Genomic DNA, 72,089 nt, shown 5'->3' on the forward strand with positions numbered 1-72,089 from the left:
CACACAGAATCTCACACAACTCTTTCAGTCCCTCAACTCACTCTCTGACTTACCTATCTATTACTAAACCTACTCTATTCCTGTCTGTCTGGTGTGTGAATAAGTGTGTGGTCTGTGTGTGTGTGTTATTCAGTGTTTGTAACTAAACTAAATATACCTAAACCTAAATGTAAACTAACACTCTCCCTGACTACAATTCAAATGGAAATAATAATGTCTCTATCAATCTCCTCCTCTCAAAAAACTCACGGTTTGAGCAGTGACTCAGACCGTTTAAAGCCTTGACATATTGAAAAGCTCAGCTCCTTCAAAATTCCCGCGAAGCAGCCCGACACGTCATGTAACGTAACGAGGCCTCGCTCGCAGCGATCACGTGATTTTGGGCATGTTGAAGCCGTGATCGAAACACTGCTCAGCGACACTTCCGGTTCAAAAGATCGATACTCTGTCGAGCAGACGGGCTCGAGCGTCCCATCACTACCCTCAACATGTCGGTCAGGAACCCAGGAACTAAGCTCGGTAAGTAGCCTATTTCTGCTCCGTTAAACTGTAACGAACATTCAGGTAATTATAAGCACGTGCAATCATCAGTGTTTTGCTGTGACTCAACCACAATTTTTATTTGACCAACATTAACTTAAAAATATAAGGCTCTATATAATTCTTTGGTTCGCCTTGCATCAGTGTTTAAAAGTAAGGTTAGAAAAGCAAAGATAAATAACTAAGGTGAGCATATCCTTTACTCAGGGCGGCTAACATTTTATAGAGGCAACTAAGTTACCCCACTGTAACATACATTAGTTACAACATAGACGTTTTTCAATCGCTGCTAAACAGGCTCTAATGGGTCAGTGTATGTAGCTTTATATTTTAAATACTAATTTTTACTGTAACGTTCAGGAACTTACCGTTATTGAGATAATATAATAGTTATGACTCCCTTGACTGCTGCCAGAACTCATGACAGTGTAATTGAGAACTCATTGCAGCCCATCTCTCTGTTCCTGTTTGACTCCTACAAATAAGTACTGTATAGGCCTGAATAATTAAATCAATGTTGATTTCACATCAGTGCCACTGTTGTTACACTTTACATATAACTGTAGTGATTAAAAATAGCGTTGCATAAGAATTTTTTCACTTAAACCAGTTTCCTTGCTACCTTTTCATGTCTTTACATTTTCTGTCACACTGGTCTGTTTATAATTCAGACATTTGAGTAAATGCTGAATATAAAACATTTAATCAGCCCAAATATGCAGTTCACCAAAGGACAGTTGCAAAAACATTCTTCAATCCCCAAATTTAATTTCTTTGCACATTCTGTATAATTTGTTTATTTTATTTAGAAAAGGGCATTATGCATTAGATAGTTGTGCCATCTTTTGGGAAATGCTTCTGTTTACATTTGACTACCCCAGACTCACGAGTAAACCAATTAGGTTCAGGTTTTGTGGATCTAGTAGAATATATTTTATTTTTGGTCTGGAACATGATGAGCTTAGCACAAAGACTAGAAAAAGTGTGGTCAAAAGTGAAAGCTCTTTTATTTACATATTCCATATTACATACATATGTTCATATTATTACATTTGCATATCCTGAATTTCCCTTCAGGGAAAATTAAAGTGTATCTTATTTTTATCTTATATTATGTATGCTGTTACATAGTTACATATGTGTAAGTTGTATCTTTGTGCTTTGCACTAAGCTTGGCTAAATTTTTCTTATGACCACATTTCTTATAATGTCTGACAGCTCTGTTAAAAGCTGCTTACCATACGATTCTGTCGTCTATACGATTGTCTTTTTCTAAATAAATTTCTAAGGTGTCGTTTTTGAAAAGTTTACACCCTGACAAAACTGAGCATGGCAAATATGTGAAAAAAAATGGTCAAATAAAATTGCCACTGACACATAATTTTTCCTACATTTCCTCCTCATGGGTATTAGACTTGGAGTGGATAGCCAAAGTAAAAGTGAACACGCAGGCTGTCCTAAAGAGAGCGCAGCATGTCCAAGGACAGAAGACTCCGAAGAAACAGTGGCAGGTAAAAGCTCACTTCTGACCTACTGTACATCAAGTGTTTATAACCTATCCTAAGGAATAGTGACAAGAAGCCTCTTTTACTTTAACATCCCTATGTATACAGGTAGAGACCTATAAAGGCATATATATGTAATTAGAGAGAACTAAATGCAGACAACATGGTCTAAGAGTATGAAAAGAGGACATCAGCTTAATACTGCAAGAAATGGACACAACAGGGGTTTCCCAGTGGAGAAGGTGTTTCCAGAGGTGAAATTATTTCTCAAAGGGACAGAATTACATCAGACATGTTGACTCATATGATAAAGTTGGACAGGCATGACAGGGCCCTGCTCTCTTGGGTGGTGGTGGCTTAGAACTAGAGAGTGCTGCAGTGACTTTTAGCCAGAGTTCCACTGCTTCTGTATTAGATAAGCCATTGTTGCAAATAGCAGATTCTGTGGCTGTAATAATCTGTCCAAGGATGAGACTATTACCATCCTGCCTACAGACAAAGGGAGATGCACAGTGGTCCTGAACACAGCAGACTATCATCAAAAAATAACCTCTCTTGGAAGACCAACAGACCTACAAAAAGTTAAGAAGGGAGCCCACCTGCACCTACAAGAAAAAGGTGATTGTTTAAGTCACCTGGAAAGGGACAATGCCTTTGACAGGACCACCTACTACAGGCTATATCCAGGGGAGACCACCCCCTGTCTGTATGGGTTCCCTAAGATCCACAAAGGAGGAGTCCCCCTCAGGCCCATCGTCAGCGGCATAAACCCAGTGACAACATTGCCAAACACCTTGCCACCATCTTAGTGCCACCGGTAGGTCGCACAGACCACCCCATCTGGAATTCAGAGGAATTTGCCTCCAAAGCCAGACATCTGAACCTGGAGAGAGGTGAAACTACATCCCTCTTCACCAGCATCCCCACCACCGATACTTTAACATCTGTTAGGAGAAGACTAAAAGAGTACAGAACCCTTTCTGCCAGGAGCAGTCTCCACCCAGACCAAATCTTCCTGCTATTGGACCTTTGTCTGAACACCACATACTTTTCATACAGAGGTGAATTTTACCGACAGAAACATGGATGTGCCATGGACTCTCGTCATCCATCGTTGCCAACCTGTACATGGAAGAAGTGGAAAAGAAAGCTCCCAGGTCCTTCACAGGGATGGCACCGACTAGGAGTCATCAGGACTTTACGCCACAGAGCAACCTGGTCATTCCCTATGTAGCAGGTGTTTCAGAGAGGCTTAAGCAGATTTTTGGGAAACATCAGATACCAGTTCACTTCAAACCCACTAACACACTGAGGCAGAGACTTATTCACCCTAAAGACCAGATACCAAAACAAAAGGAGCAATGTAATATATGCCGCCCAGTGTAAAGAAGAATGCTCAGAACTCTACATTGGAGAAGCTGAACAACCACTTAACAGGGGGATGGCCCAGCACAGGAGGGGCAGCTCCCCAGAACCACAGTCAGCTGTGCACCTCCATTTAACCCTGGTTAAATGGAGGTGCCAGGTGCCAGCGCGTTTTGACGCATCTTTTTCTGATAAGGCTGAAACAAACTTAAATTGCTCCGTCAATTCTGATCGTACAGATAAAAGAAGTATATCATTCAAATCTGTAAAGGGTCTAGTTTTAGTGGTATACCATCATAATAACAAAACGTTGTGCTTTTTTTAAATAAAGAAAGCCGACAGGGTGCGCTCTCGGACTTTTCTGTCTCTGCCATTTCTCTTCACAGACGCGTAAACAAAAACAACCAGAATCTCAGCGAATACTTGCCTCATAAAAATAAGAATTATATGGCTAGAAAGCTTGAAATGTTTTCTTTTGAGTGAAACAATTCAAGTCAAAAACAAATCATCACTTTTTATTTAATCCGTATGAACGTAAGGAGAAGTCCGTTTTTTCCTGTCTCACCTCATTACAGGTAATGTGGTCCCGCCTTGTACACTGTCCACTGTTCACATGTAAATAATCTCAGGTGAACCAGGTAAATATGTGCACGCCCCCGAGAAATGACACAAAATATCAAACTTCATCATAGAATTTACTCACTTTTTCGGCGCGTTTGGATGATGGCGCGTTACGCACGTGAAGCGGCGCTCCTTACATTCCTCACAGAGACAAATAGTTTAGCTTGTCCTCAGAGTAAAAACACTGATTTTAACTCAAATGAGGATCGTTTGGCTCCTCATTGTGTTGTATTGTGCTGCACTAATCCATCCCATCTACATTGACTGAAAGGCTCATTATGCGCGCCTTTGTCTGGTCGTTCAGTGCGTCTTTTGTGTTCTCAGGTAAATCACATGACTATTCATCCTCAGACACACCCTCTTGCATATGGCCTTTCTGGACAAAAAGTGTCTTAGAAAATTTAAATCAGTGTATTGTTTACTGTGAATGTGTGAACAAGATGACATTCACAGCACTCTGAAGTAAACACTTTAGCCTACAACATGCTGGTCTCCAAAGTCTTGTGAACCACTGTTCTGTTTGTGTTTTATGGTCTTATTTCAGTGAGTAAAAAATTGTAGTTTTTCACTAGCCATGCATAAACACTTTTTTCTCAAAAACACAATACTGTATAAACTTGCTGCTCACATATTATTGTAGCCAATTTTGTGCTGATTACAGTGTTATTAGACTTTAGACATTAATATGTTTAAAAGACACTGAAAAAAGCACAAATGTCAGGACATGTCAAAATTTGTCCAGGCTCCAAAAACCCCCTCATATTCAAGCATCATATGAGTTGCAGTAACCCATTAATTCCCCCATTGTACCATTATTTGGTTTGTTGATTAAAAATATGAGAAATAAAGCTGCCATCTTTGAACAGGGAAGAACAGTACTCAAGTACATGTTCAAGTATAAATAACTGCACCATAAAAACCAAAACCAATTCAAATTTAACAGAACTAAAGAAATCCAAGATTACATTAAAAAAATAATTTTTAGACCAGCAGCAGTGCTCCCTATTCAGTGAAACTAAGACATAAGACCTCCACTAGCCAATCCCCCTTGTGTGACAGCAAGCCATTTTGCCCTTGTGCCATTGAAACAGACAGGATTCTGGACCAAGGTGTCAGTTCTGTTTGCCGTAAAATGTTCTGTGAATGACAAGAGTCCAGGGCCCGTATTCACAAAGCTTCCTAAGCCTAAAAGTTGCCTCTAGTGATGAAATTCTAAGAAAATTCTTAGAATTATGTTTTCTTAGAATTTCCCCTTAAATTTAGGACTAAATCTTAGTTAAGATAAAAATGACTCACGAAACATCTTAGCCCTAAAAACAGCTCCTAAGGTAAAAAGTGTTAAGAGTAGAGAGGAGGATTTTTAAGAAGCTTAAGCGTTTCTTTAGCAGAGGACAAAATGGTAGAAAGAAGAGTTTTTCTCCAGTGAACGATCGTGAGTTAATTAAACGCTACAGATTGGATCATGTTGGGATAATGTTTGTGGTCAAAGTCATATCTCCCACCCAATGTAGTAATGCCATAATGCCAGAAATGAAAGTGATTACAATACTGAGGTATTTGGCAACTGGAAAAATGCAACAGTGCAGTAGTGATGACTTGTGTCTGTCACAACCTTCCATCAGCAGAGTGATCGCACAAATTGAAATGCTTTCACAACCTCATGACAGTGACAGAAATCTTCTGGTTTCCCTCTTTTCTGTCAAATTTGGTTTTCTTGTTCTTTTATTTCCTTCCATCTCTCTTGGATTGTTGGCTACATGCCTTCCGAAAGTGCAACTTAAACAGACTGTCCTGCAATCATGTAAATTGGTAAAAGGTGAGCCATTTTGCTCCCATCAATCTGAAATGAATTACAAGTAATAAAATAAGTATGGTAAATAAATGTAAGCACTTAAATATAGTAACTGCATGGAAATAGGTAGACACATTTTCAACATTTGGCTGTTTTAAGATATTTAGCCTAACAGAAACTTTGCATAAAGTAGCCTTCATGATTGTACAATTTTGTAATACAAACATTTTGATTTCACTATCCATTCTATTATCATATATTCTATTTTCACAAAGAGCACATTTTAAGATCTTTACAGATAGTTTTTGTTCAACCAATCAGAGTCCTTGAGATGCTGCGTTATCCCTAGCAACGGGGTCAACCACACCTCCTTACTAAGATAAAGGTTTTTGTACTTTCCTTACTCAGAGTCCTTGCTCTGAGAAGTTTCCTAAATCACTTTTAGTGTAGGACTCCCAGCTAGGACTTTTTAGGCTAAGATAGGAGCTCTTTGAGAGGATTCTAAGAAGCTTTGTGAATACGGGCCCTCATCTGATAAGGGCCTACCATATAAGCTACTAATGCAGGGGGCTTTACAGCCAAGTGCAAATCCAACTATATCTATGGCTGTGTGGCCATCAGGAAAATTGGATACCACAATATTAACAAAAATGCTATCTTAAATTGTCTCATAGTATATATAATTTTATGACATAACCCTGCAAAAAATCTATGAAAACAGGTCACACTAATGTTTCACAGACCATCTGACAGCAGTGAGGATTACCTCTAAATATGGAGACAATTTAAAAGTACTTGCTTTGTGGATGCCATTTCTGTGTGTTTGTCCTACAGGCTGCCTGGCTGCTGAAGGCTGTAACATGTATTGACCTGACAACTCTTGCTGGAGATGATACACCATCAAACATCCATCGGCTTTGTCTGAAAGCCATCCAGCCGGTCCGATATGACCTTCTAAAGAAGATGGATATGCATGACAAAGGTCTGCTTTTGCGAGAAACCCCACATATAGACCAAGGGTCAGACATTACTGCTGGACCATCAACTATAAAAAATTCCTATGATGATAAACATAGGAGCAATTTTTAATTGGTAATGTGTTTGTTCTCCAGGTGGGTCAACTCCCTGCACAGTCATTGGATTAGAACAACAGCAATAGGGATAGCAGACATTAAGGGCCAAAACAAGGAAGATACACATGTTGGAAAGGTAATTGTGGCAAAGATAAACATGATTTGGAAATGGTTTGTTGCAGACTGTGCAGCTAACCTGTGATGATTAAATAGGAAATGCAACAGACTTACTGCCATTTTGCAAAGTAACATCGTCATACCGGTATACACAAAGCGCTGCTGTCTCCAAATGTTTCACATTTTATGGACTTGATGCAAGTGGGAATAGTGGAAAAGTGAGTTTCAGAAGCTACTGAAAGTAATTGACTCAGTGTAAAGATGTAGGACAATCTTCCAGTGAAACCAGCTGTGGCTCATTTCTTGCTCTGCACACATATACACACATACACATTATACAGTTCAGTTCAATTCAGTTTTATTTGTATAGCGCCAAATCACAATGCAATCATCTCAAGGCACTTTACAAAAAAGAAAACCCAACAAATCCCTTATGAGCAAGCACTTGGCAACAGTAGAGAGGAAAAACTCCCTTTAACGGAAGAAAAAACCTCTAACAGAAGGTACAGAGAGAGAGAGGGAGAGAGTACAAAGTGACAGTCAGAGAAAGTATGAGGGGTGGGGGTTACAGGCTCTCAAAGAAATGTATAAACATACCGTCCATAATAATAACAATAAATTGGCTCATCACACTGTGTTTACACCACATTGCAAGTAGCTCCACCTTTTTTTGTAAGTTGTTTCATCATTTTTCTGGTCACATATAAGGATGTATGTCACCAGCATGAACAGTAATGGAGTGAGCATATAGCACTGGGGAATACTTCTTCTGTATTGTAGTGTTGGTGTATCAGTGAGAAATGCAGAACCCAGTCATAAAGGTACTGTAGGTGTTTTAGTTACACAATTCTTTGTTGTGGGATGATTTCTTTGAAGGCTGAATTAAATATAAAAGGTTCTTTCTCTACAGGTGGGACACGGTTGGATAGGGGACAGATTTGACTACATTGCTGGATCTACAGTGTCTTGCATAAGTATTCACCCCCTTTGCCTTTTTCCTATTTTGTTACCTTACAACCTGAAATTGAAATTGATTGATTTACAAAACATTTATATGTGATTTACACATTTACAACTTTTGAAATGCAAAATATTTTTTATTGTGAAAACCCCCCCCCAAAAAGAAGATTTGTGTGTGCATAACTATTCACCCCCTCAAAGTTAATACATTGTATAGCCACCTTTTGCAGCAATTACAGCTGCAAGTCTCTTTGCATATGTCTCTATAAGCTTAGTACATCTAGCCACTGGGATTTTTGCCCATTCTTCCAGGCAAAACTGCTCCAGCTTCTTCAAGTTGGATGTGTTCTGCTGGTGTACAGGAGTCTTTAAGTCAGACCACAGATTCTTTATTGGATTGAGGTCTGGATTTTGCCTGGGCCCCCTCAACACATTTAAATGTTTTTCCCTAAACCAACTGAGTGTTGCTTTACCAGTGTGTTTAGAGTAATTGTCTTGCTGGAAGGTGAACCTCCTTCCCAATTTCAACTCTTAGGTAGACTGAAACAGGTTTTCTTCAAGAATTACCCTGTATTTAGCACCATCCAACACTCCTTTGATTTTGACCAGTTTCCTAGTATTTGCTGATTAAAAACATCCCCATAGGATGAATTCTGCTACCACCATGCTTCACTGTGGGGATGGTGTTCTGGGGGTGATGAGAGGTATTGGGTTTGTGTCAGGCATAGCATTTTCTTTGATGGCAAAAAGTTAAATTTTAGTCTCATCTGACCACAGTACCTTCTTCCAGACATTTGGGGAGTCTCCCTTGTGCCTTTTGGCAAACTCAAGACGTTCTTCCCTGAATTTTTTTCTATAACCAAGGGCTTACATTTGGCCACTCTTCCATAAAGCTGAGCTCTGTGCGGCTAAAAGGGTCCTATGAATATACACTCCCATCTTTACTGTGAAGCTCTCCAGTGCCTTCAGGTTTATTGTAAGTCTTTTGAAGGTTTCTACAATTAGTGCCCTCCTTGTCCGGTGTTTGAGTTTTGGTGGTGGCCCTCTCTTGTCTCTTGGCAGGTTTACTGTGGTGCCATATAACTTCCACTTTGCTGTTATGGATTTAATGGTGCTTTGTGGGATATTCAAATTATGGATATTTTTTGGAACCCAACCCTGATTTATATTTTGTCCCTGACCTGTTTGGAGAGCTTCTTGGCCTTTGTCATATTGCTTGCTTGAAGCTGCCTTTTGCTCAGTGGTGTTGCAGACGGGGACATTTCAGAGCAGGTACTGTATTTTCGCATTTACTCCTCCAGCTTGTCTTGTGACTTACAGTGCATTCAGAAAGCGTTCAGAACCCCCTTATGTTGCAGCCTGATACTATAATTGTTTAAATTCGGTTTTTTTTCTCATTAATATACACTCAGTACCACATACTGACAAAGTGAAAACAGGATTTTACAAATGTTTGCAAATGCATTAAAAAGAAAAAAACAAATATCACGTACATACAGGTGCATCTCAATAAATTAGAATATTATCAAAAAGTTAATTTATTTCAGTAATTTAGTTCAAAAAGTGAAACTCATATATAGATTCATTACACACAGACTGATATATTTCAAGTGTCTGTTTACTTACAGCTAATGAAAATGCAAAATTCAGATAATTAGAATATTGTGAAAAAGTTCAAGCCCTGTGATGGACTAGTGACTTGTCCAGGGTGTAATAATAATATTTTTATTTATAAGGCACTTTAAGAACAGCAAGAGCTGACACAAACTGCCGTACACCAAAACAAACAGAAAAACAAATATACATAAAACAAGAATAAATAAAAATTATCAGTAAAAACAGTCCATAAATCAGTCCATCACGCTGGTCCAAAGGCTTGAGTATACAGATACGTTTGTTGTTTGTTTTAAGTTGTACTTTGAACATGGGTAATGTCTTATGTGCAAAGGCAAATTGTTCCACAGCCTCAGGGCAGCAATAGAGAACAGAGCTCTGTCTCCACGGAGTTTCCTCCTCATTTTTGGCACATAAAGAAGCAGGAGGTCAGCTGATCTAAGACAGCAGCTAGGAGTATAAGGTGAGAGGAGTTCAGTGAGATAAAATGGGGCAAGGCCATTTAAAGATTTAAAAACTAATAAAACCTTAAAATGAACCCTAAAAGACACTGGCAGCCAATGGAGTGCAGCCAGGATCGGTGTGATGTGCAAATTTTTTCGCATTACAGTTAGAAGACGAGCCGCCGCATTTTGGACCAGCTGGAGACGTGAAAGGGATGCCTGACTAACCCCAACATACAATAGTCAAGGCGTGATTTAACAAAAGTATGGATTACTAACTCAAAGTGATGCCTGGACACTAGAGGACGTATTTTTGCCAAATGCCTGAAAAAAAATGGATTTTACCACAGAACCAATTTGCTTATCAAATTTAAGATCTGCGCCCCTGCCTTACACTCAAAAGAGAGCTGGGATAATCTCCAGCAGATCCCCGTGACCCTGGTTAACCCTCTGGGGGGTGAGGGGGTTTTGGGGGCCTGGACAAATTTTGACATGTCCTGACATTTGTGCTTTTTTCAGTGTCTTTTAAACGTTTTAAAGTCTAATAACACTGTAATCAGCACAAAATTGGCTACAATAATATGTGAGCAGCAAGTTTATACATGATTGTGTTTTTGAGAAAAAAGTGTTTATGCATGGTTAGTGAAAAACTACAATTTTTTTACTCACTGAAATAAGACCATAAAACACAAACAGAACAGTGGTTCACAAGACTTTGGAGACCTGCATGTTGTAGGCTGAAGTGTTTACTTCACAGTGTTGTGAATGTCATCTTATTCACACATTCACAGTAAACAATACACTGATTTAAATTTTCTAAGACACTTTTTGTCCAGAAAGGCCATATGCAAGAGGGTGTGTCTGAGGATGAATAGTCATGTGATTTACCTGAGAACACAAAAGACGCACTGAACGACCAGACAAAGGCGCGCATAATGAGCCTTTCAGTCAATGTAGATGGGATGGATTAGTGCAGCACAATACAACACAATGAGGAGCCAAACGATCCTCATTTGAGTTAAAATCAGTGTTTTTACTCTGAGGACAAGCTAAACTATTTGTCTCTGTGAGGAATGTAAGGAGCGCCGCTTCACGTGCGTAACGCGCCATCATCCAAACGCGCCGAAAAAGTGAGTAAATTCTATGATGAAGTTTGATATTTTGTGTCATTTCTCGGGGGCGTGCACATATTTACCTGGTTCACCTGAGATTATTTACATGTGAACAGTGAACAGAGTACAAGGCGGGACCGCATTACCTGTAATGAGGTGAGACAGGAAAAAATGGACTTCTCCTTACGTTCATATGGATTAAATAAAAAGTGATGATTTGTTTTCACTTAAAAGAAAACATTTCAAGCTTTCTAGCCATATAGTTCTTATTTTTATGAGACAAGTATTCGCTGAGATTCTGGTTGTTTTATTTACTGTGAAGAGAAATGGCAGAGACAGAAAAGGCCGAGAGCGCACCCTGTCGGCTTTCTTTAGTTAAAAAAAGCACAACGTTTTGTTGTTATTATGATGGTTTACCACTAAAACTAGACCCTTTACAGATTTGAATGATATTCTTCTTTTATCTGTACGATTAGAATTGACGGAGTAATTTAAGTTTGTTTCGGCCTTATCAGGAAAAGATGCGTCAAAACACGCTGGCGCGTGCGTCGACCCCAGGGGGTTAAGGAATAAGCAGATATAGACAATGGATGGATGAAAAAGTTCAACATTGGAGACTCATGGTGTCACACTCTAATCAGCTAATTAACTTACAACACCTACAAAGGTTTTCTGAGCCTTTAAATCAGGGGTCTCAAATTGCCGGCCCGCGAGCCATTTACGATAAGAGTTTGCTGGTTTCTGGGCTTTAGCAGTTTATTTTTTGTTTGGCTGTGAACGAAAATATGTCTTATTCCAAACCGAAAAGGAAAGTGGATAATGAACACAGACAGATTCAGGAAAACTGGACACTGCAGTATTTTTTTGTAGAGTTTAATGGAAATGACACCTGTCTGATATGCAAACAAAAAGGTGCCATTCTAAAAAGGAATACAACCTCCAGTGTCATTACTGGACAAAACACGGAGACCAATATGACAGGTACCAAGAGGACGAGAGAAAAAAACGAACCACACAGTTGCAGAGAGAGCTAACGTCCCAGCAAAGCCTTTTCCACAAAGCCAAAAAGGATGCTGGTGCTGCAGTTGTGGTGAGTGAGATCATCGCTAAAGCAGGAAAACCATTCACTCAAGGGCAGTTTATGAAGGACTGTATGTTGAACATCGCTGATATTCTGTGTCCAGAAAAGAAGAATATGTTCAACAATCTCTCTCTATCAGCAAATACAGTGGCAGAGCAGTTGGAAGAAAAAAATGCAGATGCAGCAGCACTGCATTATACATCAGCAGGCACTGTGCAGCTAATGCTTGAAATATGAACATGTCATGTCTGTTGTGCTAAAATGCATCAATTACATCAGGTCAAGGAATTTACAGCACCGCCAGTTTCAAGAAATTGAGGCAACATATGGCGATGTACTTTACTGAGATGTGCTGCCTCAGCAGGGGAAATATCGAAGAGATTTTTTGAGTTAAGAACAGAGGTGAAGAGATTCATGGAAGATGGCAGAATGGATATTCCTGAATTTGATGATCCTAAATGGGTCTTGGACCTTGCATTCCTAGCAGTGTTAATTGTGACTGCATATTTTAATTTAGTTTTAATCATAGTCTTTTGACTAAAATGCAATTTTAGTTTTACTCATATTTTAGTCATCTGCTTTGTTTTAGTTTTAGTCGACTAAACAGCATAAGATTTTAGTCGACTAAATCCACTGTAGATTTAGTCGACTAAAATATATTGGGTTTGATTTAAGTGTAATTTAGTTAAACTATTGTAATTTTACAAAAAATTCTAAATTAAAATTAAATAAAAACAAGTTTCATTAAATATATGGAATATGACCTTTCCATAAAAGACCAAAAATTAGATATGCATTTATAACTTGCATATGACATTCTTTAAAGCAAATGTGCAACTCCAAAATATTTAAAAGAAAAACTGTATTTAGCAGTAATGCCATTGCATCAAACATGAAGCTGACCTATATATCTTTTCTTTGTTTTCTCCTAGCTGTTGCCATTTCATTATAGTTTACAGTGGGTACGGAAAGTATTCAGACCCCTTTAAATTTTTCACTCTTTGTGTCATTGCAGCCATTTGCCAAAATCAAAAAAGTTCATTTTATTTCTCATTAATGTACACTCAGCACCCCATCTTGACAGAAAAAAACTGAAATGTAGAAATTTTTGCAAATTTATTAAAAAAGAAACACTGAAATATCACATGGTCATAAGTATTCAGATGCTTTGCAGTGACACTCATATTTAACTCACATGCTCTGGAATCTGTCCAATAAATAGGATTGGAACCATTTTAACGTTGTACCTCTGATACCAGTCTCATGCTCCAGTCTCTGTAATAAGATGTTGTGGTCAATAGTGTCAAATGCAGCACTAAGGTCTAGGAGGACAAGTATAGAAACAAGTCCATTATCTGAGGCTAAGAGAAGATCGTTGGTGACTTTTAACAGTGCTGTTTCTGTACTATGATGTGCTCTAAATCCTGATTGAAAATCTTCAAATAGTTCATTCCTGTGTAAGTGGTCTGATAGCTGCTTAGCAACAGCTTTGTCTAAGATTTTAGATATAAATGGTAGGTTGGATATTGGTCTATAATTAGCCAAGACTCCTGGATCAAGACTAGGCTTTTTGAGTAAAGGTTTGATTACTGGTGTAAGCAACTACTGGTGTAAATTCAGAGAGATCTATGGGAGAGAAGCAGTCTAAACATAACTGAGGTCTTACAGATGATTCAAGAGCTACTGTAGTAGAATATTCATTTATTGTAGGTATAGGAAGCATCTGATGAATTTTATCTCTAATAGTTGTGATTTTATTTGTAAAGAAACTCATTAAGTCATCACTGCTGAGAGCTAAGGGTCTAACACTGGTCTAACACCTAACACTGGGCTCAACAGAGCTGTGACTTTTTGTCAGCCTGGCTACAATGATGATGTAAATAAAGATGGAATCATTTTCTTAAATTTATTAACAGCGTAGTCAGATAAACATCTGCTGTAGTGGAATTTTCTTCCAAACACTGCATGATCTATCATCTCAAATTCAGTTATTAAAGAATGATCTGACAAAATAGGATTTTGGTTAGAAACTATTAAATGTTCCATTTCGATGCCATAGGTCAGAACAAGATCAAGGGTGTGACTGAAACAGTGGGTGGGTTTATTAACATTTTGAGTGAAACCAAAATCTAATGAATCTAATATAGAATTAAATGCAGTGCTGAGACTATTATTTTAAACATCTACATGAATGTTAAAATCGCTCACGATAATGACTTTATCTGAACTAATTTATTGAGATGCACCTGTATGTGTATATTTACAGTGACTCTGAAGCAGTCACTGGTGGTAGATGACACTCTTGACTCAATTGGAGATAATATTGGTACCACTTAAAAAGTAAAAACGCTTATGGTCATGCTAAACTACAACTAGTATAACACCAGTGAAAATGCTGCCCTAAAGAAAGAGCTATACTGCAGACCTCAAAGTGAAGGTAATAAAGGCTGAAGCTGAAACAAAGTTTGTAGTGAGTGTTGGCATTCAGGCTATCCGAGATGAGGACATGCTGTTTCATCTCCCCCGTCCCGATGTTGGCACAGTTGTTTAACGGTATTTGACACAGAAAAATAAAATTTGTAATGTACTGCTGCTTGTTGTTATGCCTAGCCTACATTCTTCATAGGCTAATTTAAACTATAATTATTATAATTAGAAATGTGACTTCTCTTCAACAAGCGATTAAAAGCAACTTAAACTCTGGTGTAAGTAACCCGGAAAATACATGTATGGTGAGATGATCTGACACTTACACTGCAGACAGGTGGACTTAATTTAATTATGTGACTTCCTAAAGAATTGGTAGCAGAACTTATTAATGTATTTAGGAGTGTGCCATTTTCGATGCATGTCTGATGCATATGGCTAGATCTGGTTGATTAACGCTTCTCTTATATCAAGACTCTGCAGACCGGAGTGCGTCGTCAGCAGGTTTATTGACATTCAAGAAAGTAAAACTAAAAGAAGAAAAAACAATACAATCAAAATACAGCTATGTGCTAAACGTGTACATGTCATTGTCTAAACATAGAAAAACGCACACTTAAATGGCGGAACCACGATTAGCACGTCACATTTGAGCCATTTTAATATTAAACAATACACTGACAAATACCATTTTGTACAGAAAACAAAACATTGATTTATAATGTCACTACATACCGGCGATGCAATCTCCAAACAAAAGATGCTTGCCGCAATCTATCTGAAAACATGGCATGAACTAGCGCTAATAACGCAATGTTGTTCACCGACTGTAAGTTACTTCTGTTTCAATAAAGTTGTGTTCAAACCAGAAATTCTTAGCTGTAATACCCGAAACAGTCACATGAGGGTACTATAACACTGAAAGACAGCAAGTCAATGACAAGAACATCGCATGAATTTACATAGCTTTTAACCATAACAGAATACTCCCCACCTGGCAGAACTAAATGCCACCACTTGAGATCTTAAATGCAACACTTTTGTACCATCCAATTTAACCACTTTAACCTGTACTGTACGCACCTTAGCATCTTTGCTAGGAAACACCTGAGTAATGAGTTCAAGAGGCCATTCATTTCTAGGCACTTGAATGATTTTGAATGCAACAATACTACCTGGATTTATATTGGGCTGGCTGGACTGCCATTTGCGGCACAGCTGAAGAGTAGGAAGGAATTCTTTCTTCCATCTGTCCCAGAAAGTATTTGACAAATGCTGTACCTTGCGCCACTGATGCTTGTAGAGATCAAACACTGTGAAGTTGCCAACTGGAGCCTGAAGAGGAGTTACTTTTTGGGTAAGAAGAGTAGCAGGAGTCAGGATGAATGGATCACTGGGGTCCGTTGACACAGGAACAAGATGTCTTGCATTTATAATAGCCGCTACCTCTGCCATGAAGGTGACAAGAGTTTCATGGGTGAGCTTAGTGTTCTTAAGCTGAAAAAACATGGTGTCCAAAATTCTCCGTGCAAGACCAATCATGCTTTCCCACGATCCACCAAAATGGGAAGCATGTGGAGGGTTAAAAGTCCATATACATCCTTCTTCTTTTAGGTACTTTTGTACAGCTGTATTGTCCAAATTTGAGTTGTTTGCACGCACTAACATAGTTAGTACCTCGATTAGAATGAATGGTTTTGACAAGTCCTGTTATGGCCCAAAAATCATCTGAATGTGTTAATAAAGCTTGACATGTCAAGTGACTCTACCACTTCAATATGCACTGCTCGTATACTTAGACATGTGAAAATGACAGCCCACCTCTTGTTCTGGATAACACTCCCTCGAGTATGCCGAGATGACACAAGAGATTTGATATCTTCTGTTCGCTAAGTCTTCTGCAGGTTACACAATGATAGATGATTGTGCTCACCTTTCTTTTGACGCCCACGATCCACCACCCTGCAGAGTGAACAGCTCCTTCCATTAACAAACGACCTTGGTGATGGGTCTGCTCATGATAGTGCCTTATGAGAAGAGTTGCAACATGATGGTGATCAGGCATTATAAGAGGATTCTTTTTGACTTGGTTGAAATTTGAGTCTGTGATGCATCCGCCTACTCTGAGTAGTCCAGCTTCATCCAGAATGGGGTCTAAACTCTTTAAAGAGCTGGTTTTTGGGATTCTTTCCTTTCTGTCTATATATTTCAATTCTTCAGCATACACTTCCTGCTGTACCGCTCAAATGATAATGTTCTGAGCTTGTTTACATTCGTCCACAGAAAGTCCTGTCTCACAGTAATGCCAACCATGACAGTCATTGGTTTTACATAGATGTGATTTAAAGGTATGAATGATGTGCATCAAACGGGAAATAGCACGCTGTACAAAAGTACCTAAAAGAAGAAGGATGTATATGGACTTTTAACCCTCCACATGCTTCCCATTTTGGTGGATCGTGGGAAAGCATGATTGGTCTTGCACGGAGAATTTTGGACACCATGTTTTTTCAGCTTAAGAACACTAAGCTCACCCATGAAACTTCCAAGTGGAAAACTTGGTTAATATTTGAGAACCAAGCTGTTTGAGGTCTGACCTCTGCATCCATGTTGGGTTCAACATGGTCATATGTGTTGTTGGAAGGATTTTGATCCTGGAGCAGAAAACTTGGGCCAGTGAGCCAGTTAGTAAGGGGAATTTGACATGCATGGACTGAACGAGTAGCATGATCTGCAGAATTCTGACTGCTGGCTACATAATGCCACTGACTTGGTTGGGAAGATCTGTGAATTCTTGTAACCTGGTTTCTGACATAGACATAGAATCTTCTAGTCTCGTTGCAAATGTAGTCAAGAACTACTTTGCTATCTGTGTAAAATGTAGTGTTGTTTAGTTCAACATCTAGTTCACTAGAGATTAGTTCTGAAAGCTCTGCTGCTAACACAGCGGCACTTAGCTCTAGTCTAGGTATGGTCTGATCTAGTCGTGGTGCCAACTTTGCCTTGCCCATAATAAAGCCAACTGGACAGTTTCCAGCTGTATCAGTCACTTTTAGATAAGCTACTGCAGCTATGGCTTTAGTCGATGTATCAGAAAAAACACACAATTCTGTCCTTGTGGCTGTTGAAGGTGACATGTCTGTGTATACTCTTGGGATCCGCAGATCTCACAGTTCTTTAAGTAAGTCTTTCCAGATTGTCCAAGACTCTTCCATTTCTGGGGGCAATGGAGCATCCCAATCTCCATTATCCACTGTAAGTTCACACAGAATGGACTTTCCTTGTATAGTGACTGGTGCTACAAAACCTAATGGGTTGTAGAGGCTGTTTATTGTTGATAAAACACCTCACCTAGTAAAAGGTCTTGACTCTTCTGATGCGTTGAATGTGAAGCAGTCTTTCCTTAGGTCCCAAAGGAGACCGAGACTACGTTGCATGGGCACCAAATCAGTTTCAAAGTCCAAGTCTTTAAGGTCTTTTGCATGATCCTGGGAAGGAAAAGCATCCATAATTTCCTTCCTATTAGCTGCTATTTTGTGGAGTCTCAAGTTTGACTTTGCGAGTGTGTCTCGGGTCCTTTGAAGGAGGGACACAGCCATTTTTACTGTGGGGAGAGATTTGAGCCCGTCATCCATGTAGAAGTCGCGCGTGACAAACTGCTTAACCCTCTGGGGTCAATGAACGTGCCGGCACGTTTTGATGCATCTCCTGAAAATGCGGAAACAAACTTAAATTACTCCATCAATTTTGATAGTACAGCTAAAAGAAATATATCATTCAAATCTGTAAAGGGTATAGTTTTAGTTTTATACCCTCATAACAACAACAAAATGCTGGGCTTTTGTAAAATAAAGAAAGCCAACAGGGTGCGCTGTCTTTTCTGTCTCTGTCATCTCTCTTCACAGACAAATAAAACAACAAGAATCTCAGCGAATACTTGCCTCATAAAAATAAGAAACATATGACTAGACAGCTTGAAATGTTTTCTTTTAAATGAAACAATTCAAGTCGAAAACAAATCATCACTTTTTATTTAACCCATATGAACGTAAGGAGAAGTACGTTTTCTCCTCTCACCTCATTACAGGTAATGCGATCCCGTCTTGTACTCTGTTCACTGTTCACATGTAAATAATCTCAGGTGAACCAGGTAAATATGTGTACGCCCCCGAGAAATGACATAAAATGTCAAACTTCATCATAGAATTTACTCACTTTTTCTACATGCTTGGATGATGGCGCGTTGCGCACGAGAAGAAGCACTTCTTATATTCCACATAGAGACAAATAGTTTAGTTTGTCCTCAGAGTAAAAACACTGATTTTAACTCAAATTGCGAACGTTTGGCTCCTCATTGTGTTGTATTGTGCTGCACTAATCCCCTCTCAGCCACATTGACTGAAAGGCTCACTATGCACGTCTTTGTCTGGTCGTTCAGTGCGTCTTTTGTCTTCTCAGGTACAGTAAATCACGACTTCTCATCCTCAGACACACCTTCTTGCATATGGCCTTTCTGAACAAAAAGTGTCTTAGAAAATTTAAATCAGTGTATTGTTTACTGTGAATGAGTGAACAAGATGACTTTCACATCACTGTGAAGTAAACACTTTAGCCTACAAAATGCTGGTCTCCAAAGTCTTGTGAACCCATGTTCTGTTTGTGTTTTATGGTCTTATTTCAGTGAGTAAAAAATTGTAGTTTTTCACTAACCATGCATAAACACTTTTTTCTCAAAAACACAATCATGTATAAACTTGCTGCTCACATATTATTGTAGCCCATTTTGTGCTGATTACAGTGTTATCAGACTTTAGCCATTAATATGTTTAAAAGCAACTGAAAAAACACAAATGTCAGGGCATGTCAAAATTTGTCCAGGGCCCCAAAACACCTCAGAGCCCAGAGGGTTAACATCTGGATCGCAGTCTGACTCACTGTGTAGGACGGACTTGTGTAAGCCGTATATGGCCACCGCAGGAGAAGGGCTATTTCCAAAAACATGGACTTTCATTCGATACTCTATGATTTCTTTAGAAACATCACTGTTGTGGAACCATAGGAAGCGCAGATAGTTTCTGTCCTCCTCCCAGACAGTTAAACTATAAAACATCTGCTCGATGTCTGCGGTAAAGGCGACAGCTTCCTTTCTGAAGCGCATTAGGACACCTAGCAATGAGTTCTTAAGGTCTGGTCCTGTTAACAACACGTCATTTAGTGACACACCATCATACTTAGCGCTGCTGTCAAAAACAACCCTGAATTGTTTTGGTTTCCTGGGGTGGTAAACACCAAATAGGGGCAAATACCAACATTCTTCTCCATCCATTTGAGGGGCAATTTCTGCATGACAGTTTTTCAATAGTTTGTCCATGAAGGCGATGAAGTGTTCTTTCATGTCTTTATTCTTGTCAAACCTGCGAACCAGAGACATTAAGCGATTTAGTGCTTGTGGCCTGTTAGGAAGTCTTGGACGTGATGACTTGAACGGTAATGGAGCTGTCCAGCTGTTGTCTAAGTCTTTCTTTAGCCCTTCTTTCATTATTTTCAAGGTGGTGTTGTCCTGAATGGAGGACGAAATACAGTTGTCATGTTTGGTTTGTTTGAACACATTACACCCTAAGTGGTCTGCTTCACACGTGATGCATTCACTTGGCTGGGTGGTGAGGTTGAAAGGGACTTGTATCTCACAGTGCTTCTCTTTTATGTTGTAAACATTGGGGCACGGTTCGAATATGGTGGGACGGCCCTTCTCAGTTGTGTTCGTGAAGAGAGTTTTTATGGTAAGGGTTTTGTGTATGTCTCCTAGGCAAACATTCCCTACTATGACCCACCCTAAGTCCAGCGTTTGTGCATAGGGTGCGTGATGAGGGCCACTTATCTGTTTGCGCACTCTATGAACTCTGATAACATCCCGTCCAAGAAGCATTAGTATTGGTGCACTTGGGTCCAAGTCAGGGATAAGGTGAGACACAAGTTTCAAATGACTGTGATGCATAGCCGCACAGGGTGTGGGAATCTAATCTCTGTCGTTGGGGATGTTTTCGCATTCAATGAGGGCAGGAAGTGGGATGTGGACTGTACCATCTAGAGCTTCCACCACATATCCGTTAGCTCTCCTGCCCATGACTTCCTTAACTCCTGCATGTCTTCAGTGAATAAGGAGAACAAGCGCCATGGTCTTTAAACAATTCAAAGAACTCAGGGCGGACCAATGATCTGTTCATTTTTTCATCATGGATGGCGTAAAGTCGTATTGCTCAGTCTGGTTGGCCTTGTGGATAAACCTTCACAAGACAAATTTTAGAGCATGATCTGCCTGTTTTGACATCACCACAAACCTGAGTACATTTAGAGGTGATCTCTTCTGGTTCCGTGATGTCTGGCTCTCCGCCATTCTCTTCTGCCATTTCAAGCTCTCTTATCCAAGGTGCTGGTCCTGGATGAAGGGCAGTGCAATGCATCTCGTTGCCACATTCAAAACATTGAATTTTGACTTTACAGTTCTTGGCCATGTGTGAAGATGAAGCGCAGCATCTGAAACAAATGTCATGCTCTTTTAAGAATGACTTTCTTTCATCCAGAGTTTTCATGCAAAATCCTCTGCATTTTTGGAGGGGATGAGATCTCTTGTGGAGTGAACTAAACTTGTTGCAGTCTACTGACTTGTTTGTTGATGTGTGTGTGTCTGAGTTAGACTTGGAAATTACCTCAGTTTTATGCACTGATATTTCTCTTTGTTTGTTTGCGCTCCAAGATGGCTTGTCTGGTTTAAGGAGAGCATCAGTATGTGATGTAAAATTGAAGCTTGGATCATTTCTGGAGTCAGCTTCCTGTGCAACAAAGCTCACAAAAACATTGAATGGTGGGAAAGGGACACAATGCTGACGTTTGTAGTTTGCTCCAACTGTAATCCATCTTTCTTGGAGGTGGAAAGGGAGTTTTTGAACAATTGGATTCACACCTCTCGCCATGTCTAGAAAGGAGAGGCCCGGAAGATCTCCTTCAGCTTTGGCACACTGCATTTCCATGAGTAGATCACTGAACTTTCTGAGTTTAGTATAGTCTTTGGATGTGATTTTTGGGAATGTGTCAATTCTTTTGAAGCGAGCATCTTCGATCACTTCCGCTGAGCCATAACTTTGTTCTAGTCTGTCCCACATCATTTTTAAACCTGTAGCTGGATTGTTAATGTGTATGACTCTGATCTGTTCTACATGTACAGCGGATTCCTTTCCAAGCCATTTTAGCATCAAATCCATCTCTTCGCTCACTGTTAAGTCCAAACCTTGGGTTGCATTTTTGAATGAGCGTTTCCAGGCTCTAAAGTTCTGTGGCAGGTCATTAAACTGGAGTAGTTCTGTTGCCACAATTTCTCGGCATGCAAGATATCTAATAAAGTCACTGACATTTGGGTCTTTGATTTGTTGGCATAGAGACGAACCATCGTAGGGACTGTGAACTATTGTTTTACGTAAACAATTCGCATTGTCATCATTTAAGACACGAGGGGTGTAGTTAATGGTTGAAGCATTTAGTGAATAGTCAAGATTGACGGAAGAGATATGTGGAGTTAACTGTGAGTAGACATTTTCTTTATTGGGTTGCAATAGTTGATCGTTGGTGTGCTCTCGGTTGTAGTGTGATGTGGTTTCCTTTCATAATGACTATAGCATCACTTTTTTCATCTTTCACAAATGCTGTTTGACTGGTTACATACTGATCAGTGCGTTCTTCTATTTCAGAAGGAGAAGGATTACTGTGTGTATGTACCTCAGAGGCAACTGCTGCTTCACATACTTCAGCTTCAGCTACGGCTGTAGCTACATCTCTTTCTTGTTGTAGTAGTTTAATAGATGCCTCAATCTTTGCTTTCTCTATTTCTAAGTCCATTTCTTTTACTGCAAAGTTGAGACGGGCTTTTGCTGCCTCCGCTTTTGCTCTTGCCTTTGTTGCTGCAGAACTAGTAGCTGAGGAACATGAAGCTTTTGATTGTGTCTTCCAGGAGGGTGCCTTGGTGGACATGATAGGATTCACTAGGTGACGACTGCTGGAACAGTGTTGAATGCTGCTCTGAGGCGTATTAGTGGTCAGCGTTAATTCACTGTAGTCGAAGATGGCTGCGTCGTCTTTGTCAGTATGGTTGATGCCATTTTACTGTGCCGTTCTCGATGCATGTCTGATGCATATGGCTAGATCTGGTTGATTAACGCTTCTCTTATATCAAGACTCTGCAGACCGGAGTGCGTCATCACCAGGTTTATTGACATTCAAGAAGGTAAAACTAAAAGAAGAAAAAACAATACAATCAAAATACAGCTATGTGCTATGTCATTGGCATTAGCACGTCACATTTGGGCTGTCTTAATATTAAACAATACACTGACAAATACCATTTTGTACAGAAAACAAAACATTGATTTATAATGTCACTACATACCGGCGATGCAATCTCCAAACAAAAGATGCTGCAGCAATCCATCTGAAAACGTGGCATGAACTAGCGCTAATAACACGTTGTTCACCGACTGTAAGTTACTTCCGTTTCAATAAAGTTGTGTTCAAACCAGAAATTCTTAGCTGTAATACCCAAAACAGTCACATGAGGGTACTATAACACTGATTGACAGCAAGTCAATGACAAGAACATTGCATGAATTTACATAGCTTTTAACCATAACAGAACAAGGAGCTTCATAGTAAAGGGATGAATACAAATGCACATACCAATTTTTTTTTGTGTGTGTTTTAAATAAGTTTTTTTATTTCATTTTATTTCGTCAACTTGGACTATTTTGTGTAGATCCACTAGATAAAAGCCAAATAAAAAGCCATTTAAATTTCAGGTTGTAATACAATAAAATAATGGCTGAATAAAAGGATGAATACTTTTGCAAGGCACTATATAAGCACAATTTGAAGGGGGTTAAGTGTGATGGAGGCAATGGACCCAAATTCACTGTAGGACCAGCCTCTTGAAGTACTCCCTGATTATAGTTATGAGTGGAGTGGGGTATTTTTCACACACTGACAACCAGGATGATTGTGAAGCATGTACAGATGACTGCTTCAGTCAGCAAGATGTCGGGACCTTTCTGGTCCTGTTGATTTGTAAGGGTTAACCCTGGACAGGATTTTCATATTTCACATAGAATCTGGTTATCTGATGGAGGATTAGTCTTCATTGTACATATGATTAACTTTTTATAATTGAACTGAACTTGGATCTTGTTTTTATAGTTTTGTTCATCATTCCTTTTATAAGTATTGTTGTTAATAAAATTGAAGGGTGGTGCTATCACTAAAAAGAAGTCAGGATGGTAAAGAAACCTATGCAGTCAGACAGTCAGGCAGGCTCTACTTATTCATAGCTAGTCAAAATTATTTGGATAATACAATGAAAGTGAATAGTAATTTGTTACCTGCAGCAGCTCTTGAGCTTGTTGAGGATGTTAAGACCTGAATCAACCTGCAGAGGGCCACACAGACCTGTTTATTACTATATTACTTTGTCAATGCTGTGCTGCCTGTGTTCTGTTTTGTGCCAGGAATTACTACAGCAGCAGTGTGTGTGTATCCATCTCGGGTAGCTGATGCCATCAAATTATTAAATGCAGCCAACTCCAGCCTCCCTGTTGCCTCGGGTATGTCACCTACAATTGAATCAGACCTATACTGCATATAATACTATACTTCGTTTACAGCGAGACAGAAGTGAATGGTGAAGTGAAGTGTGTGTAGTTTAAATGATTAAAACTTATACTTGAGTTTCATTGGCAGTATGTTCTCCCTCCTCTCCCAGTGGCCACTGGTTTCCCAACAGGCCAGACGCCATTGGAGACACGTCTGCAGGAAGTCCATATGGCAGTGGCTGACGGTGCAACTGAGATTGACATTGTCATCAACAGGATGCTTGTCCTTACAGGACAGTGGGAAGGTACACTGATCATATGACAAGAAAGACAGAAAATAACTTAAGCACAGGACATTTAAAGAGGCCGGTGACTTGTAGCTCAACAAGAAAACTTCTGCTTTAGGATTTTAAATACTTTTTGTCAAGATCAAGGAAATTCTTTGTTATTTCTATTTTATATGAATCATTGCAGAGGACATTGTAAACTGACCGCAGTGTTGCCTAACACTTTTGATCATGTGATCATGTCACATATCACAGTTGTCATGGAGCTGTAGTTGTCTAGAGCTAGATCGTTTGTTCACACACCAAGCATGTTTAAGATTCTTGTCTATGATATGGTTGAAAAGTAAAAGTTGGGCTTGACAATTTCTCTTCATTCTTGAAATTCTTGAAATGGACATTTCTGTCCATGTTCTGCAGCTTTTGATCCAATCATATAGGCTGTAACAGCAGATTAAGTACATATAGGGAAATCTTGAGTGGATTGTTTTTTCAAGTCACTGCTTCCAAGTTCAAGAAGGAATTATCAAAAAATGTTTTAGCTGTAGAATTGAATTATTACATGGAGATTCCTTGTGAAATCAGGTGGCTACAAATAAACAAGAAACTCAACATTTTATCTTACTTACTAAAAATAATGATGTTTAAGTTCCAAATATTGAGTATTTAGGAGCAAATTTTTATTATATCCCCACATTGTAGTTCAGACAAAAATAATTACTAGTCTGATCTTGATTGTATTTTGTATATTTCTCAACTGAAATTTCTGGTTGTTTCAAGTTTTGGGTGACATTATGTTTACATTTTGATAATGGATAAAACATGCTTACCTAGTGTTTTCTCTCTCCCTCTATAGCCCTGTATGATGAAATATGCCAGTTTCGCCAGGCCTGTAGTGATGCCCACATGAAGACCATCCTGGCTATTGGAGAGCTGGGCACATTTACTAATGTCTACAAAGCCAGCATGGTTGCTATGATGGCTGGTCAGTCTCACTTCAGCCTTCTTAAACTTGTTTCAACTGTGTGTCATAGTCACAGTCTCGGACTGGAGTGGAGCTCTTCTTCTGTCTTGCTCTCTCTCTTTCACTCAGACGCACACACACACACACACACACACACACACACACACACACAGTAAGCTTAACCAGCCATCATATAATAAGCGGATTACAGAACCAAATTATCAAGGGCTCTGATAGAGATCATTATTAAAATGCATTGCTTTTGTCGCAGCTCTCGCTCCTTAATCTCTCCTTGTTACTATGAATTGCATATGAGGTTCCTGAAATTGAATGATAATTTCACCTATTAATCTCTAATTCTGCCAATTTTACTCTGCTGTTCCCTGCCAGTATCCCCCTGCCCACGCAAATGAATAGAGCTTCATTACCGCCACCCACATTTAATAACCGTTATTCATTATGTGGTAATTAAGACTCCCCATAACGAATCCTAAGGGTTATGCCAGTTTGAGAGAGAGGGGGGAAAGGCTGAAAAAAAGACCTGACAAAAAGAATACGTAGAACATGTCTTTAATGAACTGGAAAGTGTTCATCTTGTTCTGTTCCATAATGAACAGTCATTATACACTAGGGAGGGAGAAGGGGTGATTTTTTTTTTCTTTCTTTCTTGCAGCCCACAGTTTGTGGATAATCTATTAAAGAGCATCATTTCATCTTCTATTTTTATCAGGAAAGCTGATAAAACATAATTGGCTGTGAAAGAAATGAAGGAAAAATTAAGAATTTTATTGATGAGGGTACAGCTGCCCTCCATTCACCATTGGAAGCATATGTTCTTGTCTGCCAGACTGTCAGAGTAATGCCCCCTGTCCGTTCTCTGTCTGCACACCAACACTGCCTCTGATTCTGCTTCTCTACCTTAGTACATTGACTCTTCCTGTAAAGGTCTGAATATGGAGCAGCTTATTATAAAACACACTGACAGATGAATAAGTGCAGCATCGCAATATTACCTGCTGCATTTTGTGTGCTAGTGTGTTGAAAACTACAATCATTTGTTAAATCCTGACAGGATCAGATTTCATCAAGACATCCACAGGAAAAGAGGTTGTCAATGCTACTTACCCAGTTGCCATAGTGATGATGAGAGCCATCCGTAACTACTTCTTGTGTACAGGCCACAAGGTACAGTACTTAGCTTCTCTCTTTTTGTGGATAGTGTATATGTCCTGGTTAATGAGAAAAGGAAGTGGACTGCAGTCTGTGGATCAACGACATGGAGGTTGTCATAGGGTTAAAGGAAGGACATGTAAGGCTGCTCAATTTCAGCGAACAGATGTCATTTGTACCTCTTTTTGTATTGTACGCATACAGCGATCAATTAATTTTTGGTCAGAAATTCTTGACTCTTTTTTACAATGCAGTTAAACCATTAAATCAGTTAAACTCTTAAAGTTTAGATTGCAATCATGTTTGAAGTTTGTTACAAGATGCGTATTCCTTTAGGTGGGCTTTAAGCCAGCAGGGGGGATCAGAACAGCTCAGGAGTCTCTGGTGTGGCTTACTTTGATCAAAGAGGAGCTGGGCAATGACTGGCTCTGCCCTCACCTTTTCCGCCTGGGAGCCAGCAGCCTGTTGGCTGACATTGAGAGGCAGGTGAGGACTTAACAGTCGTTCACACACACACACACAGTGTATCATAGTGTACAGAATTTTATTCTTTTTTTTTTTTTTTTTTTAATACAGATCTACCATTATGTGACAGGACAGTATGCAGCCTATCATGAGCTGCCTATGCCCTGAAGCTGTAGGTTTTGTTGTATTGACCAATCAAAAGCTGACTCACCACCACACAAGCCCAACAGTGGTCATCCAGGAAGTGCACCTATTCTTGTAACTACATTTATGTTCAGTGCTTTAAAACATGTCTGTGACACAGGGTTCATTGTTCTGGATAATGTCTGTACTCATATGGACTTTGTACATATGAAGAAATAGGTCAGACAAAATGACAAAAAACATGGTAGTTATTGTTTGAACTCTGTTTCCTGAAATGTAAGCATTCTGTGAAATGCTGTGGTTTCTCTATGTTACGATTTGAAAATGTCTTAATTTGTTTTGTTAAAATGAAATGCTGATGTGTTCTCTCAAATATTGCATTTTTGGAAATGTGGTTATGTTTTGTGCTTTAGGACCACTGTAATTAGCCATTACGTCATGTCTGTGAGTCAGAGTTAGATTGAAGTATAAAAATCTATTAAGAAAATAGTGAAATGTTAAGAAATATTATCAATGGATTCTGTCCTTCATATCCTGTAAGTCCATCCATCCATCCATCTTCTATACCCGCTTTTTCCTGAAAGCCAGGGTCACGGGGCTCTGCTGGAGCCTATCCCAGCTCTCTCTCAGGTGAAAGGCAGGGGTACACCCTGGACAGGTCATCCTGTAAGTCTTAACATTTAAATTTTGCTTATAATATAGATGACTAGATGCATAGATGACTGTCTTCTATTCTCCTCACCATGTTTTTAAAACACAAGAATAAAGTTAAAAATGATGATTCTTTTAGAGATGGCAGTTTACTTTTCATGTACTGTGGCCCTGAAAAGAAGGAAGCACAGGCACATGTCCTTAGTGCTTTTGGCTGTGTCATTCTTGAGGTGTTTGTCAAGTCTTTGACCTGCCCTAGCAGTGTGTGCTGAATCTGTTATTGACGCTTCCTTTGCAATTAATTTCATTAGGGGGAAACTCAGCCAGCTGAAGAGAGCTGAAGATTAATCAAGGGTTAAGTGAGTTTAAAAGATCTGATGGAACAGCTCATTAATTTTAGATTTCATTTGTAGACAGAAAACTTTCTTCTTTGTTTTCTTCTTTAATTGAACTATCTTATTCCTTGACCTTTACTGAAGATAAATAAGTAAATTAGAGGTAGAGGGAAGGGGATGAGAGCTTTTGGAGAAATATGGATTTAGATTAAAAAAAAAAAATCCTGGGAAATGGTTGCCTTTAGGGCACTTATTAAAGGACTGTAAATTGTGCCATGATCAGTTATGAAGTGTAATTTATGTCTTTAGGCAAGAAAGATCATGAAGATGTGAGCTGTTTTCTGGTATCCCATGTTTCGAAAAACCATGGGTCAAGAATGTAATACGTCACAGCATATTCCCTCCAAAATTTAATACGCAAATTAAATTAGTATGTAAACATAATTTGTGCACTGGCTGGATGACAGAGAAATTAAAGATCAAAATTTCACAAAATAATTTTAGTTGAAGGTCCATTTGCTGGCTTTTTCTATAGTGTTAAATGTGACATGATAAATACCCCTTTGTAGAATAATATAATCAGTTCTCTGGTGACCTAAGAAGACTTTTTTGACTCGCTTTTGTGAAAAGTTGATTGGGATCATCCACCACAGCCCATCTCTCCACCTGCCACTAGGAGCCAATCCAGAATGTTTTGGGGGCATGCAGCCTCCAGTTCATACTAACCCCCCCACCCCTTGTGAGTGGTGGTGAAGCTATAGAGGCTATAAGCTAACTGAAGATGTGGCTGTCAAGCGAAAGCATAAGATTGAAATCTCCAATCATTGACCCAGAGTGAGGTGAGGCTTCTGAACCATCTCAGGTTCAACAGAATGGTTATCCTAGGTTAGTTATAAAGGTCACACATTGAGTCTTTTGTATGTAGCTATGTTAGCCAGTGACTGCTATTTGATGCTGTTAGAACAACGACATTTCTGTATTAGGAGAAAAAAACAACACAATTAAATTTTATTTGTATAGCGCCAAATCACAAGACAATCATCTCAAGGCACTACAAACAAATCCCTTATGAGCAGCACTTGGTGACAGTGGAGAGGAAAAACTCCCTTTAATGGAAGAAACCTCAAGCAGAAACAGGCTCAGTTTGGGCGGCCATCTGCCTCGACCGGTTGGGGTGAGTGGATAGAGGAGAGAGAAAGAGCAACAATAAACAACAAATAGACACTGCAGGTTGGTGGGGCCATAACTGCACATCAGCAATATACAGCTCCAGGACCAGGGACACCTGCAGAAGGTACAGAGAGAGAGGGACAGCACAAAGTTAGTGATATTCAATAGTGGAATATACATGGGAGTGTTAGGGGAGGGTAGGGGAGATCAGTGCACTGATGGTCCTTGAGCACTCTAGGCCTATAGCAGCATACCCTGAACCAGCCCCAACTATAAGCTTTGTCAAAAAGGGACGTTTTAAGACTAGCCTTAAAAGTACAGAGAGTGTCTGTCTCCTGAACCCAGACTGGGAGCTGGTTCCACAGGAGAGGAGCTTGATAGTTAAAGCCTCTGCCTCCCATTCTACTTTTGGAAACTTTGGGAACCACAAGTAGACCTGCACACTGAGAGCAAAGTGCTCTGTTGGGATAATATGGTATTACATAGTCAGTAATACTTTCAGGAGACTACGCCATTTACCAGCTAAGACAGCATCAAGTCCTCGTACTGCATGCCCAAACACCAATTCATTTGGACTAAAACTTTCTTGGGTTACCTCACGTATAGCCAATAGCATCCATGGCAAACCCTCTTCCCAAACCGCATCAAGTTTCACGCAATATGACTTAAAAGAGATTTCAAGGTTTGATTAAACCTTTCAGAGCCCCTTGACTCTGTGGATGGTAAGCATTGGAAATATTGTTAATAAGTTTGACTCCTGACTGAATAACGTTGGGAATACCAAAGGTAGACATAAAATTAGAGAGGGCCTTCAAACAGACTTAGTGGTGAGAGACCTTAATCAGTAAGCTTTAAAGCATTAAAGTGTGACAAACATACAAAAAAAAAATCAGGAAGGGGGCCAACACTTCTTCACACCACTGTATCTATACAACTTTTAAATACATGGAAATGTACTTAATGGCTAGAATGTCTTCAGAAGTATTTTTGAATGAATGAAACACTATATTTATTAATGGAAACAGAGTGACAAGAAGGTGGATGAGGTACCTGGTTGGTCAAATAAAACATCCGACCGCAGCCCGGAATTTGACTACATACTCGTTTCCGTGATTTAAGTAACAAAAGCACATGGGTCAAGGCTGGTTTAACATTAGCAAATATTGAAGCAGTGGTGTAAGGCACTCTGGAAGCAATTTGGAGAAGTTTTTGCTTTGCCTCAATTACAATTTTTTTTAAACCCCTGCTGGGGTGATGATCAGACAGCTTATCACAATGATGTGATAACCAACAGGGTCTGTTAGCGGTCCAAGGGCAGCTCCGGAGCAGCCCGGAGAATTAGCCTGGGTCGGAAACGTACTCCTAAGCAGAAGCCCACGGCTCATCACCTGCCTGTTCACGTTTCTAATAGATTCTCCCCGCTCAGTGACACACCCGCTGAGAAACCGACTCTGATAATTGGCGATTCCATAGTCAGGAACGTGAAAATAGAGACACCAGCGACCATAGTCAAATGTATTCCTGGAGCCAGAGCGGGCGACATCGAGTCAAATCTGGCTGGCTAAGGCTAATCGTAAATATGGGGAAATTATTATTCACGTCGGCAGCAACGACACCCGATTACGCCAATCGGAGGTCACTAAAATTAATGTTGAGTCGGTGTGTAACTTTGCTAAATTAATGTCGGACTCCGTAGTTTTCTCTGGACCCCTCCCCAATCTGACCAGCGATGACATGTTTAGCCGCATGTCGTCGTTCCGTCGCTGGCTGTCTAGGTGGTGTCCAGCAAACGATGTGGGCTTCATAGACAATTGGGCAACTTTCTGGGGAAAACCCGGTCTGGTAGCGAGAGATGGCATCCATCCCACTTTGAATGGTGCAGCTCTCATCTCTAGAAATTTGGCCGAGTTTATTAGCCAACCTAAAGCCTGACAATCCAGGGTGGGGACCGGGATGCAGAGACTCAGTCTAAAACGCCTCTCTGCAGTTTCCTTAGAGCCGCCGCCCCCCTCAAACCACATAGAGACTGTGTCTGCCCCTCGAACATATAAATCAAATAAATCAGAAGTTAACAGAAGAGGAGTTATTCATAAAAACTTAATAAAAATTAAGATGTGGGCTTCATAGACACATTCTCCTCTTATTGAACAGGAAAACAGAACTGTCAAATGTGGACTATTAAATATCAGGTCCGTTTCATCTAAATCTTTGTTAGTAAATGATTTGATAACTGATCACCAAATTGACCTACTTTATCTTACTGAAACCTGGCTACAGCAGGATGAATATGTCAGGCAGAATGAATCAACCCCCCTCAGTCATAAAAATTATCATGTTCCTCGAAGCACAGGTCGAGGTGGAGGAGTAGCTACAATCTTCCACTCAAACTTATTATTAAACTTTCATCCTCAGAACAGTTATAACTCATTTGAGAGCCTCACTCTTAGTCTCTCACATCCAAACTGGAAAACACAAAAACCAGTTCTACTTGTCACTGTGTACCGTCCACCTGTTCCGTACTCAGAGTTTTTAACTGAATTCCCTGACTTTCTGTCTGATTTAGTGCTTAGATCAGATAAAGTTATTATAGTGGGAGATTTTAACATTCATGTAGATGTTGAAAATAATGCCCTCAGCATTGCATTTAATTCTATATTAGATTCAATTGGTTTCATTCAGGGCAGCATGGTGGCTGAGTGGTTAGCACTGTTGCCTCACAGCAAGAAGGTCGTGGGTTCGCATCCCGGCCTTTCTGTGTGGAGTTTGCATGTTCTCCCTGTGCTTGCGTGGGTTTACTCCGGGTACTCCGGTTTCCTCCCACAGTCCAAAAAACATGCATGTCAGGTTGATTGGTGACTCTAAAATTGCCTGTAGGAGCGAGTGTGAGTGTGTGAGGTTGTCTGTCTTTGTGTGTCTATATGTGGCCCTGCGACAGACTGGTGACCTGTCCAGGGTGTACCCCTGCCTTCCACCCGAGAGAGAGCTGGGATAGACTCCAGCAGATCCCCGTGACCCTGAACCAGGAAAAGCGGGTATAGAAGATGGATGGATGGATGGTTTCATTCAAAACGTTAATAAACCCACCCACTGTTTCAATCACACCCTTGATCTTGTTCTGACCTATGGCATCGAAATTGAACATCTAATAGTTTTTCCCCAAATCCTGTTTTCTCAGATCATTCTTTAATAACTTTTGCATTTAAAATGATGGATCATGCAGCGTTTGGAAGAAAATTCCACTACAGCAGATGTTTATCCGACAACGCTGTTAATAAATTTAAGAAAATGATTCCATCTTTATTTACATCTATGCCAAGTATAAACATAGTGGAGGGCAGCTGCCTCAATCCTACTCCCTACCAAATTGATCATGTTGTTGACAGCGCTGTAACCTCACTGCGTGAAACGCTTGATTCTGTAGCCCCTCTGAAAAAGAAGTTAGTGAATCAGAGAAGACTAGCCCCATGGGATAATTTACATATTCGTACCTTAAAGCAGGCATCACGAAGGCTGGAAAGGAAGTGGCGTTCCACAAACTTAGAGGAAATTTTTCTAGCCTGGAAAAACAGTCTACTAACATATAAAAAAGCTCTCCGTAAAGCCAGAACTGCATACTATTCATCACTAATAGAGAAAAATAAGAACAATTCCAGGTTTCTTTTCAGCACTGTAGCCAGGCTGACAAAAAGTCACAGCTCTGTTGAGCCCAGTGTTCCCTTAGCTCTCAGCAGTGATGAATTTGAGTTTCTTTACAAATAAAATCACAACTATTAGAGATAAAATTCAGCAGATGCTTCCTATACCTGCAATAAATGAATCTTCTACTACAGTAGCTCTTGAATGATCTGTAGGACCTCAGTTATGTTTAGACTGCTTCTCTCCCATAGATCTCTCTGAATTTACATCAGTAGTTGCTTCATCGAAATCATCAACGTGTCTCTTAGACCCCATCCCGACTAGACTGCTTAAAGGCACCCTGCCATTAATGAACTCATCTTTATTGGACTTGGTAAATTTATCTCTAGTATCAGGCTACGTACCACAGGCCTTTAAGACTGCAGTAATCAAACCTTTACTCAAAAAGTCTAGTCTTGATCCAGGAGTCTTGGCAAATTATAGACCAATATCCAACCTGCCATTTATTTCTAAAATCCTAGAAAAAGCTGTTGCTAAGCAGCTATCAGACCACTTACACAGGAATGAACTATTTGAAGATTTTCAATCAGGATTTAGAGCACATCATAGTACAGAAACAGCACTGTTGAAAGTTACCAACAATCTTCTCTTAGCCTCAGATAATGGACTTGTTTCAATACCTGTCCTCCTAGACCTTAGTGCAGCATTCGACACCATTGACCACAACATCTTATTACAGAGACTGGAGCATGTGATTGGTATCAGAGGAACAGCATTAAAGTGGTTCCAATCCTATTTATCGGACAGATTCCAGTTTGACATGTCCATGATGAACCTTCCACACGAACAAAAGTTAATTATGGAGTTCCACAAGGCTCCGTGCTAGGACCGATTCTGTTCACCCTGTACATGCTTCCTTTAGGATATGTCATTAGGAAGCACTCTATTAATTACCACTGCTATGCAGATGACACTCAGTTATATCTATCTATTAAACCTGTTAACACAAACCAGTTAACCAGACTTCAAGCCTGTCTAACTGACATCAAGGCCTGGATGACCAGTAACTTTTTACTTTTAAACTCGGAGAAAACAGAAGTCATTATATTTGGGCCAAAAAATCTCAGAAATAACTTTTCTCAAATTATAGCTACTCTAGATGGCATAACCCTGGCCTCCAGCACTACTGTAAAAAACCTTGGAGTTATTTTTGACCAGGACATGTCCTTTAACTCACACATAAAACAAATCTCTAGAACTGCATTCTTTCACCTGCGCAACATTTCCAAAATTAGGAACATCCTGTCTCAAAGTGATGCAGAAAATCTAGTCCATGCATTTGTTACCTCAAGGCTAGAATACTGTAACTCATTACTATCTGGATGTCCCAATATCTCCATAAAAAGCCTCCAATTAATCCAGAATGCCGCAGCCAGAGTCCTGACAGGAACTAGCAAGAGAGATCATATTTCTCCTATATTGACTTCTCTTCATTGGCTCCCTGTAAAATATAGAATAGAATTTAAAATCCTTCTTCTCACATACAAATCCCTTCATAATCAAGCTCCTTCATACCTTAAAGACCTCATAGTACCATATTATCCCAATCGACCACTTCGCTCTCAGAGTGCAGGTCTGCTTGTGGTTCCCAGAGTTTCCAAAAGCAGAATGGGAGGCAGAGCCTTTAGTTATCAAGCTCCTCTCCTATGGAACCAGCTCCCAGCCTGGGTTCAGGAGGCAGACACTCTCTATACTTTTAAGGCTAGACTTAAAACCTTCCTCTTTGACAAAGCATATAGTTAGGGCTGGCTTCAGGCAACCCTGAACCATCCCTTAGTTATGCTGCTATAGGCCTAGACTGCCCGAGGACCATCGGTGCACTGAGCTCCCCTACTCTAACCCCCGCCCCCCCTTCCCTTCCCTTCCCTTCCCCTCCCCTCTCTTCTCTCCTCCCACCTCATGTATATTCCACAATTGAATGTCACTAACCTTGTGCTCTCTCTCTCCCCTAGTTTGTGCTCTCTCCCTCTCTCTCTGTTCTCTCTGTACCTTCTGCAGGTGTCCCTGGTCCTGGAGCTGTATAACGCTGATGTGCAGTTACTGGTCCCACCAACCTGCGGTGTCTATTTGTTGTTTATTGTTGCTGTTCTTTTCTCTCTGCTCTATCCACTCACCCCAACCGGTCGAGGCAGATGGCCGCCCAAACTGAGCCCGGTTCTGCTGGAGTTTTTTTCTTCCGTTAAAGGGAGTTTTTCCTCTCCACTGTCGCCAAGTGCTTGCTCATAAGGGAATTGTTGGGTTTTTAGTTTTAGTTTTTTGTAAAGTGCCTTGAGATGATTTGTATTGTGATTTGGCGCTATACAAATAAAATTGAATTGAATTGAATTGAATTGATGTCTTCATTGTTTTTCATGTAGTCCCATTTTCTGGAAAAAGCAAATGACTGTAATATCAAATGGCAACAAAAGTAAACTTCTTTTCTGAGTTGTGTGCCAGGTTCCCTGTAGGGCACAGGGAATTGAGAAAAACCCTGCTCTGATTCTGTCATTTTCAAATTTTGACATAAGCGATTGTTCACTTGGTTTTCTTGAGTGATACAATGGGAACCAGGATCTCAATTCTACCATGTTAATTTTTTAAAAGAAAGCACAAGACGTATTCCATGAAGATTTTTTTAGCACCGGTATGCTAAATATTATAACATTCAGTCAGTGATGTCTTTTGTTTTTCCCTTTTATCTTCTTTTTATCCACAGGAGGCTTCTACCTTTGGCACAGAGCTTCATAACAGAATCTCAGAAATAATTTAAGTAGCCCTTTAAAAAAACACGACACCAAGTCAAAAGAATTCAGATTTAAGATCAAAGTGTGCAATTTCTCTGCAGTGAGAAGTGTGCAATTTCTCCAGCTTCTTCTCTGACAGTACATGATGATCTAGTATACTGTTTTGTTAAAACGCCTGTCCTGGTTTCCTAAGAATTACCCAGAACTCATATGAATGCATATTTACAAGCATGTGAGTGAACATGCTGAGCTACAGAGAAGTGTCAAATTAAATAATGTTCTCTGATGACATAAGGCAGGTGAGTACATTATAGTACAGCATGTTTGTCATTGAAGATCAGCAGTGTCTACTTGCATGCCTGTAGCCTTTGTAAGAATGCTAGTTTGACTTCTAGTTTAAGGCCAGTTGAAGAATTTACACAGCGTTCACATTCCATGCATATATCAAGTCATCCTATTATAGACAGAAAAGTTTCTTAAGACTTTCAGTTTTGCTTTTCTCCTTTGTCTTTCCTTGTCACATAGATCTGAGGAGATTTCACAGAAAAGAAGTTTTAATTTCATCAGCACTCCTGACTGACAAGCATCATTATGGATAAAATTATCTTGGTAATTATCCTGCTGAAAAGAGATTTATATCCCTTTGTGAGCACAGACATGGAATGCATGTGATGTCAAGTTGTGGTTACATGCCTCTCTGCAGCACAGAGAAAAAGTACTTTAAAATAGCCCCGTAATGAGGCACATCTACCCTGCTCGCTCTGTAGAAGCCTGGCCTGTCTGATCACTGAATGTATATTGCTTTTGTTCTACAACAGTGAGGAAAGGAGAACTGGTGTTGACAAATACACCCTGACCACTCCATGTGGCACTCTGGCCTCAATGATCTCCATTTGTAATGGAAACTTTGTTATCAAATAAGAACATTCCTGTTAGTTCACATTAAAAAAGGATATTGATGTTGAAAGAATCATTTGAGTTTGCTGACAATGTTCCATTTTAATTTTTAAGGTGTCATCTATCCTCATTTAATTTAATCTCAGTGTTTCTTTACTTCACTTTACACTACAAGATGAGATGATGACACAAAGTAAAAAAAAATTATCCATTTCCAAACTACAGCATTGTTCTCAAACCTTTCAGAAGATCCTCTGCTGCCAACTTCGCAATACCAATACTCCATGTAACTCATGGATTTACTCTTCCTCTGACTGTCTGGAACTTGTTTTGTTGCCTTGATTGGTTAAGCTTCTCGTTAGAGTTAGCCAATAAGAGGCAGGGTAGGGGCTGGACATAACAGATGCAGGTGTGGGTATTAATATCATCCAAACTTAGTGTAAATTCAGTGTTTCAGTATTGTCTGTTCTGTTGTTATGTCTGACCATAGAGCATATAAAACTGTCTAAATCCCAGTTTTTGCAAATTCTAAAGCATTTGAATGCTTAAATGTATTCAAAAGAGAATTAAATGAGGTGATTACCTGAAATGTCTTTAGTAAAGGCTTTCAGTGGTATTTCTTAGATTGATCTGGAAGAATGGTATTTACTTTCAAATGCACATACCAGCTTCATATGCTTTATTATACAAAAAATATAATACTATATAAACAATTGTTGATACTAATTATCAACTATCAAGTGCTGAAACACTTATTACAATAGAAAAGTAACTGTGTGGCACCTCATGCCACGCTTTCCAGTGAAAGATGCTAAGAAGAGCCATTTTGCAGAAAATGTGAGGCTGCTTTTCTTCTTTTGCGGAGATGCCTGACATAGTTCATGCAAACACAAACCACATGAAAAATTTTAATGATGGTTGTAAGAAGAATATGTATATTTTTATTGGACCCATTGGCTCAAAACTCTGACCCCTCTATCATCACAACCCTCTCCATATACTCTGTTCTCCCACAGACAAGTCACACTATTACTGAATTGCACAAGGCACTTTATTACATCTAAGCACTTTAAACTATGATTGGTCAATATGCACTAACCACGTTTTATGTTTTATGTCTCAGTTCTTGTCTGTGTTTTTATGCTGTGCTCTCTGTGGTTTGATTGCCCCTCATGGACAAATAAAGTGTTTAGAATTGAATTGAATTGAAATTGAAATTTTGACTGATTCACAAATATTACAGTGTTCACATCAATAGAATAATTTATAATGATGTAATCACTGTTTTATAGCCAGTTTTTCATCTTTCATCTTCATTTACAATCATCTTTTTGTACCTGAAATTCTGACTTGTCACTGCAGCAAAATCTCTTCACAGTACAGTGCTATTCCTGGGACTGCTACTTACATAATGAATGAGCCAGAAATACTGATTTCTTCTTGCATGGCCATAGCAGTTAGAACACAGAACAGAATAGAACCACTGGTTAGTTCAATAATACTGCTGCCCTGGAATGCAGTGGCAATATATGCAAATATATGCAGTGGCAAAAAAAATGACCCATACTTGGAATTTGTGCTCTGCCTTTAACCCATCCAAAGTGCATACACACAGCAGTAAACACACACACACACCTTAAACATACACCCAGAGCAATGGGCAGCCAATGCTGTGACGCCCGGGGAGCAGTTGGGGATTCAGTGCCTTGCTCAAGGGTCTCAGTCATGGTATTAAGGGTGGAGAGAGTGCTGGCTATTCACTCCCCCCAACAAAAATTCCTGCCAGTCCTGGGTCTCAAACCCACAACTTTTGGGTTACAATGAGCATATGCATTACATACTAACTATGCTGGTTGGTTAAGGTGAAGCCTTGGATTTAATAACTGGCAAAGCTTTCTTTGGCAGCAGTAACCTCAATGAAGCACTTCTAGTATCTGTGGAACATACTTCAAGTAACATGTAGTGTCATGATCCGCACTTTTGAGTTTTCTGTTTTGGACTTTTATTTTGAAGGATCATGACGGATTTAGTTTTGCTCTGTTTTGTTTCTCTTTACCTTGACCCAATTAGTTTGTGTTTTCCCCTTTGTTCATTCACAGTCTAGTTGCCAGGTCGTCTCATTTGAACTGCCCAGTACTACCCAGCACTGCCAAGAACTACCATTTTCATGCCAAGTGTTTCCAAGTTTGTTTTGCCTTTTGTTTCCCCATGTCGCTGGATTTCCTTCTTGGTTTTTCATGGATCACCTCGTTAGCTAAGTAGCCTTTGTTTCTTGTATGTGTTTTCCAAGTTCCTGACCATGTCTTGTGTTCTTGTTTAGTTCCCTTGTGTTCATGTTTGCCTTGTTCCCCTTGTTCATGTTTCCCTGTGGTCTGGTGAGTTCCCTAATGTGTGTGTGACCCAGACCTTCATGCCTTGTCCCCATGTTCATGTTTCCTGTAGTCTGGTGTGTCCCAGATTGTGTGTGTGACCCAGACTTTCATGCTCTGTTCCCCTGTGTACGTGTTCATGTTTCTTGTGTAGCCTTATGTGTCTCCAAGTGCGTGTGTGACCCAGGCTTTCATGCCCTGTTCCCCTGTGTCTGTCTTCATGTTTCTTGTGTAGTCTGATGTGTCCCAGAGTGCGTGTGTGACCCAGACTTTCATGCTTTGTTCCCCTGTGTTCATGTCAATGTCTCTCTGTAGTTTGGTGTGTCCCGGAGTGCATGTGTGACCCAGACTCTCATGTTTTGTTCCCCTTGTCCATGCTCATGTCTTGTCCCTTTTGTCCATGTGCCCACGTCCCCTAGTTTCCTGTTTTCTTGGTTTTAGTTTGAATAAAGTTTCTTTTGCACCTGAAGTACCAGAGTGGGTGTATTATTGGTCTGAATAGATATTAACCCCCGAATCATGACAGGTAGAGCCCGCTCTGGCCTTTCTTACAAATTTCATATGCAATATTTGACCAGCCCAGTTTATTGTTGAGGTGAACCCCTCTCTCTCGCCTTTCTAAAAGTTCTTTGTTCATAACATCCCTCAATTCGGGGTCCCCCTATCAGCATGGCGCACTTCCGTTGTGTTTTCTCTCTTGCATGTGTTTTCGTTGTTGCAGCGTTTCTCTTTTGCAGGTGTTTTTGTTGTTGCAGCATTTCTCTTTTGCAGGTGTTTTTGTTGTTGCAGGGTGTTTGCCCTTGTCAGCCACCATTGTAAGAAGAGCCTGTGTGGAATTCTCACATATGTGTCCTTATGCTCCAAGTGTATGAGGGCGTAGCAGCATCTTCAGTGGACCGCTTTTGTCAATATGCAAACTGAAATGGGTCCAAGATGGCTGGAATGTTTCTTTTTATGTGGGACATGACTATCCTTTCAAAACACTTCATCGCTAATGGGGTGACTGCAATGGGACGATAGTCATTCAGACAGATCATAGTGTTGTTCTTTGAGAGTGGTATGATGGTGGTGGACTTGAAGCAGGTCGGCACCAAGGCCTGAGTGAAGGACACATTATAGATGTCCATGAACACATCAGACAGTTCCGACGAGCAAACCATAAGTGCCCGTCCCGGGATGTTATCTGGGCTGGCTGCCTTTCGTTGGTTTGTTTTCCTCTGAGCCATGCGCACCTCTGCTGATGACACGGTGAGTGGCGTGTCCAGTATGCACTCTGAGGCTGAAGCACTTTGGGTCATTTTACTTTGACCTGATTAGTTCATTGTTTTCAACCGTGCCTTGTTTTCTCCCTCACCTTAAATATCTTGTTTCTGTCACTGCTCCTTGCCAGGTCGTCTGTTATCCTACCTTGTCTGTTGCGATACCTATGTCCATGCCTTGTCTGTCTGCCTACCTCTGCCAATGAGAAGGAGTTTTCGAGTTTGCCTTCTTTTTTGTTTCACATTTTGGATTTCCTTCTTGAGTTCTCGTTCTTGGAATTTCACCTTGTGTTAACCCTCTGGGGTCGACGCACGCGCCGGCGTGTTTTGACGCATCTTTTTCTGATAAGGCCGAAACAAACTTAAATTACTCCGTCAATTCTGATCGTACAGACAAAAGAAGCATATCATTCAAATCTGTAAAGGGTCTAGTTTTAGTGGTATACCATCATAATAACAACAAAACGTTGTGCTTTTTTAAAATAAAGAAAGCTGACAGGGTGCGCTCTCGGCCTTTTCTGTCTCTGCCATTTCTCTTCACAGTAAATAAAACAACCAGAATCTCAGCGAATACTTGTCTCATAAAAATAAGTGTATTGTTTACTGTGAATGTGTGAACAAGATGACATTCACAGCACTCTGAAGTAAACACTTTAGCCTACAACATGCTGGTCTCCAAAGTCTTGTGAACCAATGTTCTGTTTGTGTTTTATGGTCTTATTTCAGTGAGTAAAAAATTGTAGTTTTGCACTAACCATGCAAAACCACTTTTTTCTCAAAAACACAATACTGTATAAACTTGCTGCTCACATATTATTGTAGCCAATTTTGTGCTGATTACAGTGTTATTAGACTTTAGACATTAATATGTTTAAAAAACACTGAAAAAGCACAAATGTCAGGACATGTCAAAATTTGTCCAGGCCCCCAAAACCCCCTCAGACCCCAGAGGGTTAAGTATTCTGGTTTTCTTTTGTCTGTGCCCTCACCATGTTTTGTGTGCTCATGTGTTTCCAGTTCTGCCTTGTTAGTTTGTCAGTGTTAACTCCCTTCGTTCATGTCTTGATTCCCCCTCGTGTTCATGTTCCCCTTTTGGTCTGGTGTGTCCCCTCAGTGTGTGTGACCCAGATCCTCAAGCCTTGTTCCCTCTTTTTCATGTTCATGTTTTCCCCTTGGTCTGTGTGTCCTCAGTGTGTGTGACCCAGACCCTCATGCCTTGTTCCCTTGAGTCCCTGCCTTTGTCTTCATGTTCATGTTTCATGTCCAAATGTGTCCCTGCCTTGACCTGTCCCTTATTTGCCAAGTGTTTGTTCTTGTTTAGCCTTGTTTTGTTTTAATAAAGACTCCTTTTCGTTACTCCTGTGTTGTGTGGATGAAGTCTACTCCTGACCTCGTTCCCAGTTCATGACATTGCTGGTACTCTGTGATGTGCTGAAGACCTTGCCACATGCGCCATGAATCTGTAGTGGTGTAGTATCCCTCCAGCCTAAGCCTATAGTCTCTCTTGGCCTCCCTGATTGATTTACATAGGTTGTATCTGGCCTTTTTGTATTCCCCAATGTCTCCTGAAACATTATTGTAGCCAATTTTGTGCTGATTACAGTGTTACTAGACTTTAGACATTAATATGTTTAAAAGACACTGAAAAAAGCACAAATGTCAGGACATGTCAAAATTTGTCCAGGCCCCCAAAACCCCCTCAGACCCCAGAGGGTTAACAATCTTATAGTGATGGGCAAATGATACCAAGGCTTTGGAGCTTGTGTCACTCTTCCTGAAGTGGAGTGATTCGAAACGCTGTGTCGGACCTTGTATCAAAACACCAGTGTCACATGACTGATGATGTTCGAAGCTTCGAACGGCATCGCTGTTTCGCTTCGTGCTTCATTGCTTCAAATTGTTTCGAAGCTTTTCATTGGCTCATAGTCTTTCAGTGTGTGTCATTGGCTCATGGCGTTTCAATGCATTCTGAGCCAATGACAGCTTGACAGGTTTGACAGATTTGAGTGGTTTGGTGCCATACCAGCTATATAAGATGCATCATTCTACTTCAGGACTTGGAGAGTGAGAGTATTTTGGCAAGTTTCACGGCAAGTCCCACCAATAAGCGACATTCTAAAGTTTGGGATCATATTGATCTCATACCACCAAATAAGGTATAATGTAGTTTGTGGCATACATTTTATGTTTCCATAATTGAATTGTATTTTAAATTTTTAAATGGGTCTCAAAATTACAATTGCTTGTAGGTGCGGTGTTTGCTCTGCACACAAGAGTTGTCTTACAGCAAAAACACATCTATGCTGAGACACTTGCGTGCCAGGCATGATGACAATCATAACCAGCAAACCAGTGACCCTGTCAACACTGGAAATCCTGACAGTAAGCTAAATATATACATATATATATATATATACTGTATATATGTATGTGTGTGTGTCTATTGATTGTAGATGTTGTGTATCATATTCATATAGCAACCTTTCTCCCACACAGTGTACAGAAAACAGAAGCTGGATGAGGCCTTGGTGGACATGATAGTTAAAGATGGTCAGCCTTTTTCTATTGTTGAGGATGAAGGGTTCCAAAATTTCATTAAAATCCTGGACCCATCATACTCCATTCCAAGCTCCAAAACTGTAAAGGCAATGGTGGAAGCAAGGTACACTGTAACCAAAGAGAAGGCCTTGGCAGAAATTAAGCAGACTTCAGCTGTTAGTTTGACTGCTGACTGCTGACACATCAGTCAACATGGATGCGTACCTTGGTGTCACTTGCCATTATGTGTCAGACAGCCTAGATCTGGCTACTGTGCTTTTAGCTGTGCAGTATTTTCCTTTGACCCACACAGCAGCTAATATTTCAAATACAATTGCAAATTTTGACAGAGTGGGGAATCACTGAAAAGGTCTGTGGGATGGTTACTGATAGAGCTCACAATATTGTGGCAAGTGTTACTCAGTTTAAACGTTAGACATATTTTTTGCTTTGCCCACATGCTGAATCTCATTGTCAAAAAATCTCTGTCAGACTTCTGAGCTGGAAAACATGCGCGGTAGGGCCCGCAAAATAGTGGCACACTTCAAGTCCAGTTCAAAAGCAAAGGAAAAGTTGTGCTCTATTCAAGCTAATATGGGCATGCCCCAAAAAAACCTTGTTCAAGAGGTCAAAACCAGATGGAACAGCACTTATGCCATGCTCCATAGGCTTTATGAGCAGAGAGAACCTTGACATAGTGCCTTTCACTGCTGATGACTATGCAGCAATCAACCACTGCCTGACAGTTTTAAGGCCATTCCATCAGGCAACTGTTGAGCTTTCTGAGGAAAGGAGAGTGTCGGAGTCAAAGGCAATTCCTATAGCCAAAATGCTGAGACGTAATTTCTGCCGAATGTGCCCAAATGGCTCCTTGTATTAGTGCCACGCTTGCCAGCCATTTGAAAACTAATTTAAATGAAAAATTCAGTGGCTTGGAAAAGGTGAACTCCCTGTCTGTGGCCACCATCTTGGATCCACGGTTTAAACAGGCTGCCTTTACTAATCAAAGCAATGCTCATGTTGCTGTAGAAATGCTAACACGAGAGTGTGCCAGTCTTATTGATAGGTCGGCAGAAGATGTGGCACTGGAGACTGCAACAACATCTGCCGGTACTGGTGAAGAAAATTACAACTTGTGGGCTTTACAGGACAACTATGTAGAGTCTCAGCACTGCACCAGCAGTGCATCTGCCAGCGCTGCAGTGGAGATCCAGAGGTATGCATGTTGATTACTGTTGACACATCAGTTGTTTTATTCAGTCATTCATTGTCTTACTGTCTGTGTCATAGATATTTGAAAGAACAAATTCTGACAAGAGCAGAGGATCCCCTGAAGTACTGGGTGGCACGAAAGACTTTATATCCTATGCTGTGGAAACTTGCATGCAAGTATCTGTGCATTCCAGCATCATCTGTTCCCTGTGAAAGGATATTTTCCAAAGCTGGGGAGCTGGTCAGCCAGAAGAGGAGCCGACTGAAGCCTGTGACAGTAGACAAAATTATATTTCTCAATAAAAACCTGTGAAGACAAATAACTTGTCTACTTCTGTGAATAATCATTCCAAATCAACCATACAAGTCCCCCAATGACAAACCATTAGCTTTAAAGGTTTTCCTTCAAAACACTTCACACAAAAAAAAACAATGTTTCTGAATTCAACACCATGATCATTTACAACGTTGGAAGTATCTCTAATCCTGTTAGGGACATTTAACCCTTAATATAATTTGCATTGATTCTTTGGGTTAATTTGGAATGTGTTTTAGAGTATGGGGAGAGCATCTGCATATTTTATTGTAATGACGATATAATCATTAATTTGGTATGAATGAACAGAACACTTGAATGACCACACAGACTTTTCTAAACTTTTATTGCTGTCATGGGATTGAAACAGTGCCAGTGCTTCAGTCGTACTCTTTAGAGGTTGCTATGGCTTCAGTTGTCCACCAGATGTCACCGTCACTGAAGTCTTGAAGCTTTGAATCTTTTTCGGCACAATTGTTAGGAAAGCCTCAGTGCTTCATGAGATTGCCCACCACTACAATCTTATTTACTGGGGAGGCTTGCTTGAGGAGTTGTTTGTAGGTTGGGTAGAGAAACACTGAGATGTGGTCTGACTGTCCAAAGTGTGGCCATGGTACAGCCTTGTAAGCATCTTTTACGTTGCTGTGCACTTGGCCAAGAATGTTATTCTTCCTTGTTGGAAAGCACACATGTTGGTGGTACATGGGGTGAACATTCCTGAGGTTACAATGATTAAAATCACCAGTCACGATGAACACCGCATCTGTATGTGCAGTCTCCTGTCTGCTGATGACGTTATGCAAAATCCCTGTGTGGTCACGTGATCGGCTTCTGGCGGAATGTAAACAGCCCGCTGAAACAGCGCTGAACTCCCTCTGAATTTTTAATAGTGAAGTGCAGACCCTTTTATTTACAATGTCCACAGAACAGTGCTCTTCAACAACCTGCACATCTCCACACCATCTGTAACATACACGCAGACGCCACCTCCTTTGGTCTTTCCTGAGGCTGATGTGCAGTCTCCACGGTGAATGTGTGTGTGTGAAGCACGAGAGCCAAGGCTGGTGCTTTGTCTGAGAGCCAGGTTTCCATGAAAATAAGAGCACAACATTCCTTTATCTCACACTGGGTTGTAATTCTGGTTTTCTTCTCGTCCAACTTATTTTTGAGTGACCACACATTAGCTAGCAGGACTTTTAGCCTTACTAGTGTCGTCCAGAGGGCCACTAGTACATCAAATAGCTGACTAGTTGGGACTGTGGTCCTACTAGTGCAGTGACTGGCATTGATAGTAGGGCTTTTCTTGGAACTAGCTGGACAGAAATGCCACTAGTTGCTGAGAAAGCCTGACTAGTAAGGGTTCTTGTTCAACTAGTGCAATAAAACGTCGAACTAGTTATGACAAAGACTGAACTAGTATGTGAAATGAATATCTGATATCAAGGATATCTAATTTATGCTCAAACGGCTTGCCATATCTCCGCGTTGGTTGCGCTGTCCGTGTTCTGCACCTCTCATGTTCACGCGACGCCGGTTCTGCTGTGTCTTTGTCAGGTCCAGGCGTAGTAGAAAGTTACAGTTCAACATGCGATATTTAAGTTCGTGATGAACTTTACCTGTGGGGCATAACCACTGACAACATTCAACATCACACCTTCAACTTTCAGCTTCAGACTCATCACCCTATCTGACACTCTCTTCACCTCCAGAACATTCCTAGCAAACTCCTCCTTCAGGATAACTCCTACTCCATTCCTCTTTCCATCCACACCATGATAAAACAGCTTGAACCCTGTTCCTAATCTATAGGCCTTGCTACCTTTCGACCTGGTCTCCTGAACACACAAGATATCCACCTTTCTTCTCTTCATCATACCAGCCAACTCTCTAGTTTTCCCTGAAGTCCGTACATTCAAAGTCCCTACTCTAAGTCCTACACTCCTCCCCTTCCTCTTCTCTTTTTGCCTACGAACACGCCTTCCTCCTCTCCTTCTTTGACCAACAGTAGTCTAATTACCCTGTAGGTCAACAGCACCGGTGGCGGTTGTTGTTAGCCGCGAAGTCATATTTGTGATTTGCATGTTTGATTTGAGAGATTTGCATGTTTGATTTAGCTTAAATTTTACGTCGGATGCCCTTCCTGACACAACCCTCTGCATTTACCTGGACTTGGACTGGCACATAAAGACACTGGATTGTGCCCCCTTGTGGTTGCATTGCATTGCACGCAAATACTCCTGCTTGTTATTGCTTGTGTTCTCGTCTTTCAGAAAGTGAATCTGCTTCTTGGCACTGAAGGCGAGTCGTGAGTATGGAGAGAACACCAGCTTTCAGTCAATAAAAACAGAGAAATACTGCATTTTCTGGTGTTATTTTTTGATTAGTTGGGGAAGTCTACAGCCATCCCTCAAACTTCTTAACATGCAGCCCACCTTAGATCACCTTTACCAAAGCACAAATCGTAAAAACTAATAAATAAATTCTGTCTTTCACTAAATTCTAATTGGGTGGGCAAGACTGACATGTAGGTGAACTAAATAGTCAAATGCATTCCTGGGGCCAGAGCAGGCAACATCAAGTCAAATTTGAAGCTGCTGGCTAAGGCTAATCATAAATATGGTAAAATTGTTATTCACGTCGGCAGCAATGGCACCCAATGACACCAATCGGAGGTCACTAAAATTAATGTTGAATCAGTGTGTAACTCCGTAATTTTCTCTGGACTCCTCCCTAATCTGATCAGCAATGACATGTTTAGCCGCATGTCGCCATTCCGTCGCTGGCTGTTTAGGTGTTGTGCAGCAAACAATGTGGGCTTCATAGACAATTGGGACACTTTCTTGGGAGAAACTGGTCTGGTAGTGAGGGACGGCATCCATCCCACTTTGGATAGTACAAAGTTTATTAGCCAACCTAAAGTTTGACAATCCAGAGTGGATTCATTCTAATACACCTCACTGCAGTTTCCTTAACTTTTGAATTTAACATAATGGATCATGCAGCATTTGGAAGAAAAGTTCACTACAGTAGATGTTTATCTGGCAATGCTATTAATAAATTTAAGAAAATGATTCCATCTTTTTCCACCCGAGAGAGAGCTGGGATAGGCTCCAGCGGATCCCTGTGACCCTGAACAGGAAAAGCGGGTATAGAAGATGGATGGATGGATGGATGGATTCCATCTTTATTTACATCTATGCCATGTGCCAACACAGTGGAAAGCCTCAATCCTACTCCCTGCCAAATTGATCATGTTGTTGACAGTGCTGTAGCCTCACTGCATGAAACACTTGATACTGTGGCCCCTCTGAAAAAGAAGTTAGTGAATCAGACGAGATTAGCTCCATGGTACATTTTACATATTAGTACCTTAAAGCAGGTATTAAAAAGGCTGGAAAGGAAGTGGCATTCCACAAATTTAGAAGAATTTTATCTAGACTGGAAAAACAGTCTATTAATATATAAGAAAGCTCTCCGGAACTGCATACTATTCATCACTAATAGAGGAAAATAAGAACAATCCCAGGTTTCTTTTCAGCACTATAGCCAGGCTGACAAAAAGTCACAGTTCTGTTGAGCCCAGTGTTCCCTTAGCTCTTGTTGGGACAAGAACTACACCTGTGTCCCCCCGAGTTGGTTTATTTGAAGAGATCAGTCAGTAGCCTATTGAAGATTCTATACTTTTATTATTTCCACAGCAAAACAGATTACATGAGCAAATACAGTCAGATATATCTGGAGTTCTGTGACACTATTTCTAATGCATGTAGCCACAGAACTGAAAACAAGGAAACACACAGTGGTTATATAGTCTGATTACGCCCTTCTCAACTGTAACTCTTGCTGCTCAGCTCGTTCCCATATATGGCCTTTACATCAGTGTATGCTCAATAATATTTCACTTCCTATATATGGTCTCTACACCAGTATATGCTCAGTAATATGTCACTTCCCATACATGGTCTTTACACCAGTGATTACAAAATTCAGTCTTTTATTTTTGACCCCTCACACTCTCAACAGTGATGACTTTGAGTTTCTTTACAAATAAAATCACAGCCATTAGAGATAACATTCATCATAAGCTTCCTATAGCTGCCATGAATTAATCTTCTACTACAATAGCTCTTGAATCATCTGTAAGTTACCTCAGTTATGTTTAGACTGCTTCTTCCATAGATCTCTTTGAATTCACGTCAGTAGTTGCTTCATCTAAATCAACACGTCTCTCAGACCCCATCCCAACTAGACTGCCATTGTTGGCTCATCTTTATTAGACTTGGCAAATTTATTTTTAGTAGCAGGCTACGCACCTCAGGCTTTTAAGACTGCAGTAATCAAACCCTTACTCAAAAAGCCTAGTCTTGATCCATGAGTCTTGGCTAATTATAAACTAATATCCAACTACAATTTATTTCTAAAATCCTTGAAAAAGCTGTTTCTAAGCAGCTATCAGACCACTTACACAGAAATGAACTATCTGAAGATTTTCAATCAGGATTTAGAGCACTTCATAGTACAGAAACAGCACTGTTAAAAGTCACCAAAGATCTTCTCTTAGCCTCAGATAATGGACTTGTTTCTATACTTGTCCTTCTAGACCGTAGTGCTGCATTCGACACTATTGACCACAACATCTTATTACAGAGACTGGAGCATGTGACTGGTATCAGAGGAACAGCGTTAAAATGGTTCCAATCTTATTTATCGGACAGATTCCAGTTTGTTCATGTCCATGATGAAGCTTCCACATGAACAAAAGTTAGTTATGGAGTTCCACAAGGCTCTGTGCTAGGACCGATTCAGTTCACCTTGTACATGCTTCCTTTTGGCTATGTCATTGGGAAGCACTCTATTAATTACCACTGCTATGCAGATGACACTCAGCTGTATCTATCTATTAAACCTGTTAACACAAACCAGTTAATCAGACTTCAAGCATGTCTAACTGACATAAAAGCCTGGATGACCAGTAACTTTCTACTTTTAAATTCAGAGACGACAGAAGTTATTGTATTGGGCCAAAAAACCTCAGAAATAGCTTTTCTAAAATTTTAGCTACTTCAGATGACATAGCCCTGGCCTCCACCACTACTGTGAAAAACCTTGGAGTTATTTTTGACCAGGACATGTCCTTTAACTCACACATAAAACAAATCTCTAGAGCTGCCTTCTTTCACCTACGCAACATTGCCAAAATTAGGAACGTCCTATCTGATGCAGAAAAACTAGTCCATGCATTTGTTACCTCAAGGCTAGATTACTGTAACTCATTACTATCTGGATGCCCCAGTATCTCCATAAAAATCCTCCAGTTAATCCAGAATGCTGCAGCCAGCGTCCTGACAGGAACTAGCAAGAGAGATCATATTTCTCCTATATTGGCTTCTCTTCATTGGCTCCCTGTAAAATACAGAATAGAATTTAAAATCCTTCTCCTCACATACAAATCCCTTCATTATCAAGCTGCTTCAAGCCTCATAGTACCATATTATCCCAATAGACCAAAAGCAGAGAGGGGAGACAGAGCCTTTAGCTATCAAGCTATCAACCTGTGGAACCAGCTCCCAGTCTGGGTTCAGCAAGCAGACACTACTTTTAAAGCTAGACTTAAAACCTTCCTCTTTGACAAAGCATATAGTTAGGGCTGGCTTCAGGTAACCCTGAACCATCCCTTAGTTATGCTGCTATAGGCCTAGACTGCCTGAGGACCATCGGTGCACTGAGCTCCCCTACCCTAACCCTCCCCTCCCCTTCCCTTCCCCTCTCTTACTCTCCTCTCCCCTCACATGTATATTCGACCACTGAATGTCACTAACCTTGTGCTCTCTCTCCCCTAGTTTGTGCTCTCTCCCTCTCTCTGTCCTCTCTCTCTCTGTACCTTCTGCAGGTGTCATTGGTCCTGGAACTGTATATCGCTTATGTGCAGTTACTGGCCCCACCAACCTGTAGTGTCAATTTGTTGTTTATTGTTGCTGTTCTTTTCTCTCTCCTCTATCCACTCACCCCAACCAGTTAAGGCAGAAGGCCGCCCGGTTCTGCTGGAGGTTTTTTCTGATGTTAAAGAGAGTTTTTCCTCTCCACTGTCATCAAGTGCTTGCTCATAAGGGATTTGTTCAGTTTTTTGTTTTTTGTAAAGTGTCTTGAGATGATTGTATTGTGATTTAGCACTATAAAAATTGAAATGAAATGAATTTAATTCTGTTGAAGGAAAATGAGATGTTTGGCTCCCACCTTGAGGTTGATAAGCCACAGCCAGCTGCCTAGCCGCAGTAGCCTGCTGTGTTCCAGTCAGACCCGTCTCAGTCTTTGTGCCTGTAGTCCTGCTCTGGTCGATGCAGGTTGTGTCCCAGGAAGGGCCATCCTGGTCGATACTAGGTTGTAGCCCAGAGGGGGCCATCCAGGCCAACACAGTCAGCGGTCCAGAGGAGACCACCCAGGCTGATGTAGCCTGTAGTCCCAAGAGTATCATCCAGACCGACAGCAGTTGGTTTGACCTTGTCAAACACAGTTCCTACTAGAAAGAATGTTATTGTGCATGTCCTTAATTACCATTCTGAGTGGTGAAAATAAAAAATTAGGAGAGATGCCATTATGGAAATCTAATTACAGACAGTTGTGTGGTTCCTTTACATGATAAACGGCTTGCCATGAATGATTCACGTTGCCTAGCATGACCATAGTCCAGCATGAATTCAGCTGGAGCTCCCAAACTGCAAATAAGTCTGTTTCTAACCCATTTTATCCACACAGAATTTGTCTGTTATGAAGCTTAATAATATTCTATTAGCTGACTAGCTACCTAGCTAAGGCCTGGATATATAGGTACCTTAGTACTTGCTCCAGCTGACCTCTGCCAAACCATTATAATGTTATTAAGCTAGCCTAGCCAAACTAGCTCAATTCTGTGTGGAAAAACACAAGAAACAGACTCATTTGCCTATGGTCATGAGAGAGCTGTCAGAATGGACAGTAGTATGGAGCCAGACTTTTCTCCTTGTTGTGCAGATTGCTACTGAATATCCAGTAATCAGAGTCTTCTTAGCCCTCAGAGGCTTTCCATTCACGCCAAAACAGTGAGTGTGTTTACATGCACAACAAAACACTGATCAGATGAAGGCAATACTCTAAGAAACTGCCATGTAAACAGCGATTTCTGAATACTTTAATCCGGTTAAGGTCATAGTCGAAGTAAGCAATAATTGAATTAAAATGTGGAGTATTCCTATTTTAGTCGCATTATGAAACTCATGCAAACACCTTAATCACAAATTCTGTGAGAATTTTCCTTGCATTTTGCAACAAAATACTGTTGTGGCAAAACCCGTTGGATGAGCAATAAAGAGAGTGCAGAAAGATTGTCTTTTCAGAATATATTTCTTGCAAGAAAGGAGCAAAAACAGAATAGAACGCAATTGATCAGTGACTTCCCAAGTTGTTCCCCAGTTTCTCAGCTCCTATTAGGCTGAGGCCACTACTTATACAGACATGCAAAGTAAATGCAAATAATCATTTACATAATCAGATAATTAAGTCTGTACTTCCCTATTGTTCTACAAAGTGATTCCCTAATAATGGCTATCTTCTAAAACTATATTCTCATTTGACAGTTAACCCTCCATCCTGGGCGTGCTTTGTTCTACTTGTCCCTTCCTGACACCTGTTGTCCTAAGGAAACCCTTCTCCCAGATACTCGTCACCAACATCCTTGAGAACACTGTGTCCCTTAGTGTCAGACTATGCTAGGTCAAGAAGAACATAAACATCAGATATGATTATGAAAAATACATGAGCCTTGGTGAACTCTGTAAATCAACCTGTAAATGAAACCCTGTGAAACCTGAAAAACCAAGAATACAGTAAGAAACAATAAAAATCATAATCAATCACTGAAACTCATTTTTCCATTGAAAATTTTCCTTCCATTCAACGTCATCAAATTCCATTAGAACGACTCTCACCAGTCCTTACTTCGTACTCTCATCCAGTATCTCCGTGCTTGTTGGCATAATGTTGCTGAATGAAAGTACAGAATATGCCCATTGTTGGGGAAGACGCCATTGTTTATGTGCATATATTGCATGACAAGTAAATAGGCCTAACTGCACTTGAAGCCTCTATAAAATTAAAAATGAAATACCCAGAAAGTACATGGCACCATAACAAACTGTATGATGATAGCCAATGCCAAGGTGAAATTATCGAGGGAAGAAACCTGTGTCATGAATCACTCTATAACATGTAAAACAGGAACATGAAAGGAATTCTAAAAGAAACTCATGTAAACACCTAAATCAGAAAGTTGTCTTATTCAGAATAAGGTCAGTAGCTGGATTATTGCTGTCCATATATATGTCAGTAAAGTAAAGTGAGACTAAAAAAAAACAAAACTTTGGCATTGAAAAACAGACATTGACTGAAAATTAGAAGTGTGTCATTCACTGAAAAAAATAACTGGCATTAAAAAAACTGATATCAACAAAAAGTGAAAAGATTGACGTTGAAAAAATTAATACTAATTACAAAGTTTTTTTCTTCAACACAAATCTTTCAATGCCAGTGTTTTATTTTTAAGTACTAATTTATTATTTTTCAGTGCCACAGTTTAACTGTTACTGTTCTGGCTCCATATATATTCAGCATGAACTATTATGAACAAATTAAAAATGGATTTGTATGGAATTAAAGAATAGTTTGATTTATCAACTATAGACTGTATAGCAGATTAGAACATTAGTAGTAGCAAGATTTTTTAAATTTTGTGTTGTAATGCTCATAAAAAATTTCTAAGGGGTGACTGACAAACTGTATTATTTACTGTAATTCAATGAAGAACAAATTCACAGGAATAAATAAAATTTCAAATCTAAATTTTACTTGTTTATTTTTGATTTGTGAGAGTATATGACTGAAAATCATTTTGGCAATAAAACAAAAATAATTATTGCACTATAACTGTTCTTCGATAGACATATAAGACATGCGCGATGCTCAAACAGCCAACGACAATGAAAATAGTGCTGCACTGTACCAATCATGGGACTTGAGGAGAGTTAGAGCATGCTAGGTTGATGCACACAGCACAGAGCGTGGAGTGGCATTCGGCAGCAGCATGTATGCTTACTGTCGCTGTGTAAACTGAACTTCAGGAATGGGGGTCAGATTAAAGATCTTTCGAATATTTAAAGTCTGACAAGAAGCCAAGTAGCACTCAATGCAAAACACAGATGTATATTTGACAAGAATATGCAAATGTTCCACTAAAAACAGCTAAAACCACTAACTTTTTTACCACCTAAAGCAGTGCCATTCTCTAGAGCACATAAAATGCAAGTCCCAGACCTAAGCAAGTGTTGGTGGTCCTTTAAAACAATACTGACTACAAAATTTTGTTTCTGTTCTGTAAAATGTGAAAGCTTTAATATTTAATATTTATGAATTAAGATTTAATTTATTTAGAGTTGACCAAATTTAGCATGTGTCCTGTTCAGGATACAGATTTATTTTATTTATTATAATTATCTTATTTATTTGAAATACAGTTGTATAATGTTTGCAATATTACATTTTTAAAAGAAAATATTTAACTCAAAATGAACCTTATATTTTTACATTTCACTAAAAACTAATCTTGACTGTTTGACTGAAATACTGTTTTCATATCAATCAACTGATATGAAAAAAATATTATAAGATCCATATTGTCCTAGTAGAAATATAGATAATATTGATCCTACAGCTATTTGTTGTTGTAATGCTGTCTATACCTCAGTTATCAGAGAGGTTGATATGCTGAGTAACAACTGAAAAAAATAAATTACAATTATATTTCTTTAAATTGGTATCCAAATGAGAATAACTAAAATTTACTCAATAAATCACTTTGGCACAATTTGACCTCGCTACATGTCTACATCATCTTTAGGATTTCTATTTTTAAAATGAATTTATTTAAACATCCATCACCATCCATCAGAGTAGTATATAAATGGTTCATGGGATGGTGGGCACAAGCAGGAGGGTCACTTTTTATGATCGTTATTTATGACAGTCATAAAAATAATAAAACCATAAAATAGCCGTGACGCTCTCCACCCACCGGGCGGTGCAATTTTCCTATTGGTCATGACGTTACTTGTGGGATGTGTCTGTTATGGTGTATAAATGTTGCTGTATGTGGGTCATTCAGTATGATTTTTATCTAAGTACGACTTCAAGCAACCATGGGCAGCAGCGGAATCTCTAGCGACGTCGTTATCAGGGGCAGATGCGGCGGTGGGCGCGTCGGTGGAAACAGTGACAACGCGCATGCGTCATGTGACCTAGGTACGTGTGCCGCGGCTGTTCCTCGTAAGTGGCGTAGAGGGCATTTGTCTGGCGATGCTGCAGGTCCCCGTGTATGGCTGTACGAGGGCGCGCTAGGGTACGTTTACGAGTTTAAATATAGTGAGGGGAGGGTCGTGTTTCTCGGGGAAAATGTGTGCACCGGCGAGCAGTGGGGGCATGGAGGGACACGAAGTATGGGTGTAGAGGACTGGTTGATATTTCGCAATGAGATATGTACTGATCTCAACCAGCGTGGTGATGAGAACGATTCTTATGTCATACAGTGGGCCAGTCCTGACAGTCAGCAGTTATTCAGGGTATTCGCCAATCGTTTTGATGCGTATGCTTCAGATTTTATTCTGATAAGGGTGTGTGATGATAGAGAGCAAATCCTATCGCGGCCTAACCATACAGAGTGGAACATTCACCCCTATCCGGTGTGGTCCGGCGACAATGTCTCATGATTCAAGGATTTTTATTTCATCCAGTGGTCTGACTGGTATGGGATGCAAGGTGTCTTCGCCAAGATTGACAATGCAATCAGAGAGGATGAGGGTATCTCAGATGCTGATGGGGTTAGGAGATGCTTGCTTTATGGTGACATGGATTTTGCTGAGGAAATGTGTCACTCGCCTGCTGAGCAAGCTGCGACTCAGAGCCTGTGAGACAGGACGGTAAGAATCTGTAGACCTATGTTGGGGTCAAGTGTGATGGTTAGGTGTGTGTGTGTGTGTGTGTGTGTGTGTTCAATTGTGTTTAACGCTGTATTTCATATTTCTAAAAAATAGAGATTGACGGGCCCATGACTCTGGAGGAGGAGGAGGAATTGTATCGCGGGATTTACTCAACATCATTGCCGCGTCCCCGAGATGAAGAGCAGTCAGCGGCCTTTGTGAAGATGATGGAGCAAGCTGTGGGGCACCTGCTGTATAGAGCGCTAGCTCAATGCTGGATCGACCGGGAGAAATGGTGCCAAGCCTGCGAGGTCGACTGCTTGTCCCAGGAAAACCACGAGTGTCTTACGGGTTCCCTGCAGAATTCATGGAGCGTCGTTTCGACCTCGTTATGGAGAAACTGTGGACGGCCAGATTCATTCCGGCTCTCTCAGCATACCTGCACAAGAATGGCATGGTTGTTGAAAATGCCAAAATCGCGGGGGCTGCCGAGGTTATTCTGCAAAACCAGAAGACTTCAGAGAAACGCATCAAAGGCGAAGAAGTCTGGAGCTTCAAGAATTTTGCAGAAATTGAAAATCTGTCAGTCCTCGTGGACACCTGGGCAGCAGGGCTAGTGTGAAAACAGCATTGCACCATGCCTATCCGTTGTTACCATTAAATACTCTTGTTATTGTGTTTTTTTCATTAAATATTTGTGAAGCTCTCCATCATTATCTGTTTTCATTAAACACCACTGTATTCATTAAATATCTGTGAGGCTCTCCATCATTATCTGTTTTTGATGTTTTTCATTAAACGTTTCTGTATTCATTCATTCATTAAGCATTATGGTATGTATGTTTTATCATAAAACCCTGTCTGGGTACCATGCTGATGATTGTGAATAAAAAACATGAGCTTTGACAAGAAACTAGTCATTATTTTACACAATGGAGGGAGTGATGCACAGAATTTATCATGACCCATCCCATCCCGGTGGTCTATCAGGTATTAATAAGCTGCGCAATGCAGTTAGAGCAGACGCAGGGGCTAATCCTGCATTATCTGATGTCAAAAAATATTTATTGGCAGAAGACTCGTACACCTTACATGCATCCAGCAGGAAAAATTTCCCCAGGCGACGAGTGCTGGTGGGCGGGATCGACCGTCAGCATCAGTGTGATCTTCTGGACATACGCTGCAGAGAATGATAAAGTGCGCTATCTATTAATCTGTATCGATGTATTTTCAAAATACATGGGTTCGTTGTCTAACATCAAAGAGCGGGCCTGTTGTAGCAGACGCATATAAGAGCATACTGGATGAAGGACAAGTGCCGTTTAGGCTACAGACTGACCATGGGACAGAGTTTCATAACAGTCACTTTAAACGACATCGTGCTTTTCTCCACATATAACGAAACTAAAGCCAGCGTCGTGGAGAGGTTTAACAGAACGTTTAAAGGCCGGATGTGGCGCTATTTAACAGATGTTAATTCGCAAAGATATATTGATAAAATAGACGATCTGGTGAGGTCATATAACTCGGCGTATCACAGGTCGATTAAAAGATCTCCAGTATCTGTGATCAGAGAAAATGAGAAATGAGATGATCAAGGCACTGTACAAGACCAAGGATGAAATCCACCCGCAGCCATTCAAATTTGAGATAGGCGACACAGTGAGGATTTTAAAACACAGAGGGGTTTTCAGGAACATTCACAGATGAAATTTTCACTATAAAAGGACGCCGTCCGACAACCCCCGCTGTGTACACACTGCAGGATTTAGCTGATGAGACTGTGAAAGGGACATTTTATCACAAAGAGCTCCAGCCTGTGATTGTAGATCCAGACAAGCCCTATAAGATAGAGGAAATAAGAGCCAGACGCCGTGGGAAGTTTCTGGTAAAATGGCTCGGATGGCCTGAGAAATTTAACACCTGGGTGGATACCAGAGATATCCAGAACATCTGAGAGAGATAAACACCATAGGACACAATGGTCACACCGTAATCAAGAGCGCCCCGGCGCCACCACCCCACAGCACTGTCATATATCAAACGTTGGGAGAGGTGGATTAACACCTACTGTGATTTAAAGGCTTGAGGGATCAAAAAGAACATTTATAAACAGTAGAGTGTCAACATGGAAAAGCGTCGGACTGCGAGTTTTCATGTCACACTCCCAAGTAATGCATCGACAAAATTATATCCCAACAACAAGATTTGGAGTTACAGGGTACAGTTAGTCATGCTGATACAGTTAGATGACATGTATGAAGTTGGGCTTTCAGAGATCCAGTACCCTGCGACATGGCTCAGCGTCCCCAAAGGTGACGCATCCATATTGATAAGAGCCCCTAGAACCGGGAAGGAAAATACACTCACAATTCCTGTAGGACACTATGACAGTGTAGACAGAATAACACAGGAATTCAACAATGCGTGCGCGCTAGACGGAAGCACTATGTTTATAAAAATGCGCTACAATCAGATTTCACACAGAGTCCAAATATCTGGTGCTGAAGGACTGGTGCTGAAATTTAAAGGCCGGCTTGCTAGGATACTGGGCTTTGATCCGGATGAAGCAGCCCATAGTATCCCATCCTGGGCGAGAATATTTACAGCACCACACCCTGCGGATATTCATGCAGGATTGTATAATATTTTTGTATATACAGACATTATCGAACATGAGCTGGTGGGGGACACGTGTGCACCATTACTCAGATGCGTTAATATAACAGCAGAGAAACGAGGGAAGATACACACAGTCCACTTTGACAAGCCAGACTATACGCGCCTTGCTAAGCACCGGATTGATTGCATAGAGCTGTCGTTGAAAAACGACCAGAACGAACACGTCCAGTTTCTCTTTGGAAAGGTTATTGTGTAATTACATTTCCGCCCTGTGAGACCATGACGAGGTGCCCATACACACCCGATAACGGTGACCGACTGCTGAGATATTACCAGAATAAGGCCGGTGGCAAATTGCACGGTTTTGCCGGTGCACACACCCAATATGGAAACGGTCTCGATGGGTTATTCCGGAATCTCTTTAGATGGGCAGTACCGCTGCTCAAAAACGGCTTGGGATGTCGATGGGACAAATCCAGATGGGACAAACATTGGAAACGGTGTAGACGTGGGGTTTGTGAATTATCCAGGATGCACACTGTTTTCGCAGGTGGATGTGATGCTAGGTGACAGATTAATCACCCAGGCATCAAACACATATCCTTATAGGGGCGTGATTGAATGCTTAATCAATTATGGCAGGGACACACTGGAGTCCCAGTTCAGCACCACTCTATTTGTGAAAGATACATGCGGACATTTGAATAACCACACCCTGGAAAGGGCGAAAGACGAATTCTGCCTGATGGCCGCACCCAACACACAATTCTGTGTTAAAATCCTGAGCGCCAGTCTTTTTGTGAAAAAGGTCACGCTTTCACCTCAGATCAAACTCGCACACAGCCGAGTGCTGCAGCACGCTAACGCAAAATACAGCGTCAACAGAGTGGCGCTGAAAACACACTTGATTCCTCCCGGAACCCGGGTGTGCTGTCAGGACAATCTCTATCTGGGGCACATACCTAAATTTGTCATCCTGGGGTTTGTCGACAATGAGGGGTATACAGGGAGTTTTACCAGAAACCCATTTAATTTTGAACATATGGACCTAGAGTATCTATGTCTCTATGCTGACGGCCAGGCCCACCCTGCTAAGGCGTTTCAGCCCCACTTTCCCCGGGTCAGCACGCACGCAAATATTATCCGCTAATCCAGACAACCGGACGCCATCTTAAAGACAGGTCGCTGTCCATTACATGGGAAAATTTTGGTCAGGGGTAAGCCCTCTTCTGCTTTAACCTGGAGCCTGATGGCGGTGGAGGGGCGAATGTGTCTTTAATCAAAACCGGAAATGTCCGACTGGAAGCGAGATTCCGGACTCCTCTGGCACGCACCGTTAACTTAATCTGTTACGCAGTCTACGATTCAGTTATTGAAGTGTCAAACAGCAGACAGGTGCTGGTAGACTATTATTGAGACATAAACACGATCGAATTGACTGGCGCTGCTAAAAAGATAATTGGTGACAAAACCTATTTTCAATTCAATTCAATTCAAATCAATTCAATTTTATTTGTATAGCGCCAAATCACAATACAAATCATCTCAAGGCACTTTACAAAAACTTAAAATTAAAAACCCAACAATTCCCTTATGAGCAAGCACTTGGCGACAGTGGAGAGGAAAAAACTCCCTTTAACGGAAGAAAAAACCTCCAGCAGAACCGGGCTCAGTTTGGGCGGCCATCTGTCTCGACCAGTTGGGGTGAGTGGATAGAGCAGAGAGAAAAGAACAGCAACAATAAACAACAAATAGACACTGCAGGTTGGTGGGACCAGTAACTGCACATCAGCGATATACAGCTCCAGGACCAGGGACACCTGCAGAAGGTACAGAGAGAATAGAGAGAGAGGGAGAGAGCACAAACTAGGGGAGAGAGAGAACACAAGGTTAGTAAGATTCAATGGTGGAATATACATGAGGTGGGAGGAGAGAAGAGGGGAGGGGAAGGGAAAGGGGGGGGTTAGGGTAGGGAAGCTCAGTGCACCGATGGTCCTCGGGCAGTCAAGGCCTATAGCAGCATAACTAAGGGATGGTTCAGGGTTGCCTGAAGCCAGCCCTAACTATACGCTTTGTCAAAGAGGAAGGTTTTAAGTCTAGCCTTAAAAGTATAGAGAGTGTCTGCCTCCTGAACCCAGGCTGGGAGCTGGTTCCATAGGAGAGGAGCTTGATAACTGCATCATTTTGAGACAGGATGTTCCTAATTTTGGAAATGTTGCGCAGGTGAAAGAATGCAGTTCTAGAGATTTGTTTTACAGTGGGTACGGAAAGTATTCAGACCCCTTTAAATTTTTCACTCTTTGTGTCATTGCAGCCATTTGCCAAAATCAAAAAAGTTCCTTTTATTTCTCATTAATGTACACTCAGCACCCCATCTTGACAGAAAAAATCTGAAATGTAGAAATTTTTGCAAATTTATTAAAAAAGAAAAACTGAAATATCACATGGTCATAAGTATTCAGACCCTTTGCAGTGACACTCATATTTAACTCACATGCTGTCCATTTCTTCTGATCCTCCTTGAGATGGTTCTGCTCCTTCATTGGAGTCCAGCTGTGTTTAATTAAACTGATTGGACTTGATTAGGAAAGGCACACACCTGTCTATATAAGACCTTACAGCTCACAGTGCATGTCAGAGCAAATGAGAATCATGAGGTCGAAGGAACTGCCCAAGGAGCTCAGAGACAGAATTGTGGCAAGGCACAGATCTGGCCAAGGTTACAAAAGAATTTCTGCAGCACTCAAGGTTCCTAAGAGCACAGTGGCCTCCATAATCCTCAAATGGAAAAAGTTTTGGACGACCAGAACTCTTCCTAGACCTGGCCGTCCAGCCAAACTGAGCAATCGTGGCAGAAGAGCCTTGGTGAGAGAGGTAAAGAAGAACCCAAAGATCACTGTGGCTGAGCTCCAGAGATGCAGTAGGGAGATGGGAGAAAGTTCCACAGAGTCAACTATCACTGCAGCCCTCCACCAGTCGGGGCTTTATGGCAGAGTGGCCCGACGGAAGCCTCTCCTCAGTGCAAGACACATGAAAGCCCACATAGAGTTGGCCAAAAAACACATGAAGGACTCCCAGACTATGAGAAATAAAATTTTCTGGTCTGATGAGACCAAGATTGAACTTTTTGGTGTTAATTTTAAGCGGTATGTGTGGAGAAAACCAGGCACTGCTCATCACCTGCCCAATACAATCCCTACAGTGAAACATGGTGGTGGGAGCATCATGTTGTGGGGGTGTTTTTCAACTGCAGGGACAGGACGACTGGTTGCAATTGAAGGAAAGATGAATGCGGCCAAGTACAGAGATATCCTGGAAGAAAACCTCTTCCAAGAGTGCTCAGGACCTCAGACTGGGCCGAAGGTTCACCTTTCAACAGGACAATGACCCTAAGCACACAGCTAAAATAACAAAGGAGTGGCTTCGGAACAACTGTGTGACCGTTCTTGACTGGCCCAGCCAGAGCCCTGACCTACACCCAATTGAGCATCTCTGGAGAGACCTGAAAATGGCTGTCCACCAACGTTCACCATCCAACCTGACAGAACTGGAGAGGATCTGCAAGGAAGAATGGCAGAGGATCCCCAAATCCAGGTGTGAAAAACTTGTTGCATCATTCCCAAGAAGACTCATGGCTGTACTAGCTCAAAAGGGTGCTTCTACTCAATACTGAGCACAGGGTCTGAATACTTATGACCATGTGATATTTCAGTTTTTCTTTTTTAATAAATTTGCAAAAATTTCTACATTTCTGTTTTTTTCTGTCAAGATGGGGTGCTGAGTGTACATTAATGAGAAATAAAATGAACTTTTTTGATTTTGGGAAACGGCTGCAATGACACAAAGAGTGAAAAATTTAAAGGGGTCTGAATACTTTCCGTACCCGCTGTATGTGTGAGTTAAAGGACATGTCCTGGTCAAAAATAACTCCAAGGTTTTTTACAGTAGTGCTAGAGGCCAGGGTTATGCCATCTAGAGTAGCTATTATTTGAGAAAAGTTATTTCTGAGATTTTTTGGCCCAAATATAATGACTTCTGTTTTCTCCGAGTTTAAAAGTAAAAAGTTACTGGTCATCCAGGCCTTTATGTCAGTTAGACAGGCTTGAAGTCTGGTTAACTGGTTTGTGTTAACAGGCTTAATAGATAGATATAACTGAGTGTCATCTGCATAGCAGTGGTAATTAATAGAGTGCTTCCTAATGACATATCCTAAAGGAAGCATGTACAGGGTGAACAGAATCGGTCCTAGCACGGAGCCTTGTGGAACTCCATAACTAACTTTTGTTCGTGTGGAAGGTTCATCATGGACATGAACAAATTGGAATCTGTCCGATAAATAGGATTGGAACCACTTTAACGCTGTTCCTCTGATACCAATCACATGCTCCAGTCTCTGTAATAAGATGTTGTGGTCAATGGTGTCGAATGCAGCACTAAGGTCTAGGAGGACAAGTATTGAGACAAGTCCATTATCTGAGGCTAAGAGAAGATCGTTGGTAACTTTCAACAGTGCTGTTTCTGTACTATGATGTGCTCTAAATCCTGATTGAAAATCTTCAAATAGTTCATTCCTGTGTAAGTGGTCTGATAGCTGCTTAGCAACAGCTTTTTCTAGGATTTTAGAAATAAATGGCAGTTTGGATATTGGTCTATAATTAGCCAAGACTCCTGGATCAAGACTAGGCTTTTTGAGTAAAGGTTTGATTACTGCAGTCTTAAAGGCCTGTGGTACATAGCCTGATACTACAGATAAATTTACCAAGTCCAATAAAGATGAGTTGATTAATGGCAGGGTGTCTTTAAGCAGTCTAGTTGGGATGGGGTCTAAGAGACACGTTGATGATTTCGATGAAGCAATTACTGATGTAAATTCAGAGAGATCTATGGGAGAGAAGCAGTCTAAACATAACTGAGGTCCTACAGATCATTCAAGAGCTACTGTAGTAGAAGATTCATTTATTGCAGGTATAGGAAGCATCTGCTGAATTTTATCTCTAATAGTTGTGATTTTATTTGTAAAGAAACTCATAAATTCATCACTGCTGAGAGCTAAGGGAACACTGGGCTCAACAGAGCTGTGACTTTTTGTCAGCCTGGCTACAGTGCTGAAAAGAAACCTGGGATTGTTCTTATTTTCCTCGATTAGTGATGAATAGTATGCAGTTCTGGCTTTACGGAGAGCTTTTTTATATGTTAGTAGACTGTTTTTCCAGGCTAGAAAAATTTCCTCTAAGTTTGTGGAACGCCACTTCCTTTCCAGCCTTCATGATGCCTGCTTTAAGGTACGAATATGTAAATTATCCCATGGGGCTAGTCTTCTCTGATTCACTAACTTCTTTTTCAGAGGGGCTACAGAATCAAGCATTTCACGCAGTGAGGTTACAGCGCTGTCAACAACATGATCAATTTGGTAGGGAGTGGGATTGAAGCAACTGCCCTCCACTATGTTTATACTTGGCATAGATGTAAATAAAGATGGTATCATTTTCTTAAAGTTATTAACAGCGTTGTCGGATAAACATCTGCTGTAGTGGAATTTTCTTCCAAACGCTGCATGATCCATCATTTTAAATTCAAAAGTTATTAAAGAATGATCTGACAAAACAGGATTTGGGGGAAAAACTATTAGATGTTCAATTTCGATGCCATAGGTCAGAACAAGATCAAGGGTGTGATTGAAACAGTGGGTGGGTTTATTAACATTTTGAATGAAACCAATTGAATCTAATATAGAATTAAATGCAATGCTGAGGCCATTATTTTCAACATCTACATGAATGTTAAAATCTCCCACTATAATGACTTTATCTGATCTAAGCACTAAATCAGACAGGAAATCAGGGAATTCAGTTAAAAACTCTGAGTAAGGGACAGGTGGACGGTACACAATGACAAGTAGAACTGGTTTTTGTGTTTTCCAGTTTGGATGTGAGGGACTAAGAGTGAGGCTCTCAAATGAGTTATAACTGTTCTGAGGATGAAAGTTTAATAAGTTTAAGTGGAAGATTGTAGCTACTCCTCCACCTCGACCTGTGCTTCGAGGAACATGATAATTTTTATGACTGAGGGGGGTTGATTCATTCAGACTGACATATTCATCCTGCTGTAACCAGGTTTCAGTAAGATAAAGTAGGTCAATTTGGTGATCAGTTATCAAATCATTTACTAACAAAGATTTAGATGAAAGGGACCTAATATTTAATAGTCCACATTTGACAGTTCTGTTTTTCTGTTCAATAAGAGGAGTGGTCTTAATTTTTATTAAGTTTTTATGAATAACTCCTCTTCTGTTAACTTCTGATTTATTTGATTTATATGTTCGAGGGGCAGACACAGTCTCTATGTGGTTTGAGGGGGGCGGCGGCTCTAAGGAAACTGCAGAGAGGCGTGAAGCCCTGTGATCATCTGACCAGACTCAAAATAACCAAACGTCCTGCCACGCTGATTTTAAACACCGATCCTTCCACCTTGCCAGGGGAGCACTGGCTGGCTATTTATTTGACAAGTGACCGGCGAGCATATTTTTTTGACAGCTTTGGGCACGCCCCCGACAAATTCAATCCCCATATTGGCAGGTTTCTCCTAAAAAACGGTAACAGAGTGCTTTATTCACGTAGTCAGATTCAGGCGCCCTTCTCGGTGACCTTTGGGGAGCACTGTCTGTTTTTCCTGAGACATATCCAGAAAGGCATGAGCTACAACAAGTTTATTAAAAAATATGGTACCAACCTCGCTCGCAATGATCAAGCTTTGTCGCTGGAATTAGACCTGCAATTGTACACCTCAAGTTTACATGTGTTCAATGTGTATTTCTGAGATGATAAAATGATATTAAAGATAATGTGTGTGTGTGTGTGTGTAATGAGCCAGTACACGGCATGTTTAAATGTGTTCAATGTGTATTTCTGACATGATAGATGATAATAAAGGTATGTTGTGTGTATACTGATTTGTGGGGTGTTTTTATTTTAACAGTGAGATAAAATAAAGACCTTGTACACAGAAATATATTCAAAATGTTAGAAAATTTATTACAGGTCACATTCATCAGGTCAGAAAACATTTCAAAAATACATTTATCAGGACAACAAATACATTCAATATGGTGGTGACATCACAAACACAGTAGCCCTGCAAATACAGCCACAGATGACAAATACATTTAGCATGTCAGGAATTTATTACAAACACATTCAATATGAAAAATACATTCAATATGTCAGATCATCATCATTACAAATAACAGGGCAGAATAGTCTTAAATGAGTCAGTATTGAGCCCAGGGCACAGAGGAATGTTTGTGACGTGCAGCCCTTGCCCTCTTGTTGGAGTTGTGATAGTTCTGCTTTTTTTTTCACTGGTGTATGAGGAGCTAGATTATAGCTCATCTTTACCTGTCTTATACTCCTGTATGACCCGTTGTGCCAGGGTGTTTGATACTGATGATAATGGTACATTCAGATCAGTGTTTTTAGAAACTGTTCCCAACGGTGAGGAGTCAGAGACCCTGAGACTCTTTTAATTAAATCATATAGGTGTGTGCCTCTGATCGTCTGATTGTTGATTCTGACTTCACCCTGGGCTGACCATGAAAACACATCTGGTGATCTAGACAGTGCAGACATGTTGTGCTCTGCATTTTTTCTCTGTCTCTTGGGAACATGTTTCAGCACCTCGTCAGCCACCAAATCACGCACCCTACTATCATCATCATCACCACCATCACTACCTCCTGCAGACCCTTGCATGGGAGGCAGCGACAAAGTCAACACCCCCTTTTCACGCTCACCCTGTCTCACCAGTGTGAGATACCTCTGTAGGATCGCAGCATACTTTTTGGCCTTCTCATGCACATCAACCCCATGGTCATATAAAACAGCAGTCATCTCCCGGTCAGCCACAAATGATTTAACAAGCCCTGCTAGAGACTCCTGAGTCACAGCAGATGCGTTTACATTTCACATGTCTCTTCCCTCTCTGAGTGTGGTAAGCATAGCATTTGGGTCCACCTGAGACAAACTCAATTTCAATTCAATTCAATTCAATTTTATTTGTATAGCGCCAAATCACAATACAAATCATCTCAAGGCACTTTACAAAAACTAAAACTAAAAACCCAACAATTCCCTTATGAGCAAGCACTTGGCGACAGTGGAGAGGAAAAAACTCCCTTTAACGGAAGAAAAAAACCTCCAGCAGAACCGGGCTCAGTTTGGGCGGCCATCTGCCTCGACCGGTTGGGGTGAGTGGATAGAGCAGAGAGAAAAGAACAGCAACAATACACAACAAATAGACACTGCAAGTTGGTGGGGCCAGTAACTGCACATCAGCGATAAACAGCTCCAGGACCAGGGACACCTGCAGAAGGTACAGAGAGAGAGAGAGAGAGAGGGAGGGAGAGAGCACAAACTAGGGGAGAGAGAGAGCACAAGGTTAGTAACATTCAATGGTGGAATATACATGAGGTGGGAGAGAAGGGGGGGGGGGGGGGGGGGGGGTAGGGTAGGGGAGCTCAGTGCACCGATGGTCCTCGGGCAGTCTAGGCCTATAGCAGCATAACTAACTAAGGGATGGTTCAGGGTTGCCTGAAGCCAGCCCTAACTATATGCTTTGTCAAAGAGGAAGGTTTTAAGTCTAGCCTTAAAAGTACAGAGAGTGTCTGCCTCCTGAACCCAGGCTGAGAGCTGGTTCCACAGGAGAGGAGCTTGATAGCTAAAGGCTCTGCCTCCCATTCTGCTTTTGAGAACTCTGGGAACCACAAGTAGGCCTGCACTCTGAGAGCGAAGTGGTCTATTGGGATAATATGGTACTATGAGGTCTTTAAGGTATGAAGGAGCTTGATTATGAAGGGATTTGTATGTGAGAAGAAGGATTTTAAATTCTATTCTATATTTTACAGGGAGCCAATGAAGAGAAGCCAATATAGGAGAAATATGATCTCTCTTGCTAGTTCCTGTCAGGACTCTGGCTGCGGCATTCTGGATTAATTGGAGGCTTTTTATTAAGATATTAGGACATCCAGATAATAATGAGTTACAGTAATCTAGCCTTGAGGAAACAAACGCATGGACTAGTGTTTCTGCATCATTTTGAGACAGGATGTTCCTAATTTTGGAAATGTTGCGCAGGTGAAAGAATGCAGTTCTAGAAATTTGTTTTATGTGTGAGTTAAAGGACATGTCCTGGTCAAAAATAACTCCAAGGTTTTTACAGTAGTGCTGGAGGCCAGGGCTATGCCATCTAGAGTAGCTATAATTTTAGAAAAGTTATTTCTGAGATTTTTAGGCCCAAATATAATGACTTCTGTTTTCTCCGAGTTTAAAAGTAAAAAGTTACTGGTCATCCAAGCCTTTATGTCAGTTAGACAGGCTTGAAGTCTGGTTAACTGGTTTGTGTTAACAGGTTTAATAGATAGATATAACTGAGTGTCATCCGCATAGCAGTGGTAATTAATAGAGTGCTTCCTAATGATATATCCTAAAGGAAGCATGTACAGGGTGAACAGAATCGGTCCTAGCACAGAACCTTGTGGAACTCCATAACTAACTTTTGTTCGTGTGGAAGGTTCATCATGGACATGAACAAACTGGAATCTGTCCGATAAATAGGATTGGAACCACTTTAACGCTGTTCCTCTGATACCAATCACATGCTCCAGTCTCTGTAATAAGATGTTGTGGTCAATGGTGTCGAATGCTGCACTAAGGTCTAGGAGGACAAGTATCGAAACAAGTCCATTATCTGAGGCTAAGAGAAGATCGTTGGTAACTTTCAACAGTGCTGTTTCTGTACTATGATGTGCTCTAAATCCTGATTGGAAATCTTCAAATAGTTCATTCCTGTGTAAGTGGTCTGATAGCTGCTTAGCAACAGCTTTTTCTAGGATTTTAGAAATAAATGGCAGGTTGGATATTGGTCTATAATTAGCCAAGACACCTGGATCAAGACTAGGCTTTTTGAGTAAAGGTTTGATTACTGCAGTCTTAAAGGCCTGTGGTACGTAGCCTGATACTAGAGATAAATTTACCAAGTCCAATAAAGATGAGTTCATTAATGGCAGGGTGCCTTTAAGCAGTCTAGTCGGGATGGGGTCCAAGAGACACGTTGATGATTTCGATGAAGCAACTACTGATGTAAATTCAGAGAGATCTATAGGAGAGAAGCAGTCTAAACATAACTGAGGTCCTACAGATGACTCTGTGATAAAATCATCCTCCCAGTCATCATCAACACACAGCTCGTCTGTCAAGTCACCTAGGTAAGGGCCTAGACTTGGCATCCACTCACCGGGTCTAGATGTGAAAATGACAGAATCAGTATCACAGTACAGTACACGCTCCTGCAACTTGTCCAATAGCTCGTATAGCATAAGTCTGGCGTGGGCAGTTGTCACAGCCCCAATAAACACATTCACATCACTGGCCCTGCCATCTCGGTCATCACTATGACGCCACTGAACCATAGCTACTTCATCAGATATGAAGCAAAACTGTCTGACATCAAAATGGTCACTAAACATGAGCTCTGTGAATCGCTCAGCCTCAGTGATCAACTCACATGTGCCCATATTGGTCCTCATGCAGTCTGTCTTATGTTACCACTGGCATGGTTTTGCTTTAACATCTCCAGCTGGTGATGCGGTACAAGATACATTTTCTGAGCATGCTCCATATCTATCTATCTATTGCTGATGAGGCTGATGATTGCAGGTAAGGCGGCTCCTAACAGTGGGATGAGGAAGCCTCCTGACTGATTGATAAGCTTCCTCTTCCTGATGCCTGATAGTTTCCTGTAAGCTACAAGTCTGATTACTGATTTGCACTTTTTCAGCTGTGTATACTGCCTGAAACTCAGAAGGATATTTCCCTTTAACACATTGAGAGCAATCTCACACAGAGCGGTAATAAAGTCGTTGTCACAGCTGCTTATGATGGCACGTCTTTGCCTCGGTGCTGATTTATGCAGGAGCTCCAGCAATGGCAGATTTCTACGCATACGGTGAGACATTGTCACTTACCCCGTCTGGGGATGTACACAACTTGCTGGGTAGAGAGCAGGTTAGTTCTAAGTCTCAGATGGTCAGGTGTCTTTGCTTTATAATCAATTAGCAAGTACCCGTATGGTGCACTTGTGGCATCACTGAATGCCTCTAAAAAGTATTTTGTATTACCAGGGTACATCTGACGTGCAATCAGTGACACCTGGTATCTGTCACGAGGGTTTTTGAACAAAACTAGATAGTTACTGTTTAAGCTGATAGTACGACTGGCTTTACCCTGTATGAACAAATTCTGTACTAGATAGGTGCAACTCAGATTTCTGTGATGCACATATTTCGTGAATACATTTTGCACCTCCAAATTACCGCTGGCATCATTCATCAAATCATCTATAACGAGGAGGTTGTTTTTGTCTGGAGGCAAAAGGGTGTCATCACACAGTGACTCAGGCAGCCCGTTGACAAAATTTATGTCGTCTCGGTCATCACTATGACGCCACTGAACCATGGCTACTTCATCAGATATGAAGCAAAACTGCCTGACGTCAAAATGATCACTAAACATGAGCTCTGTGAGTCGCTCAGCCTCAGTGATGAACTCACATGTGCCCATATTGGTCCTCATGCTGAAACGCCCCCACAAGGAGTTTAGCAGCAGCTTGTTACAGCTTCTTACGGCTTTATTGACCATAATCTTGTCAGGATTTAGCCTTATACCCTCATGGGCTTAGTAGTCCCGGACATACTTCTGCTTTTCCTCCTCTGTCTTGACATTTTTGGGGTACCCCGAGGCCTCCTGTTTACATTTCAAAAAGGTTTTAACATATTCCCGAAATAATATGTTAGTCTTTTTCGGAAAATGCCACACTTCATCAATGCTCACAAGCCGGTAGCCCTTCTCTATAGCTTTTTCAAGCTCGAAGGACACCCACGTCCCCTTCAGCTGTCTCTCAGAGTCGGTGTGATTGCAGGCAGTGTCCTGATTCAGCTCCTCGCAACACATGTGACAGAGGGGGAACATGAGGTTGTGATGGCACCTGTATGGTAAAACAGGATGGTACAGACCTCTAGGGGGCAAAACAGTACACTTGACAAAGCCAAAATAATTTTCAATGCTGTCAAAATTGCCTACAATTATTTTGGGATGGCCAATTGGATAATCTTTCTTAGCCTGGACAGTAGGATACAGGCTTGTGAAATCATAGTAATGCACTTTTTCTCCCTCTGCACACTCTGTCACATGCAAGAGCTTCATAGCATTTGTCCTCCCGCCGAATAGGGCATCCCTAGGATTCAGGCGCTCAGGCTTCTTGTAGTCTGCAAGAAATGCCGTGAAGGCTGGATCTGTCTGCTTTATCAGATTCCACTCACACTCCCACATCACAACCACACTGACACCGTGACGGAGCCGTAGAGCTTCAACTTTGTTGTTAAACTGTGCGTAGAGCCCTACATTATTCTCGGCTGCAGAGTCTGGGAAGCATTTTATACATCTGTGATAATAGCAGCCTGCAAATTCAAAACAGGTGTTTGAGGCTGCATCAAATCCATCAACACAGTAGGAGCCAATCTGGTGTTCACCACCTCTCAGTGCATGTCTGATCACCCTCTTTTCAGAATAGGCCACGTATTCGAGCCATTGCACAGACACATCTGAGAACGCTTTATTACATTCCAGATACATCCCATCATAGGTGAGCGGTAGTGTGTCCTGAGGCAGGAAGAGCTTCTTAAAAACGCCCATACAACTTGATGCCAGAGTAGTGAACGCAAAAGGATCAGTCTCTGTGCACTGCATGAACGCTGTGCGGTAAATCTTGCAGGCCTTGCGCAATACCGTAACATCATTTCGACAATAATAAGCCAGCTCAACCTGCATTTTAAAAGTATCGTCTTTAACTCCATTATACCACTGCATGAATTTCACCTGCTCACTCTGAGGCATCTTGTCATAGCCATAATACTCTGGCGCGGGGTAGGGGCCTTCATAAAATTAATTTTCAACAGTGTTGAATTTGTGGGGAAAGTACCCTTTGGCCATGTCTTCAAAGCCTAAGGCGGCTGGTGTCTTAGCCAGACTCATAGGCAGAAAACTGTATGAATCGATCCACCGCTGTCTGTAGTCCTGGTCATACATCATGATGACCCGACTATCTTTCATAATGACTAGGGGGGTAATGCATTGTCTCACGAGATACTCGAGCACAACATAACTGTCAAACCCGGCAGCGTTATGCGCTATGAATGTATACCCCTTGTACTTGTTGCGTCTAAACTGCCTGATAAATGCTGCCACACAATCAACACCTGTGTAACAAAACGGGTCATCACTCATCTCCATGGCACAGACATAATTTGCTTCATGTCTCCCATCACGGTATCTGGTTTCAAAGTCATACAGAATGTAATTATCAGGGGGTTCCTCCTCTTCCTCTCTAGGCGGCAGCGGCTGTATGTAGCACTGATGCACCATGTACCCTCTAAGAGCACCGCAGTGTCTGCACCGCGGGGCTGCACATACGTGTCTAGGGCTCTCTTTGCATGTCCTGTAAATTTTTCCACACCCCTCACAATATTTAACTGTAGCGCAGGGAATCATATTGTGTTTAGGATCAGGTAGTTTGTGGTTCTGGAAACACAGCATTGATTTACAAATGCGCTTGCATACATCACATTTGACTGTGGGGCCGGGTTGCTGCTGTTGCTGGTCACATGTGATGAAGCAAACATTACACCTGTGTATGCAATTATGCAGCAAGGGTGTCTCGTAGGTGTTATAACATAGTTCACAGACATATGAGCCACAAAAAAAACCTTTAGGGTTGGTTATCAGGTAATAGTGCTCAGCATGTAGATAAAGCCAGATGGTGCGGGGATCCGTGTGTCTGGAAACAGATTGGCCGTTTTCTACCTGCACCACCATGATGAAAAATGATTATCTTTGCACCTATTTCCCTCTCAAATCTAGTGACATCACTAAAACCGACCTGCTGTTT

The 72,089-nt window shown here is 40.9% G+C and overlaps 2 protein-coding genes across 4 annotated transcripts; both read left to right on the forward strand.

The window, feature by feature from the left end:
• Nucleotides 1-374: 374 nt before the first annotated feature.
• On the forward strand, nt 375-28,095 carry dera (deoxyribose-phosphate aldolase (putative)). 3 transcript variants are annotated; one of them, XM_026326529.1, is made up of 9 exons: nt 375-519; nt 1,954-2,051; nt 6,658-6,805; nt 24,196-24,291; nt 24,450-24,584; nt 25,420-25,548; nt 26,600-26,712; nt 27,034-27,183; nt 27,274-28,095. In XM_026326529.1, exons 1-9 carry the CDS (start codon nt 489-491, stop codon nt 27,328-27,330), a joined length of 957 nt encoding a protein of 318 aa, XP_026182314.1. In that variant the 5' UTR covers nt 375-488; the 3' UTR covers nt 27,331-28,095. The 3 variants fall into 3 exon arrangements, with proteins under 3 accessions (XP_026182314.1, XP_026182315.1, XP_026182316.1); XM_026326530.1 differs by having other exon boundaries at nt 27,034-27,179; XM_026326531.1 differs by lacking the exons at nt 24,196-24,291; nt 24,450-24,584.
• A 15,856-nt stretch (nt 28,096-43,951) lies between these two features.
• LOC113142337 (zinc finger BED domain-containing protein 4-like) lies at nt 43,952-50,993 on the forward strand. The gene is made up of 3 exons (XM_026327335.1): nt 43,952-44,160; nt 44,235-44,433; nt 50,814-50,993. Exons 1-3 carry the CDS (start codon nt 43,976-43,978, stop codon nt 50,991-50,993), a joined length of 564 nt encoding a protein of 187 aa, XP_026183120.1. The 5' UTR covers nt 43,952-43,975.
• The last annotated feature ends 21,096 nt before the right edge of the window (nt 50,994-72,089 follow it).

Source organism: Mastacembelus armatus, chromosome 23 (genome assembly GCF_900324485.2).
Source record: "Mastacembelus armatus chromosome 23, fMasArm1.2, whole genome shotgun sequence".
NCBI classification, from domain to species: Eukaryota; Metazoa; Chordata; class Actinopteri; order Synbranchiformes; family Mastacembelidae; genus Mastacembelus; species Mastacembelus armatus.

Coding starts and splice junctions, on each gene's coding strand:
- dera (XM_026326529.1), top strand. CDS start 489: ATGTCGGTCAGGAACCCAGGAACTAAGCTCG. Junction 2,052..6,657: donor CTCCGAAGAAACAGTGGCAG/GTAAAAGCTCAC, acceptor TTTGTCCTACAG/GCTGCCTGGCTGCTGAAGGC. Junction 27,184..27,273: donor TGGCTGACATTGAGAGGCAG/GTGAGGACTTAA, acceptor TTTTTAATACAG/ATCTACCATTATGTGACAGG.
- LOC113142337 (XM_026327335.1), top strand. CDS start 43,976: ATGCTAACACGAGAGTGTGCCAGTCTTATTGATAGGTCGGCAGAAGAT. Junction 44,161..44,234: donor GCTGCAGTGGAGATCCAGAG/GTATGCATGTTG, acceptor TCTGTGTCATAG/ATATTTGAAAGAACAAATTC. Junction 44,434..50,813: donor GCCGACTGAAGCCTGTGACA/GTAGACAAAATT, acceptor TGGTCGATGCAG/GTTGTGTCCCAGGAAGGGCC.